Raw genomic sequence first — 64,580 nt, forward strand, 5'->3', positions numbered from 1 at the left:
TTTCTTTGTGTTTTTTTGTTTGTAGAGTTTTGGTTTTTTATTTTGTCCCCCCCCCTTTTTTTTTTTGTTTTGTTTGTTGATGCTTTGCAATAAATTAATTAGTTTCTGGGCTCCAAACTCTTCAGAGGGTCATAAATCCTGATGAATACATGCTTCTCCTTGAAGTTGCACCTGGATCACTTTTAGGAACATTTTTTTTTAATTGATGAAGAAATTTCTTACTGCTTAATAAAGTAATGTTGAAGAGGATATTAGATTAAATGAAAATTTAGTCTTTCATTTACATCTCATAAGTATTCTTGAGAATGGTCTTTTCCCAACATGAGTTAACAAACTTGGCTCCTGTCCTAACTAGGACAGGTTATTAAAAGATTACTAATGAAAACAACCGCTAAAGACATATTAACTTTCCCCCCTTCATTTATTTGCTCTAAAATCCTCAATAACAATTTCTATTACATCAAATAAGATGTACTGAAGGCAGGTTATCTCTAAATGAGCAGAATATTTCACCTCTAGCTTGTAAGGAAGAAAAAGATCTCTCACTTTTGAGGGATTCAGGTATAAGATTGCGAGGTTTTAGGGAAAGGGTACAGTGTTGTAATGGTTTGAACCAGGTTTTCCCCCAGAGGCTAAAAAAAAGTGGTAGCCCCCAAAGGGTGGTGGCACTTGAATTAAACAGCAAATGGCATGCACTGCAGAGAGGACTCCTGGAAGGAGACAGAGAGCCAAGAGAGAGCCAACAGCAGCAGATGAGAGCAGAACTAGCTCTACAGAGAGAGTTGGGGTAAGAACTAAACCAAAAGAGCCCAGACTCCTTTGAGACCCCTCTTAAGTCGGGGTGGTGGACTCTTACTGATTAAAAGTCCTAGATGGAGTAAAGGAGCTAAGAAGCTCAGTCGTCCTGAGAGCTCAACCAGGACGGTGTGTGGAGGTTGACCTTGAGCCCTCCATTGCTGCAAGCTACAAAGAAGTTCGCAGCCATCTTGAAGCAGGGCACAGGAACTCTGCAAGGGGTTGAGTCCCCTGAAGATACCAGACTGTCACGAAGACCCCCTGTACTTCGTGATATGACAGTGGTGGAACGACCTTTGTCTGGGGTGACGTAGCCCACGGAAGACCCCTTTGCCTGCGTCAAGGGGCTGAGGGGGATACCCTCTTGTGAGTGCTGGCAGAGATCCAGTTATCAGCTGCTGCAAGAAAAAGAAGAGAGAGCCTGCTGCCTTAGAGACATTGCTGCTCTGAAGAAGGGATCTGTCCTTCTTCCCTCCTAGACTTTTATTTGGAGGGGAGAAGAGATTTGATCCATTGTAAATACTTATGCCATGGTAGAAATAATTAATATTGTATATAATGTATTGTAGTATTTATTTATGTGTACAGTCATTGTAATATATTCCCTTTCCCCCATTTTGAGTCTGTGTGATTGTCTGGAAAACACATCTTATGTTAGGTTGAGATGTGGAAGGGGGCTTAGACTAGGGAATTAGATTTTGGGGTATCTCAAATCATGACACCTGTTTTTGTAGGTATTGTGTCCATGACTGATGAAATTTCTGTCAGTCTCCAGACTCAAAAGAAAGCATTAATACTCTCTTGTGCTACCTTTCTAGAAGGGGAGTTAAGTCACCTACTAAAATATTTATTTATGATCAGCCGTGGAGAAGTAATGATAACCTCAGAGCAAGTCTGCCTTAGTCAGGTATTACTATACTTTTGACAAACACACCTGTCATCTTGGAGCACACCACAAAGCTCAGATAGAGCTGAACATCTAATAAGAAACTAATACTAGTTACAGCTGCCAGATGAGCCAACATTCCACCTTGCTAAATACCTCCTGTTGACGGCAAAGATAATCCAACCAACCTCCTCCCTAGGACATGCCACCTGTGCTTGTTCTCTGAAGGTTTTCCATCCAGCTCTTTTGAGTTCTGTTCCTTGGTTTGTTTTCACCCTCTTCCGACTCTCAGCTGCCTCTGACTCCTGCTGCCACTGTCTTCAGCCTTTATTTCTTTCCGGATTTTTTTTTTCTGAGGCCATCTTTTTCAGATCTATTTCTTCTAGCTCAGTGATGCAACAACTCCCTCATGCTGCTGACACTGTCTTTTACCTAGGTCCCAGGGACTTGCATCTTTCACCCTCTGTTCCTTACTTATCCTTGCCCTGGTGACTCTAGAAAGGAAGATGGCTTCATCTATCACCTTCACTGTGACAGAACAGAATATCACTTTGCTGAGATTCTCTCTTTGTAGTTGTTTTTGAAATACCTTATCCTTTTGGTTTTTAACATACCAGCATTAATACAGCATGGCTGAGAGTGAACTCCAGGTTTCTCAGCCTTTGAGTATTTTATTCCACTCTCATCCCTTGATTAATACTCCTACCAACATCTGTGATCCTTGGCCTTCCCTTACTGTCCTTCAAACCAAACCCTGGTCAAATCTTACATAATTTAGATTAATATCAAATCATTTGGCAAATATAATTTGTCCATCTTCCTTCTACCCTTGTATAACAGTGCCTGAGTCTCCTTGACCCAACTACTCTTGTGCTTTTCTTCTCTGCCCACACAGCTGTCAACAGTTTCAACACAATTGTTGTGCTAGCATTTGACAATTGTTTGTCTTACCCGATCTTATTCCTTAACTACGGTGTTGTTTTAGGTGCTTCTGCCTTTCTGGTGCTTTTGATAAATTTTCATGGTTCATTGATTCAGCTTCCCTCTCAAGCATCTACAGTTTTGCCCAGTTCTGAGTGTAAGAAGCATCCTATGAGGTTAGCTGTACTCCTCCTAATCTCTCCTTAAAGTTGACTTCTCCAATTGCACCAGCAAAACACTCAAAAAAATCAAGACAGTTGATTGGCTGTATTGCTGTTTATTCGTATATGAGTGGTTATTTCTTCATCCTGTTTGGATGTGGTCTTGTGTCACACACCAGGTTTGTTCACTCTCCAGTGCCAGGAATGTATCTCAGGTTGCATTGCCAGCAGAGCCAGCTGAAGAGCACAGTTTGCATTGTCAAGACTTAAAAATAAACATAGACTCAAGTAGGAACACAATTTTTTTTTTTTTACATACCTTTAATTTCAATAAAAAATGTTTTTCCACAACCTGGACATTTTCAGAGAAAAAAATTTCTTTTAGAACACCAAAATGTAATGTTTCTGAATAAAATACATACCTTGCATCTTGCAGCTGATGAGGTAAGTGCTGTTCTTTCATGGATCTTCTTCAAGGCACTGTCACCAGGCATCTGTGAAAGTTCCCAGAACATGCGACTGTAAGACATTTCCAGTGCCCAAAAGGACCCAGGACTGTGAACCCCAAGACATGATCCTAGAGCTTGGGCTCTGAATGGCAGCCCTGCAGCAGGCAGTGCGAATGATCATAAAGATCATTTGCAGGGAGCCTGGGTTCAGGTCAATATTTTCAGGGCTGAATTCCAGGGAAAGTCCAAGAGAGACACCTTCCAGGATTTCACACTGGGGAAAAGTCTTCTCCAGGACACCACAGAAGTTCTGTGGGGCATTCATCTTCTTTGTTAAGACACACTATGAAACATGCTCATAGCATGTTTGGATAAATGGACCACAAATATGGTTCTGTGATGCAGTGTTGACTACAGACCATGAAAGGTCCATTCCCATTTCCAAGGGTAACAGCTCCTTCCCAACTTAAATCAAGATTTATTTTGACAATGGAAGTAAGTGGGAGCTCAAGTCCAAGGTTATTTTGCATCCAGCTGGGATCAAATACGGGCTTTAAGCAAACTCAAGAAAGCAGTGAGACAGAAAGCTGAGGATGCATGAGATTCTTCTGATGGACCAGTACACAAGAGAAATTAATCCTTCTGTGATCTGAATAGGAGGCCATGTAGTCACACAGCTGTGACCCTATCACATAGTTTGGACGTATAGCATATAGCATCGATGGATGCAGGAGGGAAAGGGGAGATAAAGCTCCCTTCAGCCCTTTAAGAAATCCATATTTGCATAAGCAAGTATTCCATCAGTTTGACACTGTGATTTTACCTGCTCTCCCTGGTTTATCTGCAAGATAAGTCCATTTTCTACCTGCAGATTTTTTACAAATCCAAATGAAGACTTTCTCATCACCTTGCTGTCATTCAGAGAAGTAACATTCCCATGGAAGGCAAGGGCCTTTGAGGAATCACACTCACCATACATGAATGCTGGACATGTATATGTAACTCATTATATATGTAAATGATTTTCATTAATATGTCAGTGTACATAGCAATATCCAACAAGATATTATTTTTGTTTATTTCTACGGTATATTTGAATATAGCAGCAATAGAAAACAAAATACAAAATTGTTGACATTACCAAAATATCATATCTGAAAGTTGAGCAAATTGTCTTACTTTTACTTTGTATTCTTTACTCCTATCCATTTATTTGTCATTACTTCTATTCCATCTTATTTTTAGTGATCACATTCATCATTGATAACAACAGGAGAGGGAAGGCGTAAGCAGCTGCAATGCACAGTTCTCCTGTCAGAACTGCATATAGGTGACAATGTCCACGTTTTTTAACTCCTCTAGCAGTTCCAGGCTAGGCAAGCCTACATTTGCATGGAGTTGGGGATTATGGCTGAAATAGGCCTACTTTTTGGAATTATGTTCAAGATGGGTCTGAACATTTTCCTTGGGTTGGAAGGCCCATCTCTATGTCTGATTCACAGGATTGAGCTCGAGTCTTTTCCTCTGGAATCACCAGACTGGGTTTTCCTCTGATACCCGACTGTGCATTTCCATAATAAAAGGCTGTGAGACCATCTTCCCTCAGCCAGATTTTCCTGAATTTATCCAAAGAGATAAGCCATTTTCAGGAGGGGACCACTAGAGAGCCCTGCATAAGCACACTGCCTGCTACTGCAACCTTCTCTCCATTATGAAACCAGCCTGACAATCACATTGTGTGTCCATGAGATGAAAAATCTGCCAGAGATGGAAAAAAGAAACACTCTATCAGCAGTGATCTTGTCGAATGTGATTTTTTGTTTAATTGATTGTTTTAAAGCTGGACCATTTTGATAGAACTAGGCTGGGGATGAGGTTTTCACGAGTTACACGAGGAAATATGTGAGGCTGTTGCCCCCATGGGATGACTGGCAGTAACTGGGCGGCACAAGGGCCAGGCCTTACAGCCCACACTGTCAGACTGTGTCTGCTCACACCTCAACCGCAAGTGTCCACATAGTTTCACGTGCTGCTGGGAGCACATTAACTCCCTGGGAAGCTGGCTGTGCAGGGCAGAGCATGGGCAGAGACAGCCCCGCGGGTCGAGGACCCAGTCCCACAAGTGGAGTAGTCAGTCCCACTGTTCAGAGCTCAGTCCCACGACTCAGGCATTCAGCCCTCCCCGGCAGAAGCGGAGAGATGCCGGGGGTGCGGGACGGAGGGTTTGGGCACCAGCCGCTCCCAGGCCCGGCCGGGCACTGCCCCGATGGCCGCTGCCAGTGCGCTCCGTGTCTGCGGCAGGCAGGGAGGGGACGGCAGGGGCTCTCAGCCGCCGGCTAAGGGTCAGCCTGGGTCCGGGCTTATGCTTAAATATCACGCCATCTTCGGAGCCGAAATGTGCGTTTCAATGCTGCTGGGGACATGGTTTGAAAAGGTGGCCAGCGTATGCGGACACGAGTGTCTGGGACGAGATTGTTGTGGTGTCCTCCTTCCGCTCCCTCTCCACCCGGTCCCCCGAAGAACCAGGGCAGATTGGCCAAAGGGCTCGCTGGTACAGCCCCATCGCCCCCCGCCCCCGTAGGCGATGGGCTGATAAGGCTGCGAAGGCTGCGCACTCCAGCGCCTTCCTGCGCGGCTGCTGTGCCGGGCCGGGGCTGCTGCACCAGCCCTGCCAGGGAGGGCTTCCATGGGCAGAGAGGTTCGCAGTGTAATGAACAGCCTTATCGTCGCTGCTATCTTTACAATTGCTTAGATGACTTTTTAATTGTGGCTTAATGCATTTAATTATGACGACTCTTCCCCATTTTCAAGTATGATGTATTAATATTACAGATCATTAACATTGCTAAATTACTGTAATGACACAGAGTCCTTAGTGTCCCAGTTAGACTGAAAAAAGACCCGCTCTTCTCATTTGGTTCTTTTGTTATTTGCCTTATAGGAAATTCATGCACGATTCTTGAGTCTTTAAAGCGTGTAGGAGAGGCTGCTGCTGCTGCACCCTCCTTATTAAACTGTTGATAGGGAAAATCCCCCATATAAAACTTCCCGAGCCCGAGACGGTACAGGAGCTAATATTGTCTTTCTAATATCCACTTCATCAATGTAAAAGTTAGAAAGCCTCGGCTCTTGAGCAGATCCCCCCTCCCCTCCTTCATAATTAGAGCAGACCGTATTTAACATCTGCAAAATAGTCATGCTTATAAGGAATGAGAAATGCGAGATGTTCCATTCTGTTTGCAATGGTTAGACCGTTTTAATCTCTTAACTTCAATATATGTCCTCTAGCAGGCTATACTTCTTGGATTTCATTTTTAGATCCTTAAGGCTGCATATATCTGTCAAACAGACATAATGAATTTAAAGTGCTAATGCCTAGAAGACCAGAGAAAACATTGAAATATATCCTCGGTTGATTAAATTACCACCTCTAGCTACTTTACCTCCTTATGTCCAAACAGATTTCCCTTTTTACTTACCAAGTACCGGATCTGGGAGATGTGAAAGATGTAATTTCATGGTAAGAAAAAAAAAAAAAAAAGAAGGAGAAAAAAACCCCAACCCAAACCCAAACCAACTCATGCACGGATCTCTAGACAATGACTTTTTTTTTTTTCTTTAAACATCGTTTCAGATATGTGCCTGTAAGATAGGACTTGCCACTGACTGGAGGTATTTTTCAATTACACCCGAGCTCCAGGGAAAGCCTGGGGTGGGAGCTCGTGATTTAGCAGCGCTCACCTAATGGCTGGGGAAAGTGGGGGGACGAGATGCAGGCGCGCCCTGCCCGGCAGCCCCTGCCCGCTCCCCGGGGGCTCCCCCTGCTCCCCCGCTGCCGGTGCCGAGCGGGACGTCCCCGACGTGGTGGCTCGGAGGGGGGTTTGGAGGGGGGGATGTGGGGGCGATCCCGGCCCCGAGGGTGCTGCGCATCTGCGAGGGACCGGCGAGCCTGGGGAGAGCGGGGACGAAGGGAAGGCGAGCAGATTTGTCGCGCTTTGAAATGAAACGTTATAATCCCTCCAACAATCCTGTTGACTGTGAGCTGTAGCGCCGGGAGTACAACACGGTGGAAAAAAAAAAAAAAAGATACATTGTTGGATAAACAGCTCCTTATAGGTAAAAACTGAATGGGCCAAATAGATGAATAAGGCGACACAATGGAAGGGGGTGGTGGTGAAAGGAAACGAGTCGGTGGCAGTGGAAGAAAAAGGTAAAAGTGAACAGAGGAGACAAAAGGAGAGAAAAGAAAAAAATGTAGATGAGTGAGACAAAAAAGCAAAGAGAAAAAGAAAAGAGAACAAGAGGGGGAAAGAAGTAATATTTTCCTTGATAAAAATGCACAAAAGGGAAGATGAACTTTGTTCTTTTTCTCTTTCTACTCTCCTCTCTCTTTCTGCTTTTCGCCTCGCAGCACGCCAGCCTAAGCTGAGAGCTGTAATGTCATTAAATTGCAAATGCTTTTTCATTTCCGACACACACTGTTTACTTATCTGGCAAAAACATATGTTGGAAGGAATCCGTTAAATTCTGCCCATTGCCTTGGGTAAAAGTGCAATGGAAACGGACCCACTGAGCTTCTTCTTTCTTCTTCTTTTAGCACTTCCCTTATCTACAAGACTGCTTCGCAGAAAACTGGCTAGTTCAATGAAAAATGAAGATACAGCAGGAGATTAGAGAAGAACACTGAGCAAAAAATTCCTGGAGAGAGGGTCACTCCATTGCAAATGATTTCACTCCTCTAGATCTGCATAAATTACTATTTTTAAGGCATCTCCAAAGTCTGTATATTTTTCTCACTCTGTCAAACATTTAATTTCACGCCCCGTGTTCTGAATATGCTAAAATGCATATCTCTGATGCACCTTTAAGCCAGAAAAACGAATGCAAAATTGAAGATAAAATGATGTGATTTGCACTACAAGCCTATTACTTGAGGTATTTACATATAGTTTACCTCTGCAGTTCTGAGAATGATTTATTAAAAAAAAAATCTGGATTAAGCTCGTATAAATATGTATAAATCTTTGTTTAGAAAATAGATTTTGCAGCTGTTGTGTCAAAAGTTCTTTAAGGTTCTGTGAAGAATTTTCCTTTCAGTCTGCTTTAAAAAAGAGGGGAAAAGGACAGTATTTGACATCCTGCTTTGGCAGGAAGGAAACACACACCCACACCCACACACACGTTCAGACATTCAGGATTTTTCTAAAGGGCTCGGTTTGTTTGTTTGTTTGTTTGTTGTTTGTTTTGGGTTTTTTCCCCCCCCATTTTACACTTTTCTTCCTAAACTTCTTCACTCCCTTGCTTTCCCTGTCACTCGCTAGGACTCGGTGTTAGCCACACCCTGGGTTTTCCCGAGCGGGTCAGGTGTATCAAAATAATCGTAGGCTGAGGAAAAAAAAACCAAACAACAAAAAAACGACCAACCAACCAACCAACAACAACAACAACAACAACAACAACAAAAAACCACAAAAAAAAAAAAAGGAAAAAAAAAGAGAGAAACCATCCCAAAACCCCGAAGCGAAGGAGTAGGACCCGGAGGAGGCTGCTCGCCCGGCCCGGCCGTGCCCGTGTCCCGCCGGGGCCGGGGCCGCTCGCAGCCGCTTGCCCGGGGCTGGCGGAGCGGCCCAAGGGCCCCCCCTGGCGGCGCCTGCTCGGCCCGGCCCGGCCCGGCCCGTCTCGCCGCGGTTCGGCTCGGCCGCCCCTCTGCGCCCCAGGAGGAACCGCCGAGCCCCGGGGACTCTCGGGGACCCCGCCCTGACCCGCCTCCCCCGCCGGAGAGACTTCCACCCACGGGGACTTCCTCCTTTCTCACGGAGAAACCTGTAGTCACCGACCCGAGCGCTGAGGAGAGGTGTGGGTCCTCGCAGGCCGTGCACGGCCACGGTTGTGCTTCTCGTGGAAGCAACCTGGATAAACTTCTAAGCCAGCTCTTCAGCCACGGCGCTGCTTGCACTTCCTTCCCTCTGGCACACCAACAGCCGTAACTTGGGGGTGAGGTGTGTGAGGAACAAGGGTGCTTGCCTGGGAAAGCTGCATACTCGTCAGGGAAGAGACTTTACAGATAACTTCAAGTTTAATTCAAGGCTTGGCCATGAAATCTAGACTTTGAATAATACATGAATTGCTGCGATTCCACCAGGATATGGTGACCGGGAAATGGTTTCTCACTGCCCTGTTTTTATCATCCTATTTTCATCTCCAGAACAGGAGCCCTGGATTTGCTGATTCCCCCAACACAGAAACATGGTGTAACCAAGTCAGTTACAACAGTGACACCCGCACACACACACACCCCCCCCCCCGCACATTGTGATCTCTAGTAACAGACCTCAGAGATAAGAAATTGAAACTTACTGTCTACATATCTCAAACTCAGTGGTAAAAACCTGATTTTTTTTTCTTTGAAGATGGTCAACTCTTCTGAGACGTGCATGGCCATTCTCCCTTTGCAGAAATGCTTTGGGCTGATGGCTTCTTTGGGTGGATGGCAGCTGTCAGCTCCTCTCCTGTCCATTTTCAGTCCTGGGATGACTCAGGCCATTGACAGAGTGCCAGCACAGGTCGCTGCCTTGGAGGGATGGAGACCAGGGTCTGACCTCATCCTTTGTCCCCACAAAGGTAGGAAGGAGGGAAAAATCAAACATACTCAATTATTCTTGAGGAGAAGCAGCAATGATCCTCATGCACTGATGCCATCAGTGACAATGGCATGGCAGTGGAGGTTCCTGAAGGCCATTGCTTCACATTTAAACAGGAGAAAAGTGAAGACATGAAGGAAATTCAGAGTCTTGAGAAGCACTTTATTTTGAACAGCAAAGATCTGTCTCACTGACTGCTCAGAAACAGGTCTGTCCAATATCAGGTATGTAGTAGCCAAACCCAGTTACTTGTAAGAGGCAGCAGGATGAAACACAGATATAGAGAGGACAACCAAATCTCATATGCCACGTAATTCTTAAAATACTTTGAAGCAGATAGAAGCAGGGTCTCCCTGCTGTAACAGCAGGACAATTGTTCCTCTATAAAGCTTTTTTTGTGAGGGACATCTAGGTAGTGATCCCTCTTCAGACAGGGCTGGCTTGCTGAAGATCCACAGCTCAATAGTTGAGTGAAACTCTGTAGCCCTTCACCTCCATTCCACATCACTCTTTCAAAAGGAATTTATTAATTTCTAACAACTGCCCACTATATTCTGCTCTTCATGTGTCAGGACTGTAGCTCTGCATTGCCATTACGACACCAAGATCAGTGTTCTGAAGGACTTAATCCCCACTAAAACCAACTGGAAGAGCTACACTTTGCCAGGGCAAAGATGGCACTAAGTAAGGTGTCTGTAATTTGAAGTTGCAGTTATTTTGGTGAAATCCCTCCCCTCCCCATGCAGACTGGCTTTGTGCTGGAGGAACAGACACATACTGTGATGCCTTGCACTGAAGGGACAGGTGCATACACGCATGTGGAGGAGCATTCAATAAATAAACCGGGTCCATAGAGCAGGAGAGGCAAGTGACCAGACCATGCTACCAAACATATATATGCAAAATTGTTGTATTTATCAGAGACCCAAAAGCCACAAATAGCCTTAGAAGCCCCAGGGGGACACATCAGTGATGGAGGGACAGATGATCCATTTCCTTCTATCACTTTGCTAATGAAAGCAGGGTGATGGGAATAACAGATAACCCTGTTGATACCCAGCTTAAGGCACAATACCACCTGGAGGATCAATCCTTTGTTATTTTAGGGAGCTTGTCTTGGTCTTCCAGGAGTCAGCAGAGGCTTCCTTCCCTTGGTATGAAGGCTAGGGGTGAAAAGATATCAGAGAAGTGCTGGAGACATGACTGCATGGGAATCAAGGGTAACTAGGAAGGCGCAGAGAAGTTCAAATATCTGTAGCTCTAGATGATGAAATGTTTTAAAAGTATCTGTTGATGCTGCTCATGGTTTTTATCTTGCAAAATACACATCCCATATAAATTGTACCCCTTCCCCAAATTCCACCTAACTTTCTGGCCCGGCACTAGCTCCAAGAAATTTCAGTTCCTTCCTATGAAAAGGAGCAATGCAGCTCTGTCACTGTGAACTTCCTGTGTTTTACACACCAAACTGATCACTCTGCCTTGCTTTGATACAGTACTATCTGAATGGAGACAATAATATTCCTGATCCAACTGGATCCTGTGTAGTCTACCGCAGGAATACATATCTGAGCCCTGGGTAGCATTGCCATATGCAGAGTAGGGAACCTTCCATATGGTTTCTGAAAAGTGGTTACAGCACACGTGCACCAGGCTCTTTTCAAAGTAAAACAGATCTGTTCATTTTTATTTTCAAAATACCAAAGCAGTAAAATCATGTAATTGAGTAATCACTTGCCAAATTTCCTTTTTTAATCTAATCTATTTTGAGTTACATCAGAGCCAAAATGCAAATTAAACTGGTAAGGTTCCAAGGTTTTTTTTTTCCCCTTTTAGAAAACACAATTTAAGGTACTCATAAGTAAAGAAATTTTAAAAAACCATTTGTTTTGTATGCTGTAAACTTTGGAAAACATGTTTCAGCCTGAAGTAAATTTTCATAGGTAATAGGTTAAATAGAAGTCTTATGTAAATTTTGATCTCTTCTTAACAACTCCAGTGTTCATTTTATAAAATTTGATTTGAAAATAATGCCATTGTTTCAGAAGAGACTGGAAGGGTGAGAAACTAAGTAAAAAAAAAGTATCCACTCTAATAAGGCGCACATGAAGTCTTTAAGCTGTAACTACTGTATTAGAGAGATTCCTGAGGTTGCTCATTTTTGGTTTCCATTAATCAATTTTTTGGGGGGGTTGTTGTTGCAGCAGCAGCAGCAAAAGCCAAACTCACCAGCCTGGGCAAACTCCCCGGCACTTGACCGCAAGGCGAGACAGATCCTCGCCATCCTACCACAGACTCCCAAAGTCATACATCTCAGCAGATTAACAAGCCGATAGATAAAAGCAGCCTTCCAGTGTACCCGCTGCTGGAAACCTTTGCTCTTTGGGTTGCAGATGTTCGGATTAAGTCTCTCCCTACCCACAGGCAGACCTTGTGAAAAGCTGTGTGACCTCCTTGGTTGCCTTCTACCGCAGGGCTCTCATCTGTTGAAAAAACTGACGCCCACTCAAGTCGTGGCTGTTTTCACGGTTTTCTTCCCTCAAAAATACTTTCTCAAACTAGAGGCTGCTCATGACACCCCCTGCCCCAGCCAAACAGTTTTCCTTTTGCTGGAACTCCTCTGCCCCAATGACACACTTCTGTTGTATGACAGCTGTGGAGGGCAGGGGTCAGTCCAATCCTTAGCATGCAAAATGCAGCAGAAAGCATATGGAATAGAGAGATGGAGAAATTACAAGGCCTTCAATGTGCTTTTCTACCCCATCCCCAGCAGTGCTAGCACTCATCAAAGCCTGATGACCTGGTTTGGTGAGCTAAAACCACTGAGAACTAAATTGTTTTTTCTTTGACTGCTGCTAAAGGTTGAATTTTGTACCAGTTTAACTCCTCAACTCCTCACTCAAACTGCTGGGTGACAGCCAGTGTCAGTTCCATGGAAGCGAGAGCAATGTGCAGCCAGGGGAACAGGGACACTGGTTTTTTTGACAGCTAACAGTCAGCCCAAATTAGCTGCGATGTCAAACCACACCCTCAGATCTCTGATGGCTAAGGAGACTAAAGAGATGGTAGAGAGGGCAAAGGAGAGACAGGAAAAGCGCGAAATCAAAACAGGCCAAGGATAAAGAGAATACACATACTAGATGCAAAGTAGGGGCTGGACTGTGAGTGTTGATCGTGGGAACAGATGGAGAGATACAGAGAGAAATGACACCCATTACACTCAAAATCATATGTATGAGAGAGGGGGAGAGGGGAGGGCAGAGACAGAGCGCAGTGGGAGACATAGAATTTGCAAGGCAGGAAATAGATTTGCAGAAAATAATGATTTTTCTTAAACTGGAATCGGATTCACTGGAAAATCACAGCCCAGTTGGATCTAACTGTAGTTAGAAAAGAAGGACCCTTTGAAGAACAGTTTAATACTTTCTCTTTTAATGTTTGACATTCACAAGGATCACCTGCTCTTTGTAAATTGCATAGTCACACAAAAAGTTAAAAGGTACAGCGTAACATCTGCCTTGGCCAGCCCAAAAAGCATTTATTCTATCAATTAGAGGCAGAACATTGCAAAGAATAAACTAGAGCCAAATTAAATAAAACAGTTCTGTAGAGGATTGAGATGCAAACAAAAACATTTTGATACTTGCATGGCTTTCCATTGGCATAAGAACCAGAAAGAAATATTCATTAAAAGAAATATTCTGGCTATAAATGTTTGTCATGTGTGGGAGGTCTTAGTATTGTAATATGTATTAGAAACCTGATATTTTTCCAATCAAGCCTTTCCACTTCCATTTACATATATTTAATTGTAAATATTCATTTTTCCTACCTGAAGCACTTTAAATAAATATACAATAAACACTGTCTATGCAGAACAGGAGCAAGTAGCTTAGGTGACTTGCGATGAGCCCTAGAACTGCACAAGCCTCCACATCACTGGGCGGGAGCAATGCAGGATGATGTCTCCTGACAGCTTGTTGGGGGGTCTTGTACACCAAGTTGGTGATCTCACCCTCATGTCTCCTGAACTGGGATCCTCCCTCCCAACCAATAAATCATAACTGACGCAAACTGACATCTGTGCCAGCAGAAAAAGTGATGGCTGGCCAGGCAATGCCCTCTTGCACATAGAAGCGGATTTCTTCAGAGCACAACCAACTTCAGTTTGCAGTCATGTCAATACACATTCATCTTTTCTGAGCACCAAAATGTGTTGGCAATAGAATTAGCAGACACTGTATGCCCAACTGTATTTAAAACAGAACCGTACAATGCACAGAAATTCTCAAGACGTCGTCCTTTGACCTCAACTTGACAGCGCTGCTCATCATGGCCAGCAACAGAAGTGCTGCCTTCAGAGGGACCCTGCTCCAGCCTCTTGTAGTGGTAAGGTGGCAGGGACCCTGGAGCTGGTGTAGCTCTCCCTGAGAATTCCTCAGGTGTGCAGCAGTTTCAGTGGGCCCAAACCTGCACCATGTACACAGTGGGGCTACAGCTGTACCAGAGGAGTGCTTCTGTCCACTGCTGTCACCTAACGCAGAGCTGACAGGTGTACCAAAAAGTCCCAGTTTGTGACAGAAAACAGATTTTTTTTTTTTTTTTTTGTGACAGAAAGCACATTTTAGAAGAAAAGCTTTCAAGTCAGGATGTGTGGATTGAAGAAAACTTAAAGATGGCTGGAAGCTATTTTTTCAAGATGAGGTTATGAAACCAAATTGATAGAACGGGTAACAGCGTGGATAAGCACAAAAACCCCATGGTCTTATCAGCTGGTCTCACAGGAGATGCAAGTTAGAAAGAAGAGAGAGGCTTTCACATACCTGAACCACTCTTCTGGCATGATCCAGAGGCAGTAAGCTACAATCTAGAGTACAAGTAAGTATGTACCTGTAAGTTTGTCACTAGTCATACCTGAAGACTCTCCCCACTGAATTAACTGATGTCTTGAATATCACTGCAGTCATGATGATGTACTGCTACAGTACACAATAGTTATTTAACAACATAAGGTTGGTGAGCATAGGTTTTTAAAGACTGCTAATAGATCTGGGCAGAAATGCATGTCCTTTGTACCACTTACCATGAGAAAGTGATACTTAATTCCTAGTTACGGTAATAGTAAAATTAAAATTTATTTTCAAATAACTGAATTCAATGCCAAACTAAGAAGATAATGTTACCTCTTGACTTGTGGGGTAATCTGGGCAAGATTTAAGAGACACCACCTTATGTTTCTTACTTACACTAATTAATTATGAATTGTTGTAGGGTATATTTATAAGGAGAAATTAAGGTAAATGGTTTCATAATACTGACTAACTGAAGTCAGAGGAACTACAGGAAGTAAGAAAGTACTTCTGGAGAATAAAACAAATGGAGTGCCTCTTCTGAAAGTCACACAGAGGTTTTTCTGCATAGATTAAAACTTTTATCATGATGGATCACAAACTGTAAAGTAGTACTTCTGTCTATCAGAAAATTCTATTTTATGTGTGAATTTCAAGTCTTATACATGAAGACAGATAGAACACTTCTACTTGCATTACTGGAGACTTATCAAAAACAGGATGCTTTTTTCTTGAGAAGATGAAAAGTACAAAGATAAGCGGGGAAATAAAGACTGAAGTTTTAACCAATAATATTTTTGTGTGGTTATCAGAGGAATGTAATAATTAATCTTTTAATCATTCTGAAGATTGTGTGAAATCATAATATCTCATCTTTTCCAGCCTCAACCTGCCATTCTTAATCTGAATTACAAACAATAAGAAAGGAGATGATTTAATGAGCAACTTTGTCATGTTGCCATTTTGCCTTAGTCAAAGGCAAATGTCTAGTTTTCCCTCTAAACTAAAATGGAACAGACTTATGTTTCAACTATGCTCACAACTAAGGCAAACATGAATGGAAAAGTTAGGGCTATTTTAAAGCTAGAACCTGTGTTTTCACAGAGACATAATTAAATACCATTAAGAAAAAGCAAATACTCATTTACTAGAAAATAAAATCCATTTTGTGAAGAAATACACATGTATGAAGACTAAAATTTGACAAATATTAACTAAATAGAAAAAAAGAATTCACTCACAATGGCAATAGGTATGTTCTTATTATGAAGGAAAAAATGTCAGCATGATTTAATCATACTCAATAAATAGGCACTTCAATAAAGTATATATTTACACTGGCTTTCTGAATGCTAGGGCATCACAAAGTAGTATGGCTTTATTACAATGGATGGAAGATGGCAACTACTTAGAACCCAGTGCCAACATGGATTATAACAAATCCAGTGAGTATTTTGTTTTTCAATTATTCATAGAAAATTTAATCCTGATTAAGTATCCTTGGGCAGGAATTCATGGGTAGTTGATGACTGAAACCAACATTTATTTGAAATGCTTCTGTTAATTTAATCTGTGTATATGGCTTAATTATGATTGAATCCTCAATGTAACAGAAATGAATTATATCAGGATTAAAATTCTAGTACCACATCACCCATTCCAGTTTATTCGCCTTTTTTTTTCTTTAAAAGATGCAAGCCTGCTGTTTTAATTACCTTTATGTTGCTATGTCTTCTAAGCCTCAAAAACTGTTTAAACCTGCATTACTGGATGAAATTTTTAGTTACATTGATTTAAAAAAAAAAAAAGAGGCAAACTCTATATTCCCAGTAGAATTTTAACCAGTATGAACATTAGTTGCAAAAAAGGCTTTTCTTTTACACCAATAATAAAGGAAAGTTTCTTGCAGTCAGTTGTGAACATTTTACATGTGTTTTCTAGAGGATTCTCCCTCTTTTGTTTCCCCATCTTTTATACTGATACATAAAATGCATTTTCTCTAAAGCATGAAAATAAAAAAACCTTGTACTCATCGTTACGCATCACACCAATTTCACAACCGGCCTATTTCAAACTTGTTTGAGCATGTAGATGTTTTAAGAACTGCATTTTGTAAGACCTTCAAACCTAGTATTGATACAAAGTATGGGCATTTTTGGTGTCTGTGAATGGAAAAGATTCATTGTACTCTTCTGTGATACAGCTCAGCACCAGATGTTACCAATAAACAATATTTATAAAACTATTAAAATTACAGATTTTTACACTCCCCAACACTTTTAATAGATTAATCTAGCAACCTTGTCGGACCAAAGGTCTGATATTATCACTCAGTCTTCCAGTGAAACCAATGTATCACACACATGTGACAAAAATACCTGTATATTTAAGTCATTATTGCACATTTATAACATAATGTATTCTTCCTAAACACCTCAGAAGTGATGTCGATTTTTATGTCCGGAGGATACTGTTAGTGGCAATGTCACTGATGACAGTGAAGATACCTCCCAATATAGACTATGAGATAGAAAAAGTCTGTAGAGGATAACCATGGAGATGCACTGACAGAGGATAACACCTATGGTAATAATCTAGAGACAAAAAAAGAGAGAAAAAGAAAAGGTGAAAAAAAACCTCTGACCAAACAACGCGCAATAAATTTCTATCAGCATACTGTGCGAGTGTTTAACTTGAAACCTTTTAATACTGCTGCAGTTACAAAAGATTTGAACATGTACCTCAAGTCCAGGATTCAGACTCTCACACCTGGGTGTTTTTAAATCAGCAGATAGCCCTGGGCAAGTCACATAACCCTTCTGGCAGTCTCTGTTCTGGGGAATTTCAGACTTGCAATTCACCACCCATGCAGTTTCACAAGCAGAGGTGATGTTTAGATATTCTATTCTTACAACAAACAGAGTGGGGAAAAAACCCCCAAGAAAGCCTGAAAACACTTTGTACTAGCACAATCACGGAGCTTTGAGGATAGTGATTTATCAATCTCACTTAGCCAGACCTCTATTCAGTTCAAGTCTCTTCATCAGTAAAAGCAGTGCACGGCAGTATTTATTAAATGCATTAATGTTTCTGAGGGAAAAAAAAAAAGTCTTCAGTTTATGTAGAGAGAGTCTTTTAAAATACATGTTTTTATTAAGTAATTAGGGCATTTATTGATTGTGCATTTGTGTATTGTATTGAAGTGCATTTAAAGAAGCAAACACAGCTAAATTATCATAGTGTAGGAACTGCAGCTGCACACGATTGTTAAACTTGCTCAAATGCAAGAGCAGAGTAATTGTACTCTCCCTTCAGTAAGCTCAAAATAGTGCAAAAACATTCATTTCCTGATCCTACCTCTAGAGATCGTCCTCCTGTCCTCAGGAGGTTTTCATCAAGCAACAACAAAAAGTCTCTTCATTAGTAACTCTAGAGGAGTAATTTTTTTCTGCATAGTTTTTTTTTTGTAAATTAAATGTAGTGTGGAACCTTTTCTTTCCCTTACATATCCTTTACACAAATAAAAACTCAATTTCTGAATATATTTGCATACAAATGCACAGATGGTTATAAGCATAAAGCAAAGAAGCAAACCCTACCCTGGAATGAGGTAGTCAATCACCTGAGAATAGCAGTGCACTTCATCTGAACATGGCAAGCTCCACACATGTCGTTCCCTAATTCTCAATATGTTTAAGCAACTGAGAAACCCAGAGAGTCTACCTTTGTTTTTAACTGTTTAGAGCTTACAAACCAAACAACATATTTACATAGACTTCTCGATCTAAAGAATGCAGTTCAGCTACAGGTTCCCTGACCTATTTAGCCACATAAAGCTTTTACAGGAGGAAGACTAAAAAGCAAAAACCAAAAAAAAAAAAAAAAAAAAATCCTCTGATTTATCTTTCTACTACCTTTGTAAAAAGAATCCTCAAGGTGTTTTTAATTAAAAGTAAACAAGCAAACAATAAAACAAAACACCCCCTCCACATTTTCCTTTGACTTAATAATCTCCCCTTTTCCCTCCCTTAACCTAGAAATGATTACCCTTAGATGATTCGAACCCTGTATGCCTTTGTAAAATATGACTCATATTAGCATCAATGAGAGTTGTGTGACTAAGACTTTTCAAGTTGCTTTGGGGTCATAAGATTAACAGCCTAAGAGCATGAGTTTGCTAACAAACACTAAACATGAAGAACAACTAGTATTCAAATTCCATCTCTTTTATCTTGCCTGTACATACCTTTTCTCTTTGATATTCTCTGAATATTACAGCAATGGTTGCAAGACATGGGTGGCACAAAAACCAGAGAATGCAGGCCTGAAAAAGAAGATGAGTATAAGTTGTAAAATGACTACATGTCAGTTTAGAAGAAAGAGATGACAGTTACAGGAACTACATTTACATTTCTATTTTATGAACCCATTGTTTAATTTTCAATCAACAGAATGAAAACCACACAATGAAAGGTGGGATTTCTGTTTCAGAAAGCTCTATACTCCTTGTCAAGTTAAAATGACTACTCAGAGTATGATGACAGAGTGCAATGTAATCAAATCAGACACTTGAACATTAACTGTCTTATGGAGAAAAAGAGTTTAGTGCTTCAGTCAACTGCATGCCACAATTATATTTATAGAAGAAGGGATCAGTTTCCCCGATGTAACCCGTACTTTGGCAAAGGTGATGTAGAACTCTCTTTTCAGTGTGCTTCTCTCCACTGTGATAATCTGGTAAAGACCAGCAGCCAGTGACAAAGCCAGACAAATTCTGAGGCCAATAAGCAGTCCGCTTGCTAAACCATGGTGCGAGTGGTAGCTGTGGTGATTTGTATCTTCAAACTGCTCCCAAATTAACAAAAAGCTCTGGAAAAGAATGACAGCAAAGTAAACTTCAAGTAAACGAGGTTACAATAAATTTTAAATAACCTTCCCATCACAGATTAAGTTGTCTGGTCATGTTCCACTCTGCTTGTTAGAGATGGCCATGCTACACACCAAAAAAACTCCCCAGCCTGAACTGCTTTTTGGCATAACCTATTACTCCAGCTGTAACTGGCAGGAACAGTCTCACTTCTTGAATTCTGTAACTTTAAGAAAGTTCGACAAGTTAAAGTTTCCTGTAATTTGGATAGAAGCAATGTGGCACCTTAGAAGAAGATCTGGAATAATCACCTCGTTAAACACTCGGCCTACTCTGCAGGAAGACCACTGAAATGATTTCACAGAGCTACAGGGAGGTGTCTCCTTCCACTTGTGATCCACAACCTGTAAAGCTTGTTTCAAAGGCAGGCGACTACGCCTTTTCTTTCAAAATCCTAACAGGATTCACTTTTCTTTTCAAAGATGGGGAAGTAAGAGGGTGGTGCTGCTGCCCCTTTTATACAATAGCCTAAAGGCTCAAGCATTCACCCAGGTTGAACTTGGATCTCCCACAATTCCTTTCTTTGCCTAAAGGATATCCAATTCACATCTCCCACCTCCTTGGAGAGTGCTGCAACTGCCAGGCTATAGGCTGTTCTTGGGTGGGCCACTCTCCACCCCTTCTATTGAAGCTGTGCCATTGTGGAGAAAAGAATTCAACATCAGCTAGGTCAGAAACTGTGAGCGAGCCTGGCTCTGCAAGCAACTGGCTCAGAAACCTGCTAGGGTCTAGGAAAGGGAGTGTCACAGGTTCCAAATGCTGTTCTACCATCTGGACAGCACTCTAGCCAAAAGATAACTACACAAAAGATAGTAATCCTCCTTAACTCCCAGTGTTGTATCCATTTACTGCAAAATCCAATTTTGTAGAAGCACTCTGAGAAAGAATACTGATATTCTCCAAGGAAAAACAGACTAACAAGTGCCTAGTTTCTGAATCTTAGTTGGGAAGAAGGCAGGCGCCTACTTGCATAAAAAAAGGTGTCTTGCTGAAGAACACCTTTTTAAGACTTTAGGAATGCTAACATTATAAATTAGAATACACACAAAGCTTAGACTCTCACAGCATTATGTAGCAGCTGAATGGCATTTTAAAACTTGAATATACACTGGAATCCAGTCCACCTACTGCACACATCTAACTTGCACTGAGGTTTCAGGTGCCTAATAAAGCAGGCTTTCTGAAAAAAGGTAGGCAAATTTGATTTATGAGTGAAGTAGCTCTCAAGGCCTTCACAAGCAGACACTGTATGGCTCAATTTAGAAATATAAATTAGTCAGATTCCTTTCTCAACACATTCAAAGGTTTTCTCACTACATTAACTACATAAAGACAAAAAGGTTACTGATATTAAATTTTTAAAAAGTGTGTAATCCACCTGTGCCTTTCAAAAGTGGATGTCCTTGAGCCTCATCAGTCTAGTATTAGAATAATTATCACTTAGAATATCCTCACAGGTACTCTCATGCTTTCCCCCTCCCTTACCTAGGCCATGACACAGCAAGCACAGCTGCTGTTGTTTCAGTCACTCCTCAACTACCTGGATGGAAAATAGAAGAAGGATGGAAGAGGGACAGATGTAAAGTGTGCACATCTTCAACACAGCTGATTACTAGTAACCAATCTGACCAATAGGCTTCAAATCTTCCCACCATAATGCTCAAAATAGAGTAACTTCAAGCAAACCTTCAAATGATCAAATTACTTGACTGAGAATTCTGTCAAGGACTAAGACTGAAATAAGACTACATTGCTCCCCAATCCCTGAGACACAGCACAGTGTCTGCTAACATTGTGTCTATAGCACTAGTTTTGGCATGAAATTGATGAATTCCTATCACAGAAGTTATTTCAGTCCAGTTAGAACATGTTCAGACAACAAACAAGAGTTCTACCAGTTACAGAATCACTGCAGTCTTGTAAGCATTTTGCCTTTTGATATTTACACTTGAGAACTGCCTAGTATTTAACTTCCCTGGACTGTACATATTCTCCTTAAGAAAATAAAAAACCCCTTAACCTACGTATAGAATCTTCCTGTCTCAAGCAAGCATCTGGGGGGAAATCATATTGGCTGATGGAGATGGAACTTTGATACTGCTTTAAGAAGAAACTTTAAGCTATCCCTGGGATCTACCTAACCTTAAAAACCAGAGCTCACAAAGGTCTATATTTTCCTTAATATACACCAATAGTAACAGCAATGAAGGAAGCCACTTTCATGAGAAGATGACAAAGAGCTGGAGTAAAGGAATTATGAGAACAAAGCCCAAATCCTCATAGGAAAATAGTGTCTGACAGCAGGGTATGCTCTGGACTAGTCCTTTAAACAACACAACATCAGTTGATCAAAGGCTCTGTATGGTGACAGCAATGTAAGATCACAGAAGTCCAGCTTCCTTTAGCTTCATTAGATTATTCCAAAATAGGCAGAAGGCAGAGGCATTAGAGGTAGAGACGGAACTGTCAGTGCAACACAGTGTAAACTTGGACAACGTGAATCTGTCATTGCTCTTGCTATGAGCCAGGACTATTCTCACTTGCCAGGATCCTATAAAAGAGAAATCTGTGCTATGGAGTGTTTCTAGGTAAAAATGGATTAGGCAGTCTGTTCTCAAAGAAGGAAGGGCTTTCATACACTAGCGTGATCCTGAAGTAAAAATCTCTTTAGTTGAGAAAATTTAAAAAAATAATTGAAATTTAGTTAAGAAATTAAGGTCAATAAGCCCTAAAGTCCCTCACCTTGATCACAGCAGGGCAACTATCAACTCAGCTACAATATCAGGAACAAGCTGAAAAACACCCAGACACCAACCTGCTGAAGCAGATATTGCAGACATATTTTTTGTTGGCAGTGAGCGGAACTGTGTTTGAGCTCTGAGAAGAAATCAGGGGGCACAATTCTAATTGTTATCCAGAAGAACAACTGTGCTTAGGCTGTAAACAAAAGAACTGGATAAGACAGGTAGCTGAAGAGCTGACTCACACCAGCTACATATCTGACATTAAAGTCACAACTGCTTCCTCATAAGGTAAAAGAGAATGATCATCTCCTTGTTTATATAATACACTATTCAGAATGCCTGACTTCACCTGCACATACTCCTGACCTATCTTGGTTCACAGTGGACATCAACCACTGTCCAGTAGTGACCTTCCTCTTCAAATACTAGAAGAGTGATGGCCATGGACATCATCCTGATTTTCCAGATATACAAGATGAACCTCCACATCCATATGACGAAGAACCAGACACTCTTCCTTTTTGTCATGAGGAAACAATTATGGTAGAACTCCTCCTTCCTTTTGCTACGCCAACACTGACTGTATGACAAGTCAAGATAACATATCAATCTCCAGCAAAGGCAGGTTCTCATGGGACAGATCATTGCTCAGAGACAAGGGGGAAGCAAAATGGAGATTAAAACTAGCAGCAAAGCAAAGTGGATTAATTAGCTGTTTTTAACTATATTTAGTACTCGGGTATCTGATGCCATGCAATGCCAGTACAATAAAAAAAAATTCAGAGCTAAGGTCAGAGGTAGAGTTCATTCTGAGCACACCTTTAGGGTGTACCTAAGAACCCCTGTAAAGCGTGGCATCTAATGCAGTAAGGTTCTATGTCATTCTGGTCAGGTTCAGAGCAATCAGCTATCTTTCTAGAACCATTGCCTCCTCTCTGATCAGCCCTGAAAGCTGAAACTACTCAGGCCTATGTGACACAAAGGGCCTGCCATCAGTGAAGCTCTGAACAAGGTTTGTGCCCCAGCAGCAGAGTGAAATCTTTAATGAATGAATGCACAGCAGCCTGGGAATCTTGTGTTCTGCGGCTGAAATAAAGAACAAGTTATGGCAAAGGGAGATGCTGAATGGCAGACTTGTCCCTCCTTCCTTGCAGCCGCAAAGAGCACAACAGATTCGCTACTAGGAGGCTGTGTCCACTCTACACTGATGGTAGCCTGTAAACATAGCCTGGGAAATTACTAGTGCTTCTGAAAGAATAAAAATTAAAAATTCATAGCATCAGTACAAAGAGGAGAAAAAATCCTGAAATTTGGCTGAGTAATTTGAACTAGTAGCAGGCAAATAGGATCAGATAGTTTGCCAGTCAAAACTGCAGTTAGGCTGAAGAATAACATGTTTTCCCATGCTGTCCACTTGCTTGACTTCCCTGAAGATGAGGACAGGTACAGTAGAACATCAATAAAACTAACAGGGCGCAATCTCTATCTGCTGCATTAAGGTAATGCACATGGTTTCCAGCAGCGTTCACAACAAGTCCTCAGAACATCTCTGATTATCCACGTAAGTCTCTCCAAACTCTGGCATAGGAGGAAGATGGCTCTCCCATAAGAATCTCTGGGAAAGATCAGAACAGGAAATAGGTTATTCTAGGTTTTTAGTCATTAAAAGTGCCCATTGATTGATTACAACAGGCCAAACTCTTGTGTCAATCTAGACACACCAGTGAAAAACTGACTAATCCAGAGACTGAAGTCTTAAGATCACCACCTTTGATAGAGGTGATAGTCTAAATCCTGCTCCCCTGAGCTCAACAGCTTCTCTTTGTATTAAGGAGAACAAATCTGGCAGAAGGTACTGAACCATGAGATGGAAAATATCCTATCCAGAAGGGACAGGGATACTCTTGGTGTCAGGGAACTTTTGCTGTAGACAGTGGACACTGAGATAGGGGTGTAAAAGTACCCAGGCAGTGACATATTCCGATATCCATACTCTGTTCCTACAAAACTCCTGCCAAACCTGACATTCCCAATGTTACCAGGAGAAGATGTGGTAGAGCTATGCCTTATGGTGAAAAGTAAGATAGCCAACTTTGTGCTAATGCTCCAGTGCTGCTCCAAGAGTCAACACAAATGTGTAATGGGTCAGCTTTGGGGGAAACAGCATATATGTACGATATCTGCCCCAATTTTTACCATAAGTAACAAACAAAAAAAGATTAAGCTGATTATACTGAGTGTCCTTTCTATGTCTAGTAACAGGAAACAACAACAAAAACTTTCCAGTCTCAAGTGGCAGAGTACTAACACACCCATATGCAAGCACAAGTGCAGAGGCATTAATAAAATTAAATACTTTAGAAGTCTCCTTTACTACCAGTATGTAAAATTTCTGGTGCTAGATGGGTGTCAAAGTAAGGTGGAATGAACCTATCTTTAAATTTCAACAGTCCCATTGACCTTAATAGCCTTTGGTTTATATTCTTAATTAGCACGAAATGTCAGCTCCCAGCTACTCTTAATGTTTTAGCAGTCCACTGATTTAGTTTGGAAGCCACACTAATTACAGATACTACCCAAATGGCACAAAATCTTCAGTATAATCTCTTCCTCATTACTGTCTCCAGTTTCTCCCTGCTCTTCTCTTTCTCAATGGCTTTCAGATTCTCTTGTCTTTATGATGTGATTTAAAAAAATTTGTTTACAAAAGGCACCACCAGGGTTGAAATCTCCATTATAATTTACTTTTAAGTTACTGGTTTACTTGACTTTCTAATTTATACTAATGGAAAATATTTGAATGAAATTATGTGTCAGACCATTTGTATATTTGCAAGACCAATCCTGCTCATGAACCTTTCAAGATTTCCCTTATATTGATTGAAAGGACCATTAGACATTCTATTTCAGCGGTTCCAAAAGGAAAGCACTGAGGATTTTTATTTTTTGGTGACAGAAAGGCGTTCTTACATCAGCTTTCCTTGTCTTTCTGCTCATGCTGCTGGTTGTCACCCCCCATAATACAATTCACAACGCCTCAGTTGTACTGATTACAACTATTTATAGGACCACATTACACATCAGATCAGTAAAATGACTGTGCTGAAATATCTTTTTTCTTTTTTCCTCGTCTAGATCATTCCACTGATCTGGTTCACAGTATAATGCTACAAACAATTGGCACAAACAGCAGCTTGCAACCTGTGGGAACTTCTTAAGTGGTTTTACTGCTGAACAAAAACATACTGTGGAGCTACACCTTAAATTGTTAAAGTAAAGAGAAGGTGGTGTTACCTATTAGACATACTGGGTGCACATTATGCTGTGGGCTTTTTTCCAGTCTTGATACTCCCTCCTTCATAGAATTAAAATATTGAAATTATTTGGTTCACAGTTCTGTCATACTTAATAGCAGCTGTATATTTCAGTATAAGAATGAATACAAAATACAAACCTGTGTAACAACAACTACTACAGCAATGCCAGTAGACGTTGGACTGGAATCCCACTGAAGAGGTCTGCCATGAGATTTCTTCATTCTGCCTATTGTCCAACCCATACATAGACTCAATAATAAATACAGCATTTGTATCTGTGAGACTATGTCACACACTATTGAAAACAAAAGAAAAATGAATAGAGTCACAATAAAAATAAAGTTCTTTTTCCTAGAGCAAAGAGGAACTTTCTGTATACACACAAACGAAGGATGGACGCTTACGCCTCTGTATTGCCTTTAGTCATAATTTTGATGGTAGTTTGACTAGCTGAGGCTGCTTTGCCACAAAATGTGGATTTTTGTGGAGTTTCCAGTTACCAAACAGATCACTATCAGCTTTCCTCCAGTTATGCTGCAGTTCTGCAAGAACATGGGCACAGTGCCACAACCTTCCAAATCCCACTCCTGTGTCAAAGTAGTCTGGGCTCAGGAGTCCATCTACATAAACAGACTTATAAATACTAAAGAACTAAAATCATATGTATGTTAATCATACTGCAAATATGAAACATGATGAAATGAACTCCTTTCCTCGCTCTGAAGAACTTGATGTTCAAAAATCAGATAGTTTCATTGTACTTTAATTGTACTTTGTCTTAAGGATGTAGTAGCTTGCAAAAGAAAGCACAAATATTTAGGACAAATTCCACTCTGAAACACTTAAAGGGGAAAATATAATGAAAAGCCCTAACACAAATTTCATTTAGAGCAACAACTTGCCTGTATTTCATTTTATTAAATGCAAAGCACCTTTGCTTCATTTTGCTATGTCCATTTTTACCTCTGTTTGGGAACAATTAAAACATACTCCATAAAGTTACATTCTTAATCAGTGTCTCAAACCTGTGTTTGAAGCTGTATGAAACTGTATCTGAATAAAGAAAACTTCAAGCAACAATATATTAAAGCCTTCAGTTGTTAGCCTCACTGTAGTACTACTGAGAGTAGGAAAAACCTAAAGATTTCTTTCTGGGTGATTGGTAGCTTTAGTCTTTGATTGAAACTTACCAAACCATTTACAAGCTGGTGTTGGGATCTGACTCATTTTACTGGCACAGAATAGACATACAAAAATTATTGATTCTTACACTATGTAAATTGTAAATTCGGTTCAGAAACTAGAGATGGGGCTCTACACACAACGATGCTTTCTGTTTTGTTTAATTAATATTTTAGTTCAATTGAATTTGTTCCTTATTTGTAATTTTCACTTAGACTAGCAGGTACAAGAGTAGTATTTCTGTCACAAAAAAAGCATAGTTCTATTTTTATACAACTGGACTGTATTAAAAAAGATAAATGTACTTCCACATTTACTAAAAATACCGGCACAGAAAATGCTGCCACTCTACAGAGATTAATATGGATACAAGGGATACAATGAAGATCAGCTGCAATGTTTCCCAGACATTCAGCAATACTATCAAGATACGGATATAAAACAGACTTCAACATGTAATTCCTGGATATGTTTGGTATTCTCACAGTTTATACACTTAAATGCTTCTTAATGTATTCAGCCACCTTTGCTGTTTAAGATGTATCAAGAGCTTCTAGTAAATACAAACTTGATCATTCTTTAATAAAATGAACGAGCACTGATTGGGGCAAAATCATCATGGAACTATTTTCTCTCTCAATAGAAAAAGAATTGTTACATGAACCCAAGGTATGCCAAACCAGTGTCACAAATGCAAACTAGAGAAATGACTGAACAAATCTGGATGTACTAGGAAGCATTTTATTTTCTGTCACTCCTTAAGATAACCTGCCTTATGAGTTATAGCCCGACATCATCTTTCAATCGCATATTGAATCTATATATTGCTCTGCTTCAGTGTGGCAACAATTCAAGTGGATTCAAGACAAAATTGTGTAAGACAAAAATTCAGTATCGGCTTTAATCTTTGACACCTCATACACCTTGCTCAAAAGTAACAAGCATGAAAAAAATTTAAAAAATTACAATAATCCCATGATATCCAGTGTTAGTGTAAAGTCATATGTTACTGAGCTGATTCCATAACTGTCCAATTTCATCACAATCAATCTTTTTTGGCTATTCAACAGGCATAATAATAGTCTTTGACTTTTCACATTTCATTCTTACCAAAAGAAGACCACTATTTGCAATGGTTCTGAATGCCAGCATTATTTCTGTCATTTATGTGATTTGCTTAGGCAATAAATTAGACTGAGGATCATACACGGTAAAGACTAAATCATATTAGGAAAAGAATAGTATCTGAACAGGCTTTTAAAAAGCCATTCTGGCTCCGCTGCAGTTAATAGAAATTTTAACATTTATTTTTAACTCTGATTTCTGTTGTGATACAGGAAACACGGTAGCACCTTCAAACTATACTACTTCCCATCAGCTATTCTTCTGAATTGTAACTGCCACTGAAGCTTTCCCCCTTTCTATCACTTCTGCCCTTTTACTGTTTTGGAAACCACAAACCTTAAAGACAGTAGGAAAGGAAAACTTTCTTAACTGAATTTTAGAAATTCAGTTATTGATTCAAAAATATTGTTTCGTTCATTATAATCTTTGCTTTATCCAAATAAAAGTGGACTCTTCACTACAACACATACACAGAAAATCTAACATGTAGCTGTCCTCTCTGAAGTTCTGGGTGGATAGTTAACACCGGGGAGGAATTATCCCTACCTCCATATTCTCCATTTAATTTCATTTCATGAGATGAGAGGCAAAGTTTATTAATACAGTTGCTGGAGAGGCTGCAAGGAGCTGCTAACTCAAATGGTTAAAACAAGAAAGAGGCAGTTACTGTGGTACCAGGTGCCATCAAGAGGCTGTTAATTCCAACTGCAGGCTTCTGAATGGACTCTACAAAGGGAAATATTTTTCCATAGTACGATCAAAGTACTGCTTTCTTTGGGTGCTTCAAGTCAATCAAAAGGCAATGCATTTGCTTAGAAAGAATCCCCAATGCTTCAAGTGTGAGCTGCAGGAAAAAATGCCAAACTACCCAACAATGTTTAATACTGAAGAAACCAACAGGAATAAATTAGTGTATTTTGGAAAGGGATATTATAGGAATTTAGTTCCAGTGAGGACTCAGAATATCTATACAGTGAAGAAAAATGCTTTTTTAGCACCAAATCTTTACAGAAGTGTTTTTTGCATCATGCTAATCATGTAATTCGTGCTGTAAAACACTTTTTCATTATAATAATTGTTAATTTGTTAGTGAAATGACACACTCGATAAAATTTGACTAAGTTTCCTAAACAGTTTGCCTCTCTAAATCATGCAAACTCCATAAAACCTTTCCATGTACTGAAACATTTACTCATGATAGGTATGTATTTCAGTGTTTGTATGAAGGAATCTTGAGATAAAAAAATCCTTTGAAAAATCCTAAACATCCCAATTGTACAACTTCAAATACAGTTATTGTAAACATCTGAAAACCAAAGCTTTTTCTTTTGGAAGAGCAAAGCAATTTTTAGTATTTTATATTAGAAATCCACTGATATGGTCCAAGATCATAATACAGTCTAATAACAGCATTTGCTAATGTATTACGCAGATTCATGTGTAGGAATATGCAAGAAACAGCAGACAAGCATACTCACATTCTGCCAGACTTCCCATAAAAGGAGCTCCTATGCCATCTTTAGAATAACTGATAAAAGAATAAAAAGGTTGTATTTTTAAGTGGATGTGTCTTAAATGCATGTTCTCTCTTAAAAGTACGTTTAGGCAATGATGCAATTCAAAGGTCAGTCCTATGTTTTGTCACAATCATCACAGGTAAGACCATGTACTGATCTTTACAACACATTGTTCTTCAAGTCTAAAGACTGAAAGCAAAAATGAGCAGAGATACCTTGAAAAATGCAGGTAGTTGGCAAAAGCTGAACCAGCCTGCAACAGTAATGCAATTGTCAACGCCTTTAACACAGCATGCATAGGTCCACGCTTCTTAATTGTCTGCCATAGGGATTGTGCATATATGCAAGCAGTTATGAAGTATGCTAGGACAAGCAGGAAAAAGAATTCATGTAATCCTGTGAAAAAGAAGAAATACAGCTTAGTTTTAATAAAGAAACATTTATACTAGCAGAAAACAACTAAACCAAAATAGATGGTTTTTTTATATATATAATCATTGGATAACACTTAGCAACTATCATCCAAAAGCGGAAGTACAGTTAAAATGTCTAAATCCTAGTCAATTTTATCCAAGACAGTCGGTGTCTTTTTTACAGAGAGCTGATTATTGTTTGACCTGACAGTATTTTTTATTCAACAATACCTTTTGTGAGCGTAGGAAAGGTTTGCAGCAATTATGGAAACAGGATAAAGTGGAATACAGTTTCTTGATACACAGAAGATAATTGTAGCCCTTTTAAACAGTCAGAAATACACTTATTAAAGGACTCAATTTTAGCTCTTTTGTTTGTTTCCATTTGTAAAGGTACAATCTGAGATAAAGGAAACCCAGAACAGACTTCTATTTAATCTTTTTAACCACTGGGTGTCACTCTTCCTCTGCATAAAGTAGTTCAAGAAGCACGGCTGACTAAGCCCCAAAAGTTTTAGATAAAGAAAAATAATACAAATAATAGAAAACAATAACTAGTCCTTAGCGAGAATTTTTTTGCACTAATCTAAAAAAAAATCCCAAAGTTTTTAGATTATTTATAAAATCGAAGTCCTCTAATTTTCAGTCTAGCAGTAGCCTGGTAAAATGCCTCCCTTACGATCTGGATCCTGGAAATCTTTTTTATTGTCCACAAGCTTTGCAACCCATCATGAGCTCTCAAAGGATCAAAGCCAGTGAGCTACAGGCAGAAACAGGTAAATAAACATTCCTCACAGAAAACTTCTGTTTTCCTTCTCCAACCTTCCTTGAAACCTAGTGGTGCCCACAGAATCAGATTCTAAAAAATGGTTTTTTTCCAGCAGTAAAATAAGTCTGCTAAAAACTTTCAACCAGTTTCACCCAGAGATTGGGAAGAACAATACACATATAATGTATATACATTTGTATATGTGTATACACATTTCAATATAATGTATATACATACATATATATGTATATATTTAATATAATGTATACATATTTCAATATCTAAGCTGAAACACATTAGAACTGGATGAGTTCTAAATAGTTGCTTGCATTATAATTTCTATGGCTAAAATGAAACATTTTGGACACACATACAGTGCAATGTGAGAAAAGAACACAACTTCATAAAGACTCTTAAAAAATTCAGGGCCACTCTGTTTCTCTTGTACACCAATAAAAAAGTATGATTTATGAATGACAAAAATATGTGGTTTAGATCAAATCACTTTTTCTTTCTTTCACTCTTTATCTTTCTGCTTCAGAAGACACCCACTGAAGTTAGCAAGGATTCAGAAGGAAAAGTTGTTTCTCACCATGATGAGTGAGTACACATGGAAAACTCTTTAGGAAAATCAACTAGCTTTTAATAAACACTAAACATTTATGATAGAAAGCTTCTTCCAACCACAGACAGAGTGTAGATTATTGGCTTGAGACCAAAAGGAGATAGGAGAAAACGGCATTGAAAACCAAATATAAAAAATACAGAAGCATAATTTTCAATTTGTCTTCTCTAAGTTTCCTGACTTTCAATGAACCTAGAATTGACAGAGAAAATAAAACATATATACCTTAATTTAAAATTCCCTACCTTCAAAGATCTTCAAAATGCTGTCTACCTGTTCAGCTGCCTTTAGAAATCCTAGATTACACCAATACCACACTAACATAACAAAAGCCCTATCGTATAAAATGATAAAAGATTATTTGCCAGGGATCAGAAGTCAGGCCTCCTCATCTCTCAAGGCAAACATCTTAACCACAAGGTGACAATCTCAAGTTCTTTCCTATGCTTTCCTTACAGTCCATTTAATTTTCAGATCTCCTTTGTCAGGCCACAGATTAAAGTAACTGAAGTGAAGGATGACCTAACTAAAACCATATGTAACTATGTAGTTTTCAGTTGCCTGCATGAAAGAAGCAAGAAATTAAGCTGGATCTTCTCTCTGATACCCTCATGTTCTAAGTTTCTATGGAAAAATGACAAAGATTATTTCTCAAAGATGCATAAAAAAAATTAAAAATGAGAGAGAGATGAAATTCTCCTCAGTTCTTTGAAAGCAGACATGCACGTAACTTGAGGATTCATGGCAATGATGCAGGTTTCAATCCCAAATAAACAGAGGTGTTCTTCTGCAAATGTGGAAGACATGGTATATGCAGCTCACCTTGCTTCCTACTTGTTAGATCTAAACACATGCATCCAGCAAATTTACACACCTCAGAGTGTAAGCTGTTCAGAGTTCTGCTTCCAAGTGCTCAGTCTTCCTACAAAATTAGTACAGAGCTCAGATGCCTCTCTAGAAGGTCTGTACACCACTTTAAAGTGCCACATGATGTCTTATTGCTGCTTTGCCCCTTGATTTAGCAAAAGAACGCTATTACTGCTTTTTGAGAATTAAATTAACTTAGAATTCACTTCTGAACACCAAATTCATCAAATAAAAACTGCCAACTAGGTTTATAGAATAAGAAATTAAAGAGAGAGGTTAAGTCCAGTTATAAGCCTTGAAAAACAGATGATTAACGTGCTACTTTCTTACAGATTCTGCTAAATGTTTCCATGAATATTTTCCTCCTTTCAAAAAGGGAGCTCCCTTTCATTCCCTCTATATCCTCTTGAGACCAAAAATGACAGCAGGGCATCTGATTCTGAGCATAGCAATTCGGCTCTTTCTGGGTACGTAGGTTCTATCTGTATAAGAAGGTAGACTAAGCCTATAGGGCCCTTCTCTCACAACAGACCCAGGTCAGTGACACATTGATGAGGCCTCCCAGAGCAGTGATGCTACACACCGCAACAAAGCATTAGGGTGGATTATCCAAAGCATAAAATTTTATCTTTATCTGCTGTCTCAAGTCACTTCAAGTAATTTTACTGTGGACATGTACAGATATAAAATTGCATTTCTTAAATAAAACAAAATCAGGACTGACAAATCTAATCTACAGCCTGTGACTAAGACAGTGAACTGGAATTGTACTGCCAAAGTGTTTTATCGTGCATGTACTCGTGTTGAACAGAATCAAGTTTCATACAGCTATTACATTAATTCATTAAAATCAGGGATTAAATTCACATTGAAGTAGAAGATTAGAATTTCGAGATGGTAAAAATACCGACCAGCAAAGATGTTAACACTAACTTTCCTTGTGCATACATACTTCCATTTAGGTAAGTTTTGGAAAGTCAGTCTCGAGAAAGGAAAGGATTTTTCTGTACTGATAGAAAATGAAATTTACTCTCCACAAGAATGCAGAATATGAAATATAAGAGACTCTGCTATCCATTCCCCATACTCTTCCAAGCATAGTAAGTACTGATTTGAGTGATCAGATCCTTAACTTACAAATCTAATTTTAAGAAAAAAAATCTTACCCGATTCCCCTGCGCTAAAGTGATCTAATGGATTCCCTTCTGCATCTGGGTTTAGTAAGATCATTTCAAACTGAATATCCTCGGATTCAGAATAATTCTCCTCGCAGGTAAACTTGTCTACATAAAACACATACCATGTTTCCGGATAAGGAATCTGGGACACTGTCAGATTTTGCTCTGTGTGGTTCACAGTCACTTTGGAAGAACACAAAGAAACAAAAGTACATACTTGATTAGTTTGCTTTTATAAGACTCTGAATGAAGATAAAACTTAAATCCACAACATCGTGTACAAGTTATAAACTACATACAATAGCAAACAATCTTGAAAGCTAGCCATAACACCAGAGACCAGACCTCCAATTTCATCTTTTGTTTCAAACAGGTGCAGGCAAGGGTTGGTGAGGGTACATACCGCATTCCACCTCTCAGCTTTTAGCTTTGCTGGGAGGGCTCTCTTCTGCCAGAAGTCAGTAACTGCAAACTGTGTCTCCTATGCTTAGCACACTTTCACCCTCCAGAACAGTACTGATAGGATTAGCTATTCTGTACTGCCCAACAGATACTTCTGCAGCATGAAACGTACCTTTGTGAAATTTACTCTACACTGTTTTCAACAGATAGGAACATCTGCATGTGAGCTCTGTAAAGAACAGCATGCATGTTTTAAAGGTGCAAGGTAGCATATTTCACAGCATCTTCCCCAAATCGTAATATACTAAATTTCAATTGACAGTTAAGGGATGAAACCATTGCCAAATAAAACTGTGTATTTCAATCAGATTACATTTAAAAGCAACTGTGTAAGAGACTGATGTTTCATCTGCTCACTTTCCTAAAAGCAACAGTTAAGGAAGCACAATCTTTCCAAAACAAACTCTTGACACAGATGAAACCTGTGGCTCTTTATGTTTGGGTGAAACTGCAAGAATTGTAAGTACTGTGTACACTGATTACCGACCTGGAGTGCTAATCAGCACAACCATAAACGAAAGTCATCTCTGTAGGAGAAATAACAATATCATGGCTGGACTGTAGATTAATTCACCTTAATAGTTTAGGATAACAATGGATAGGGATGAAGAAAGAGAAAAATTTCATCAAAACCCCTACAAACCAAGGTTTTTTTATGAAAGGTTTTTCTAAATAAAAAAGCCACAAACACACATACAAAACAATCCTCTAACAAACTCATTTTCCCTAAATATTTTGTAGACAAAATTTAGAACTAATTTCTAATTTGAAGCCTACCCGTGAAAAACATTTATGTAATTCAAATAAACCTGTTTCAACTACAAGAAGTTATTTTCTGTTTTCTGAAGGTATGAGCCGATCAACACTAGAATCCAGGAAGAATCATTCTATTTGTTTCTTTCCAACAATTACCATGAAGTACAACCTTGGACAACACACAAACCAGGATTTCATGTGGTGCTTAATCCAAATGAAAGGCAAACAGTGGCTGACAGGAGTGGCTTTACTTTCCATTTCAGCTCTCAGCTGAGTTCTGACACCGTGTTATTTGCGTCGAGACTAAGGATCACACAGAGTGTGTTTAAGCAGTTTTCCGTCAAATCTGCAAGCTAACTCAGAGGAAATGAAGTAAGATAAAACAAATATGTAATCGATTTTGCCCAACTTCAGCAGACAGATCCAAGTCACCCTGTGGTCATACAACTCCTAAATACAGCAGAAGACAGCGAGTGCACTGCTGGGACAGTGAGGAATGATGGACCAACTGCTAGTTATTTTAGCAGCATTTCTGTGCAGCTCTTGTCAAGTGTAAGGAAACTACACCCTTAGAAGTGACATCTGTATAAGATTTCATTATGACAATGTTATAGGAGATCAATCTGTTACTCTAGGGATTCTGGCTGCACAGAGGAAACATATTTAAAAGAGGAGCTGTAGTCACTTAAGACATTTTTGAATGAAGCTTCTAATATTAATTTAATTTTTTAGAGGAATATTTATGCTTTAATTAAGTTTGGTACTATTATGATTAACAAATAGTACAAAAATTATTATTTCAGTCTGTTTGTCTTCTAGTTACATAACTCAATGCTTCAGTGTTTTACTGTTCTTTCACATTTAGGTGGGTACTCGTTAAGCTTTATACTGATTAGCTCATCTTCGATACTGTATGAAAAATTTGCTAACATGTTTTGTATATCAAAGCATGACAGGTTTGTGCTATCATGAAAATACAATTTTATTTTTGTTTTCTCAGCTTTGAAAATGCCATTTCCATGGAACTGGAGAACAGAAGCCTCCTGACAAATGAGAAATGTTCCTTTGTAAATGAGAGACAAAAGGACAATCTGGATATTGTATACTGGTATAATTCTTAGCTGAAATATTAAAAACATTTGAATGTGAGATTCAGTGACAAATATTAAATTACAAAATTAAGGGGTGAAAGAACATTGAGTTATAATAGAGTCAAGTTATAAAGGAAGGTAACATAATGCAGATTAAGTTTTGCAGAAAAGAAAAACTTATTATGAGGTAGTTTAAGAGAAGGTTTGCAGGTACAAAATTACCCTTTTACTTTGTACTTGGGATACATACTCCAACCTTACGAGCATTCACTTCAGAAGTTTAGGGGTAACTGCAGCAGATTCCAGCAGTTTGCCTCTAGTTTTTTTTTCAGTCCACTGCAATAAAAGTTACAATTCAAGCAGTATATTTGACTGTCCCAAACATTTAGATTCTCAAGTTCTTCAGTTTCATAGGAAAATGGTCTTCTCTGTAAATTCTTTCATATACTCATGACAATCTTTTTTACAAGAAAATTTGAGATTAAAAAACCAAAGAGACAGACTTTTACTCCAAGCACAGTTAAAGAAAAATCTCTGTACTGAATGACTAAATGAAAACTTCAGCCAAACGCGTACCCTTTCTGAGTTGCAAACAAGTGAGAGCATGAGGCTAAAACTGGTCATAAAGTTTGGCTGTTCGCATTAAATTCATTATTTGTCGAGGATTTAATTTTCCAGCAGTATTACTAAATCACAGCTTGAAAACAAAGTCTTCTGAAGTGATGCAAACAAAGCAATTTTATTTCCTTGTAGAATTTTTAATTGCAGAAGGCCAAAGTCCTGGTTGATGCAAAAATTCACTGAAATGAATATTCTAAACACATAGATAACTCAACAGGGTTCTAAATACACCAGTAATTTAATTTATAGGGGGGAAAAATGTAGCAACTTACTTGTCAGCTGAGCTTTAGAGAACTTCCCTGTACAGCTGTGATCCTGGATATTGTTCTGCAGCTTCTGCCATTCCTGAGCTTGAAAGAGGTGGAGTCTAGCTGCTTTTGTCACAGCTACTGCCACATTCTTGATTCTGACACACAGAACAGCATGATCACCTTGATATTGAAAAAATGAAATCAACTACTCTGCCTTGATGTCAGTTACAAGCACACAGTGTGGCACAGATTTTTTATAAGTAGCCACACTACAGCTTCACATAATTTCTTAAATTTTTACCACTACTTCCTAATAAAAGTAATTATGGACTTTCAGGAACAATTTCTATACACCTCATTAACAAAACACCACATGCACGATTCCCTGTGACGGCACTTAAACAAACCTTCAACATAGCCCAAATGTCATTAACCTTCTCTACTACAAAAGCTTTGCTTTGCCTTCCCTTCCCCCTCTTTTTTTTTTTTAAACAGACTTCCAGATACCTTTTTCTTTTTTCCTTCCTCCCACCCCAAATTTTATTTTCTCAGGTTAAAGACAGTGCCTCAGTAGCCTCAATAACTGGTTCAAAGTCTAGTATTTTATGACCTTTGTGGCATGATTACAAGCATTGTGGAGTAGCTCTTAAGAGAGCTTAAGAGAAATACCAGAAGAACTCATGTAAATGGGCTTTCATGTTATGGATGGATTAGAGTTAAAATACTTAATTGCAGAGATGACAGATGTCAAATTGATACAAAGAAAATCAAACTTCAAAAGTGTTCTCTAATGTGTCAGTCTGTGTACAGAATCACAGAATGGCAGAATGGCCTGGGTTAGAAGGGACTTAAAAGATGATTTAGTTTCTATTTCCCCTGCCACAGACAGGGACACTTTCCACTAGACGAGGTTGCTCAAAGCCTCATCCAACCTGGCCTTAAACATTTCAGGGATGGGACATCCACAACTTCTCTGGACAACCTGTTCCAGTGCCTCATCACCCTCACAGTAAAGATTTTTTCCCTAATGTCTAATCTAAACCTACTCTCTTTAGTTTGAAACCACCACTCCTTCTCCTGTCACTATAGGCTGCACCTTGACACACAGAAATATTTCAGTCATTTTAGAACTAGCTCATTTGGCACAATTTATCTTGTCTGAGTATTTCTACAATCCTCAAATTTATTTTGATAAATTCTTTCATATATTGCCATAGACTTCTTTAACATAAGAGTATCCTAAATTAAAAGGCAGAATTTAATGTAGAAGAAAAATCAATTGGTACTGCAAGAGCACAAACTCCATTCAAGTTTAAGCAAGCTTTGAATGTTTATCTGTAAGAGTAATCTTCTTTCCCCCTAACCTTGGCATCAGCTAGATTTGAGTCAACAGACTAGTACTACCTTCAGATAAGGATGGTTTGCTGTTCACAGCCAGCTGCAAGACAGTGGTCCTGCAATAAAACCTCAGATAAGGTGATCTCCTGGTATCTGTAAAATGTTGTATGAACCACAGTTTGCCTAAGATTTTGCACTATTTAAAAAAAAGCTTCATGTTGGTATTCATGCAAAAAGAGGAGTATTTTTAAGCAAATATGCAACATCAATTTACAGAATTATATCTGAACACTTACACTTACACAACTCATCTTTAATCTTAACAGTCTTTCCTCAGATTTAAGCAGTGTACTTTTTTTTCCTTTAGATCTATTTAGAGCACTTCTACAATTATCTTCTAGGACAGTGATAATTAACTGCCTTCAAGTCACTCCACAAGCTATCTCCACCCCATCTATCGCCTCTCATTCAGTGCTGGAAGGTCACACTCCAACTCCGTTTGGCTTTCGTCATCTTTTCCTTCGTCCCATTTGATTTTCAAGCATTCTGCAAAACTCTTGCTGCCGTGAGGCTCAATGGGAAAGAAAACAGCCTAAGCTACTGAAATTCTGAGCATCCAGGAAAAGCATGCTGACCCTACATGGCACTCATCATGCTTTTGTACACTTCCTTCTGCAGAATAAAACTTCTGTAGCAAGGAGAGCAGTTCACAGCCTTCTGCAGTGGCCATTCCAACAGGATCCCAGCCTGCTGCTAGGCCTCTTAGCTAAGAGTCAGGAATTATTACTAACAAGGAGTCAGTAACACAGGAAAGAAAAGCCATTGGGAATAACCAGGTGAGACTTTACATCCTGACGCGTGGTGACACCAGGAGCACCCGGCGATGGGGCACAGCCACCTGCAGCGCTGGCATCGCTGCCGGTCGGCGGGGTCCCGGGAGGAAAGGAGGGATGCGTGTCACAGCTAAAACGCCTCTGTTCTCCCGGACACTGGGACGGGAGTGCCCACCCCAGGCTGCGGGACACGAGGGGACGCGCGACGCTTCTCCATCCGTCACAAAGAGCGCGGGGCTGCTCCCAACTCTCGCTTCCAGCGCTTCGGAACAGCCCCGTCACGCTCCGGACGGGTTCCGCTGCTGCCCGGAACAGCGGATGGGACCAGCTGAGCATCCCGGCGGAGAGAGTGCAGGAAGGAGGGAGGGAAGGACGGGGAGCTGCGGGGCTGAACCCGTTCCCCGCCCCGCGGCTCCCCCGGGAGCCGCCGCTCTCCCCGCTCCTCACACCCCCCGCAGCCGCGTTCCGGGACGGCGCAGCCGCTCTCCCGCTCCCCGACCTCGGGGCACCCACCGTGGAACTGGAAGCGCGCCACGGGCCGCCACGGCTCGAGGCGGGCGGCGGCGCTGGCGAAGCCGCCGCGAAGCGTCTTGCCCATGGCGGGGCCCCAACAGCAGCAGCCGGCGGCGGCGGCGCAGAGCAGCCACAGCAGCCGCCGCCGCATCCCCGGGATCGGGATGGGGACCGGGACCCGCCGGACACCGCGATCCTCCAGCCCCTCCCCCTCCCCGCTCTAGCCCACCGGGTCACGTGACACCCCCCGGGCTGGCGCGAGCGGGAGGGCGGGAACGCAGAGAGAACCAATGAGGGGACGTGCCCGCCCCTGGGGGCGTGACCGTGAGGCTAGGCCCCGCCCCTGCCGCAACGTGTCCTGTTGCCGGTCCCGGCCGTAAGTCGAGAGACCCGGTGTCGTAAAAGAGGTGACGTCCATCGATTCGCTGGAGGCGGAGTTTTGGTGCTCTGCGTAAGCCGTGCCCGCGCCAGTGCCCTGAGGGGCGGCAGGAGCTACCGTCTTGGGGCCGCGGGGGGAGCGAGGAGGGCGATTTTTCAATGAGCCTCTCGCAGGTGCTGCGACTCTGCCCATGAAACCCGCGGGCCCGTTCCGCGCACGCGCGGCCGGGGGTGGGGGGGAAGAGGAGAACGGTGCCGTAAAGCGCGGACGATGTCGGGGCGGGCGGGCGCCGCGGTGCCGCCGGCGTTCGAGAAGAGGGTCCTGGTGACGGGCGGTGCCGGCTTCATGTGAGTAGTGCCCCGCCCGGGCTCCTGCCGGGTGGCGCGGGTGAGACGCCTTGTGCCTGTCCCGGGCCGGTCCCGCGCCGCCGCCGGCTCGGGCCGCGTTCGCTCAGGGGCTGCTGGTGGCCCACTGTGCGTTTGGACGCGGTAGGTGCTGGGGAGCGAGCTGGGGTGCTGCCCCGCCCGCCCTTCGCCCGCGGACAGCGAGAAGATGACGGATCCCCCGGCACTGACAGTGGGAGGCGGTGCTCGGTCTCTGCTGGGTTTATGGTTGTACAGGGAAGGGCAACGAAACTGGCGAAGGGTCTGGAGCACAAGTTTTGTGAGGAACAGCTGAGGGCGCTGGGGTTTTTAGTCTGGAGAAGAGGAGGCTCAGGGGAGACCTTATCGCTCTCTACAACTACTTGAAAGGAGGCTGTAACCAGGAGGGGATCGACCTCTTCTCTTAGGCAGCTAGGGACAGGATGAGAGGACTTCGCCTCAAGCTGCGCCGGGGAGGTTCAGGTTGGACATCGGCAGGAATTTCTTCACAGAAGGAGTGATTGGGCATTGGAATGGGCTGCTCAGGGAGGTGATGGAGCCACTGTCCTTGGAGGTGTTCAAGAAGTGACTGGATGTGGCACTCAGTGCCATAGTGTAGTTGACAAGGTGGTGATCGGTCATAGGTTGGACTCGATGATCTCAGAGGTCTTTTCCAACCTGAGAGATTTTGTGTGATTTTGTGGGTTGGGGGTCGAAGTGCTTTGAGCCAGGTGCTATTTCCCATGTCAGCCCCCCAGCGTTGGTGGCTCTGGTGGAGTCAGAGAAAGGTCTGGTCTGTCTTAAGCTTGAGCCCATCAGTGAGCTCTGAGCCAGAAGTTTTGAGAGGATAAGATTTCTCTGTGTGAATAACACCTGCTAAATCTGAGCCCTGAACTTCTTGTACACAAGACTGTGCCAAGGAGGAAATGCCACCCGATTGTCTGGTTGTCACTTCTTGACAGCAGTGTCGGAGAGCTGAGTGATGGGAGTCAGTATTATGGGTTAGGAGAGTTGACTGTTTGGTTCTCCCTGATGCCCAGTGTATAAACTAAAGAGCGTAAAAGTATTTTAGAGTGGCAATTGAATATAGCATTTAACAGTTTGTTGGGGGTTTTTTTATGCGACTGTGAGGAATGATGATTTCTTTCATTATAGCATGAAATTTTATTCTGATTTTTAATTTCTTAACCGTATGCAGTTATGTATACAATATATTAGGGTAATGTATAGAGTATATGTTAGAATAATGTTGACATATATCTTTGAATTCCTCTTTCACCTCTCTTGAGTATAGCCCCTTCTTCCCCTGAGGACTTTTGATATTGCTGAACTTATTTGTAATTTGTCATCTCTTTTGTTACCTTACAGCTAAGTGTATAATTGTAAAACATGTTTTTCTTCTACTCTGCAGTGCTTCACATGTAGTGGTCTCTCTCGTGAAAAACTATCCAAATTATCTGATTATAAATTTAGATAAGGTAATAGCTTGTTTTCTTTCTTGATATGGAAAACTGTTTTAAATGATTTTTGATGCAGTCTACAACATGTTGAAATTTATATGGTCTATTGTTAGTTACTAATTTTTGTTTGATATTCCATTTGTTCCTATGCAAACAAAAAAAAATCAACTGCTGTTCATGTTCCCACCACAAATAATTATTTGATTTAAAAAAAAAGAAAGAGGGAAGCTTTTCAAGCTTTAAGCTTGCATTTAAGAATTTTTGTATTTAAGGTATCTTTTGAAGTTGTGTTTTTAAAGCTTAATCACATCTGCTTGTGAAAGAGGTTGTCTTTTGAAATAAGTTTTTACTTTATTCTCAGGCTTTCTACTGATTAGGTTAGCTTATTTGCTTCCATGAAGCCCATTTATTGATGTTGTGTGGTTATTTCTCTTTAGCTCGACTACTGTGCAAGCTTGAAGAATCTTGAAACTGTCTCTGGGAAGGAAAACTACAAGTTTATCCAGGTGATAAAGCCTTCTCTTCTAGAAACTTGACTTTTTACTGATTTTTATCCCTTTGTATCCCAGGTAATGTGGTCTCCAGAGGTCCCCAAAGTGGAAGCCGCTGCTTTCATTTATGATAAAGTTGAAATTACTTCTACTCCTTCATTGTCAGAAATGAGTCAGCATAGGTAATATGCCAGTGTATGTGACAGTCAAATGGACATAACAGCATTTACTTCATCTGTTGCCATATTAATAGCCTTTGTATTTCACCCTCAGAAGCCTCTGACCATATGTAGTATATTCTGTCTTTTACATGAAGTAGTCTTTGAAAAGTTGATATATTTGATTGTATCATAAAGGTGTAGAATTGGTAAAAGTGTAATTTTGAGATGAATGGTTTTAGGGATGGTTGTTTCACTTTTAATATGTGTGTGGTCAAGATGGACTTTGCAGCTCTTCTGTGCTTCTCTGATGCTCTCTTAGGCTTTGAACCTTTAAAATCCACTGCTTCTCATATTCCATGGTGTGCAACACACTGTTGTTGTGTTCATACTGGACATCAGGCTACGTTCTTGCTTGTGCTGCTGTTGATGCTCATACAGTTCACAATCATTCTGGAATGGGGTTTCATGGTAACATTCAAGGTATACCTTCTCTTTTGGAAGTTTTGCCAGTTAAATTTGTTTACTGCTTCCACAGTTTGTCTTCAAATAGGAGATTGATTCTGATTTATTGTTCAGATCAGTATTCTGACTGTTGGGCTTGTATGCTGAGGTTCTTCCTCTCTACCAAAGTCAGTGCTGATGCTGGTCTCTCTGTCTTGGGGGCTGCCAAGGCTGCAGGACATTTGAGAAGTGCATATAGTTTAGTTTTCTGAAATAGCAACATTGTCAGAGATAGTAGATGTGAGGTCCCTGTGTGAAGCAGGGGAACAGTAACAAGGAATGATCTGGTTATACTGCTTTTGAACTAGAGTAGGAATGTCTAAGCAAACTTAGACCAGTACCAGTATAAATAATTCCAACTTTTCAGTGGTTTTTTTTTTTTTGTGATTTGGTGCTTGTATGTTTTTTTGTTTTGTTTTGTGAGGGTTTTTTTTCGTTGTTTTGGTTTGGTTTTTTGTTGTTTTGTTTTGTTTTTGTTATATTTTTGTTTGTTTGTTTTTTAGAGACAGTTTGTCACAGCTTAACATGCAGCTGATATGCAACCAAGCCGTTTACACAGACAGGAAGAAGTGCCCTGGAAAAAATAATCTCTGATGTGTAACCCTTTTGATTAGAAATGTAACACTGTTGCTGACCTTAGGAGACGGCAAGAAGGATAGACACTCTAGTGGTACTTGAAAAGGAAGCCTGTTTTGGAAAGTAGAGAAGTAAAAGTTCAGCAAATTTGCATCAGGGGCTGTGTAAAAGATAAATTTTTATCACAATTTCTGTTGTTGCTCATCACAGATGTACTAAGCTTGAATTTCAGTTTAAAAAAAAATCAGTAATTGTAACCATTTAGTTCAAAATAAGGTATGAGCCTGAAGTGTATTTACTGGAGTGTTTGTTTCACTTTTATTCAGGGATGAGAAGTAGGGAAATCAGTTCACCTTCCTCCCATTTCTGACATAGAATACTTTTTTGAGGCTGTTATTCAGAATTGTTACTTGAGAACTTCTTGAAACATAGATACATTTGAACTATTTTTAGTTACCTGCCTTGTTTTTGAAAATACAAAAGTCTTCCAAGAGACACCTCTTCTCAGGTGCTGTCTTGTTTAAGTTGAGCCAACAGGTAAATATCGAAGGTTTTTCTCAGCTTGCAGCAGTTTTTTCTCTACCTTTAGAAGGTGCTAGTTCTGATGTCAAATTAAAGAATGTTTTTTTGTGTCGATGCCTGTCTCTTTTTTGGTAAATATATCAATTAAAAAAATAAATTACTGTAACAAACAACAAAAAGCAAAATCCTCACAAGACGTGCAGCCATCTATTTTGACAGAAGTGGAAATCAGCTTCACCACTAGATGTCACTGTCTGCTCAGCCAGACTCCGGTAGCTCTTCCTCGCTCTGGGAACCTGGCATTTCAAACTCAGCGTTGAAGTTCCACAATATGTTGCTGTTGTGTGTATTTTGGGGAACGTTGCTGTTTTTCGTGTTAATAGTAATAAGTTTCCTGAAATAAGTTTTGTTGAGGATGTTTCGCAAAATGGGTGAAATTTTATATCTGGTCTTATTTTAGACATGGAATTGATAAATTGCCCAAAACTCAGTTGATAGTGGTGTTTATATCCTGTGCTCGCTTTGTAATGATTTGTTATATGACAACTGGTATGAGACTATTTTCTATCAAAAATGATTTTCTAATTTTTTTTAGGGGGATATTTGTGTACCTGATTTTATAAAACACCTCTTTGAAACTGAGAAAATAGATATAGTCCTTCATTTTGCAGCCCAAACACATGTAGGTGAGCATCGCTGCATGTTTTCATATTGTTTTCCGTGGCTATACCTGCTTGAAATGTATACTGATATTTTTTGTCTTTTCACTTCATGTAAACTAAGGATCCAGTTTGTATCTGCAAATGATGTGCTTCGCTGTCTGGTAGCCTTTTTAACTTAAAGGAGGTCATAGCCTTGATTTCAAAAGTGCTTCATCTGACTGTTGTCTGTTTTGATTGCACATAAATGGTAATGCCCTCCTCCCCCTTTTTACTTGCATTACGTTTTTAAATTCCATCTAGACTCACATGTAACTGACAGTGTACTGATGGAGTCATAAAGGCAATGGAGAGAGAGTTTGTGCATAGTCTTAAGTTTTTACTTGATTGGCTCCAACCACACATGAGAAAACACAGTGTAGAAGCTGAAGGATTAAGTCCCGTCAGAATGCTGCCTCAGTTCTAGAGAGAATGAGTTATACTTAAAAGTGCCTATTTCAGATTGTTGCTCTTCATTATCACTGTTATTAAGAACAATCCCTGCCATACTCCTTTCATTGTGAGAAGAAATCCTCAAAGAATTCCCCAGGAAAATATTTCTTGAAATTGTCAGATTTGATATGCACAAAGTCATTAGGTCAGTTGGACAATTAGAATTAGAGCAGGTGCTGGTTAATTACAGTAATAGATATGTGTTACTGCATCTTACAACTGTCTTTGACACTTTCCTTACGGGGCTTAACCTTTCCTAGTGAGAAGGGAAGTAGTTATGCTTAAATAAAGTTAGATAATGCTATTTTATGTTAAAAAGTCCATAGCCAACAAGCTTTTGCTCCTGATTCCAACCTCCTGTTGAAAGCAAAGATTTTTGTCTTCAAGTAAGTGTAGAAAGTCCCTTTATTTAATAATGACCTTGCTATCTGACAAGTCTATATTTCAGCTTCTAGTATTATTCAGTAAGAACCAATAGCCCTGTGTTGCCTAAATTTAATCAGAGTTGTTTGAATTTTTTTATGTAGATCTTTCATTTTGGCATGCCCTGGAATTCACCTACGTGAACGTTTATGGCACTAATGTGCTGGTTGCTGCTGCACATGAAGCCAATGTGGAGAAGTTTGTCTACGTTAGTACAGATGAAGTATATGGAGGTAGCACTGATGGGGTAAGTTTGAAAGTACATGAGGGTTTTCCTAGCTTTACTTGCTTTTTATAGTGAAAACAAACTGAGCCTAACTTTCCTTGGCTTTTGTAAATGTGTGACTTTCAAGCTGTTTCTGACAGTACTGGGACATATTATACTGGGACACTGGTTATTTCTAGAAAGCTGAGTGTCAAAATTGTCCTGATTTTTTTTTTTTTTTTTAATATTGTGTTTTATATTGAATAGGTATTACCTAAAGCAGTGAGGTTGGGGTCATTAATGACCTGAATACTCCTCAGAAATAGTATCAGAGAGTGTATTATGTAGTTTTTGTCTTGGAGCATTAGTGAGATTTCAGTAATGGGCACAGTTTGACAGGTGGGGAACTGCTTTTATTCTCTAGCTAAAATGCTAACAGAACTGTAGGTAGTGACAATTCAAACAGGAAACAATTCCTGTATTACTGTAATAAATATTCAGATGTTTATTGTTGTTCTATGAAAATCTTTGGTTTTCTGACAATTTATGCCTGACCTTAATTCAGGAAGTGTGATTTAGCTCAGTAAAAAGGCAAAATATGCATGTTCATCTTTTTAAGGGCATAAATAACAGTCAAGGAGCCTTGTGCTATAGTCCATGAAAATATTAATGTACTTCAGAAAATTCTGTGCACTTTCTTATTGTCACAATGTCTTTTAAAAGTTCCTTCAACACAACTTCCGTCAGTAGACTTTAATGATACCTGAGGATAATGTTTTCTTGTGTGTAGGCCAGTGGTTTGACTGATACCTTCAAGTGAACCTTTTCTGCCTCTAGGCATTTGAAAAGAGCACTTTAATCTTTGTGAATCACACTAGAAATTCTTGTAGAGTTTTTTTGAAGGGAGGAGGTTCAATTAATTTCAGAGGCAAAGGTCAGACAAGAACAGTAAGTCTTTTAATCGTGTTAAGGTCGTTGTTACAAATCACACTTGGTGTAGTATCCCTCCTTCTTTTGGTTTGGGTTGGTTTGGTTTTTTTCTTCCAGGTGAGAAGTAGACTGAAGTGGCAAGATAACCTGGAAACTACCTGCTTTTGGAAGTGGTCAGAATTATTGAAGCTTTGCTTTGGAGGCTTTTGGGTTGCAATTCTACATTTCTTACAGAAATAAAATTTATAGAGAAGTTTAAGAAAAGACCCCTTTAATTTAGGTCAGTTTGCTAGTGGTGGTGTGATGGCACTCTGAGGCAACATGAACTTGAAAAGGATTGAGCCTCCCTGTAGCAAGGGGTTTACTGTCTTACAAGATAAAAATCTAAGGACCTGCTACCTTGAGGTACTCTGCTAGAAGTACAAAAATATTGCTGCTGGTGATCTGGCTGCCTCCTGTGTTTGATAAATAGACTGTCTTTTGTTGTGGACTTTGTCAGACAGATGTGCCTGGATATTTAGGGATTTTTCTTTTGTAACTTTAAGACTTATCTGGCCAAAAGAAATGGAGTAATGCAATTTTTTTTTTTTGTTTTAGGAATTCGATGAATCTTCACCAAAACGTCCAACAAATCCCTATGCCTCCTCTAAAGCAGCTGCAGAGTGTTTTGTTCAGTCTTATTGGGAAAGGTACCAAGTAAGTTGATGGAAGCTTTAAAAACTCTGAAACCTATAGTTAAGTGTCTGTATTATGTATAGAAGAGTATAAAAAAACCCCCACTACTAGTCCACACAGTGCCTCCTCTTTCCTTATTGTTAGTCCTCTAGTTTGGATGTCTTGGAGAATGTCCACCAATAAGTGGTGGAGATACACTGCTAGACAGTGTGGACAGGTCAGATGTGTTAAATTTTTGAATCTGCACTGTAATGTCTAAAAATGGGCTTTGATAAAATGGTCAAAGAGAACATTAGGAATTTAAAAACCACTGCTAAGTTTGAAGGAAATAAGAAAGTATTATACAGAAGCAGAACATGCAAAATTCAAGTTGTATTAAGACCAGGCTTATAGTCAAAACAAAAAAAGAAAGAAGAAAAAGTCCTATTAGTCAGATTTGCTTAAGCAAAAATATTTAAAATTTTCAGTGCTTTAGGCTTTTGTTCTTGACGTATGATATTTTTGATATAAAGTGGACATGAATAGGATGTTAATGACATCTTGGAATAAGTATCCTCCGGTGGTTCCAGAGCAAGACAGAGATTTCAAACATTTGTCACCTGTGGTACTTCTAACAGGCTGAGAAGGCTGGAGGCCCTTGCCTGTTTGGGAGAAACACAGGTAGTTTAATTCATTAATGTCTGTAAAGGCTTGCAAGATTTTTGAATAAGCACTGTGCTTGTGTCAGTTTGTGGTTTATTGAATAGCAAGAAGCTTACAGATTTTTACTGGTATATATTTTCTTATGTAATCACATGTATGTTTAATGCTCTCAAGTTTCCAGCTGTTATCACACGAAGCAGTAATGTTTATGGACCACATCAGTATCCAGAAAAAGTAAGTTAAACTATGCTTTACTCTGAGCTTCAGTGTACCATAATCCAGGGTTGCAGGGATGTTACTTCTTTCTCATATAAATGGGGTCACTTTTGAAAAAAGCACTATTGCAACTAAAGTGTGATTGTATATTTTAAACTCACACTGACATGTCTTATCACGAGCACATTTAAACCTTGTTCTGAACTGTTGGCAGTAATTATTTCTAGTTACTGTTGTGTGCAAAAAGTAATGGAAATTTTTTTTATTTTTGTAAAAATGTTACATTTTGTAACTGACAGAAAGATAAGGTTTACATTAAAATAGAGGCATCTACTCTTAAGGACCAAAAGTCTTGCAGTTTCAAGGCTTGATACATTCTTTCATTAGACTTAATAAAACTTAAGTATTTAAAGGATTTTAATAAAATACTTAATGATACTTGACTGGTGAAGTCCTTATTCTTTGCAGAGTAACAGCTTCTAAAAGAGCTCATTTTTTTTTTTGTTCGATTCCTTAGGTTATTCCAAAGTTTATATCTTTGTTGCAACAGAACAGAAAATGGTAGGTAACTTGCGTTTTTTGTTTGTGGTATTTGTGCTATAAAACTGTAATTATGATTATAAATATGTGCTACAGTTTGTAAAATGATAATTTTATAACTAAGTTATGAATTAGTTATTTTAATAATAGGATTTCCTTAAAGTAAAGGATTGTTTACATGTCAGCTACTGAAAGTACCTTCAGGTAACATCTAACGGTAAAACTGCTGAAAACACAGTCCAATAAATTGAATCTGTCTGTTTAAGGTTTAACAAAAATTTTTTGTCTTTTCCTTGTCCTAGCTGTATACATGGTTCTGGACTTCAAAGAAGGAATTTCCTTTATGCAACTGATGTGGTAGAAGCATTCCTTACTGTCCTGAAGGAGGGGAAGCCAGGTGAAATTTATAACATTGGAACTAACTTTGAGATGTCCATTGCCCAGCTCGCTAAGGAGCTAATCCATTTAGTGAGTAAACAGTTCTGATACTTTTCTTTACCATTTTTCTTTGCACATATTTACAATTATTCTACAAACCTCTTGTAGCTCTGAAAGAACTCAGATTTGTGATGGGTCTTGGAAGGTGATTGTAGCAGAATGATATGCTACCCCTTCTGTGGCAGCTGCACTGTGTAAGTTTGCAGTACAGGCTATGCTGGGTTGGACTGCTGCATCAGTTATCCTGACTGGGACATAACTGGCATAGTGATTAAATACCATTTAGTAGGTTTTTTTCATGCTAGCTGCTTTAGTTTTGGTCTGAAAATGTAGCACTATTAAAATCTAACAATTTGATTATGGATGTTTTGGTAGTGCTCAGATGAAGGAGAAATATTGAAATTGTTCTAGACAATTTTGGTAATTTCAGTCGTTTGAAAACTCAGTTTACGAAAAACCATTTCTGTTTGTGGTTGTTTTTTTTTTTCTTAACAAACATATCTTGTTAAGTGTGGTTTTTTTAAGTGTATGTTTAGACAATGCAAGATGTAGGGGGTTGATGATTGTTTCTCTTCTTGATAGATAAAGAAGACCAGTTCAGAATCTGAAATGGAGCACTGGATGGATTATGTCAAAGACAGGTAAGGAGTGTGGAGCATTTGCAGGATACCTTGGGCATGCAAGATAGCTTTGTCCTGAAGGTTTCTGATACTCTTGCCAAAGAGTTTTTTGTGGAAGTGTTTTTGCTCTGAAGGAGGGAACAGTTCTGAGGAACTAAGCTGTTTTGCTGTCTTAATTTTTTTTTTTTTTTACTAGTGTATTTGACATCTATGATCTATACAGAGCATTGTATGGAAAAACAGGATTTCCATTTATTATTTGGATCTTTAGGTCAGAGTGTATGTCTTGAAGGGGAATGTGTAATGCTAATCTGTCTGTCTTCAAACTTTCTTCATACATCTCACTACTGAAGCCCGCTCTGGGAAGAGGACAGGTTTTGCACAGCAGCTAAATTTTTTCATCAAGATAGTTTATATAGGTTATTCAGTACTTTGTATTCAACATCACTGAGTGAGATGAATTGTCTCTCGCTTACTTTTGGTATTTTGACGTTAATGTGACTAATTCAGACTTATATGTATTTTATAGTAAGACCCACTCTGCAGGCAGAAATATGTGCCTATGGAGTGTAGTTACTTTTAGATTTCTATCTTAAGCTGAAGCTGCTATCTCAAAAGTAGATGTAAATCTCTAAAGTGCCAAAGTTAGGGCGTTGGTAAAAATAGATAACTTTTATAGATGTGCTTTTGCTGTGTGTTTCTGTCCTTAATTTCAGGCTTGGTTTCGCTCTGTTCTTTTATCTCCATTTCTTTTCAGCAACAATGAGTCTCTGCTTACTTTAGATATCACTCTCTCCAGAGTGATTAGAAATGACGTGTCTGCTGATAGCAGTTAAGTATTATGGCCTTTAGAATTCTCACTTTCTGTTCACATATGGATTGTTATCATGGCAACTGAAGTGTCCTTCAGAATCCTGTCTGAGTATCACAGACTTTTGAACAAATTGCCTTTGGCTCACATGAAGTGACTGTTCAGTAGGTCTCAGTGTAATTCAGCCTAGGATGTTTCTTCATGTGTATTAGGCACTCTTTCCTCATGTTTAAACCTAAATGGGCTTGGGAAAACTAACCACCTTCAAAGAAGGTTGAGGTCTTATAAAAGATTCTTCGGCTACCTAACTAATGATTATTTAATTCTGTAATGAACGACTTAAAGGTCATGGGGGTTACTTGCTATGGAAAAATTAGTTCTGCTTCTGCTTGAGATTAGTGTGTTATAATAACAATGAGAAGTACTTGGTTTGTGTTTGCACAGGTACCTTGACTATTCAATATTCCAGTGCCAGTAATGCAGGAATGCTAGACTAGGCTACCTATCTGCCAGACTGTGGAAGTGAAAATTTGTGTAAGATACTTCTTTCTGTGTTGAATCTTGCAGCTTGGGATTCTACATATTCAGTATTACCAAGTTTATGTAGCTACCCTGAAGCACTGTAATGACAACGCTTTGGAAGCCTGTGTGTTTTAAATCTGAAGTATGTGTAAATTTGTGAGTTTTCAGGATGAAAAATGTAAATGCTAATATTAGGAAACACTGGCTTTGTGTTGCAAATGCAGTGACTTGCACAAATGCATTGGCAGTGATTCGAGTTTTGCATTAATTTTGTGCCAATGAAATATTAATTCATATTTATTCTAGTCAATTCCAAGTAGCTGGCTGTACAAACTGAATTGTATTGTTGTAGCTGCACTCAGCTGCCATGTATTTTTTGAAGGCAATGCAATCTGTTCATGTTGATGGGAATTTTTAAAATTGAAGCATACCTAATATTCCTTTGAAGACAATGTGAAGTACTGCATCTCTAATTAATGAAGTCTAATCAAATTGTTTTCTGTATGCATTTTATGCTTCATCAGGCCTACAAATGACCTGAGATATCCAATGAATTCAGAAAAGATGCACAACTTAGGATGGAGACCTAAAGTGCCTTGGAAAGAAGGAATAAAGAAAACAAGTAGGACTGATGGCTTTTACACTGATGTAGAATTGATAGGAGGAGGGAGGGGGGAAGGGGGGGAAATGGGTATATAGGTTAGTTAATTAGAAGCTAAAGAGATAGAATTTAACACTTAAATTTTACATAGAATTGTCTGCTTTTTAGTAGTGAATTTACATGATTTTAAAAAAGTTTAATCCCTTTTTAGTGCTAGAATAAGTCTTGCATGAAGAACTTATAAAATTTAAACTAGATTTTTATGGCATTATAGGTTAAAATTTTGCATAATGAACTATTAGCATGTTGTTAGTCTTATGATGTCTGTGGAATATTTGAACTTCCCTGTTATCTCTGGTCAGCTTAACTCATCAACGTTCTCTCCGTACTAGTTGAATGGTACAAAGAAAACTTTCACAACTGGAAAAACTCGGAGAAAGCTTTGGAACCTTTTCCTGTGACAGAGCCATTTGCACAACTCAGTGGTCCGTAGGGTGGTGCAGAACCTGAAGGAGTTTTTTCTACCTCATGCGATCTTTCCTTCAAAGCCTGCAATCAAGTGGCTGCGCCGGAGTCTGAATGTTTTCAAGATACGTGTGATGAGTGCTACAGTGTGGCACAACTTTGGAACGGTTTCAACTTTTGGTGCAATACTCTATTCTCACTAGGTATTGATTTTAAAGACCTGCACAGAGTGAAGCATATTTATAATGCTGTAAAGTAGTGTAACTGAAGTAAAATCTGCCTTATTAACTAAGAATAATTAATTGCAATTATAGCTTTGGGACTTTCAGTTAGATTCGTTTTAGTTGTGAAATCATTCGTCTGTATTAGTTCGTTTTTACAGTGTAATATATTATTTTTGTCACTTCAAAGAGTTAGGTTTTATTTTTAATCAAGAGGAGAAATGTTATATTTTTTTGCGAGTCGAAATGAGTTGATAAAAGCTAGACATGGCACCTGTATTGTTCTGTCCATTTCTCTTGGTGCAATATTAACTTCTGTAGATGGCTGATTAAACTGTTACCTACTGTATAATTTTAAATGCCCCTTTTTAAGGAGAGCAAGGGGGAAAGGTGTCAAGAAGTAGCAGGTGTTCTTGCTGAGATTTCCAGAAGCATTTTCTTAAACTTGGTCCTCTTTTTACTGTATTACTGTCTTTTACATGTTAATTTCCTTTTCTTAAATGTAATTGTAACAAACTTGAAATACTGGAACACAGTTAACATTCCAGTGATATTATGTCCTGTGATATGAAGGCTGTTTATAGAGAAAATGTTTTTAAATACTTCGTTTTCTGTGAATTGTGGGTTGGCAGACCTTATTCAATGCAGTGTTTCACAATTTTTTTTTCTGTAACATTTTAAAGATTAAACAATATTTGAATTTTAATGTAAAATTTGGAAAAAAACTTCAATTCTAGAAATATGTCAGTGAATCTTTTTCTAAGTCGATTCAGTAATAAAAGTCATGATGTAACTGGTTTCTCTTAATTAAGAAAAACATACAGAAAATGTGGATGGTGGGGTTTTTTTAAAAAAATATTTCTTAGCTCCTTCTCTATCCTGAAAAAATTACCTTTTTTGGTGTTAAAAAAGTTTTCTTTGAGGTGGTGTGGAAGATACAAAAGAGACCACTCTTCTTGGTTTTATCGCTTGAGCTTCTGTACTTGGCACAGTCCCAGATCCTTCTGTGGCCCCTGGGTAGAGCTGCAAGAAGCATACGACTGGGATGCTGTGGTGTTCTCAGCAGTTGTAGCGACTTCAAAATTGTCTCAGAAATTGGGAGGTAACTCTTAAAACACAAGTGCTCCCAACATCATCACACCTCTTGTGTGGTGCACGGTGCTTTTGATAAAATGCCACTTCTGTTTGGCAAGAGTCATTCTAGAAAAAAGGCTGTTTCTAGGTGTACCATAGTGCCAAGTATGTGTTCTAAAGATTAGGAGTGTGTTATTGGAGGTGACATTTCTATGACAAACTGGGATAATAACGCTACGCTTGAACTGTGTGGCAGTTATATTTTTTGGATTTCTGATATACTTGGTTTGGAAGTCAAAGCCTCCATTTGGGAAGGAGGGAAGTTGCAGGGGTTAGTATGTGTTGCTCTGTTAGCATACTTGGTTTACCAGATACGCTTCCATGGATAAATCACTTAAATTTCGTTGTCAAACACATTGCTGGTGACATTCAAATATTTTCTTAATTTTTGTATATTTCTTCAGATATGGCTTACGTACAATATGCATCCTTCCTTACAATATCCATGTTCATGTTTTGTGTTCTACAAAAACCAGTACCAGAAATAGCTGACATGCTGCAAAGATCTGTTTTAGCTGTATTTAGGGTTACCGTGGCAGCTGCTTTGGGTTAGATGCACACAAGTCTGTATATTTCACATCTGTTTATACTGGAATACTGGTTGTGGTGTGTTTTTAGGAGGAGAGATTACAGATTACTAAAATCTTATTATATAAAACCTACATAAACCTTAATTTGAAATTATTTTAAACATTCAAAATAGGTACAGTGTCTTTGGAACACTAAAAATCAATTAACTTATGATGGTGTTACCAGAAATGCACAGAAGAAAGCAGTAGAGTGTGATTGGTTTATTGATTAGATCTGTTGAAAATTGTTTTGAATATTTAGATGCTGAAGATGCAAGCTTTGATATTTATGTCACTATCCAATCAAGTGATATTACCAGGAGTGGATTTTTCAAAAGGATCAATTAATTTTTAGTGGAAGCTGTTCTGGTTTATTTAGGTTTTGAAGATTTAATCCTTCCAAGTGATTGAGATTTTTGGCTCAGTATTCCTACTTTTATTTATATACATATAAATGTATGTATGCACATTTTAAATATATATTTTTTTAAAAATCTAGGAGGCTTTTTCTTTGAGCAACTTTGCTGTAGATCAGTTTTTCTTAGTGTGTGAGTGCTCTGGTAGGACCATTTCTTTCACAGGGAAAAGTATTTTTCCTGTCAAAGGAAACAGCTTATTTTGCCATTAACCTTCTGGCTTCTATAGGAAGAAAGGAACAAAGGATCAACTAGTGAACTGTCACTGTGGGGAATTGTAATGCTTTTAGGTTTTATTTCTCACTGTTTTTACTGGGAAGCATTTCTGCAGATGACAAAGGGGGAGTGATGTAAAATACTGTGAACACTGTAATCTTTCACTCCGTTCTCTCAAGGTTTGTGTCACAGAACAAAGGCTACACGAATTAAGAAAATAAATGGAGTGAACGTGTATGTCACTTAAATCACTAAAACTTTCTAAGGGATAAGACTGGCCTTTGGCAAGGGTTTTGTATCCAGGTTCCATCGTGGGTGTGGGAAGTTATTTGGGTACAGCTGTGGGTTTGCATCTCTTTTTGGGGTTAATGTTGTGAGCTGGATCAGATCTTTGGGAAGCAGCTCCTGAAATCCCTTGTGCATTGGGGAAAACCAACATTGCTACCCCATTATTTTGGTGTAGCACACCTGCTATTCAGTACCTCCCTTGCCGGCAGCAAGTGAAAGGATTGGGAAGACATTGAAGTGGGCAGCTGAGACAGCCATTTGCAGTCAAAGAATCATAGAGTGGTTTGGGTTGGAAGGGACCTCAAAGACCTTCTAGTTCCAGCCCCCCTGCCAGAGGCAGGGACACCTTCCACAGGATGAGCTTGCTCAAAGCCCCATCCAACCTGGCCTTGAACACTTACAGGGATGGGGCATCCAGAGCTTATTCTGCAAATTGTGGCCTGTGGGCCCTTGTGTGTATGTATTGGCTGCAGTTTGTGCAATGGAGATAACTCTTACTTTCTCCAAGGCTTTCTCTGGTCTGACCTTGCTTACATTTGTGTGCTGATTGGCATGAAGGGGTGTCACTGTGGTTGAGGCTGATCATCACTGTCATCATATATGATGGACTAGAAAAAATCTTTAGTTTGTCCACCGTGTACTTTATTTGATGTAGGAGAAAGGTTGTGAGTGAAAAAAACATGTTGTGGGCTTTTTTTTTTGTTTCTTGATTCAGAATGCTTCATTTTACTAAAACTGTATTCTTACACTCTTTAAGTAGCCATGAAATGCAAATATCTTTCTACTTTTCAGGAGGAACTCTTAATGCAAAACCACTCCCCAAATTCTTTCTGGGGAAAAGGTGACTGTTAAATATTCTATATCTGGGACTGAACTGTCCTACTCTTTTGTTTCATTTGTTTTGTATTACCTTAAGTTTTTATTTCCATTTCCATTTCACCTGGCAAAACAAATGTTTCTAAAAATAATAAAAATCAGGATAACCCATTGGTCCATAGTACTTCTGTTGTGGTAATGTATGAAAACTCTTAAGTCAATAGTGTTTTTGACTTCTAAGCATGCCAGGACACATTTGGAGCTTATCTGCAGCAAAGATCACAAGGTTGTGTTAGCTGCATCAGTAGGAGACATGCTTGTTAAGGGATTACATGCATAATTTCTAAGCAAAACAGTCATTGCCCGTGGCAATGGAAAATCATGAGAAGATGAGATTTTGTATCAGTATGTTGTTTGCCACTTCTTTAGTACAATAGTGTGGGTGGTTTTTTTAACCTCTCCCTAATAGAATTTTTTTTGTTAAGAGTTTTTGTTTTCAGTCATGAAACTGCTGGCCCGGTCCTCAGCCTTCTTGCTTCTGAAAATAGGTCTTTGACTTTTGAAAATGTGTCAGCTCCTGGAGAACGGTGTTCGCTCACAAAATACTTCCCAAAAGTGGAACAACTTGAGGAAAAATACACTGTGAAAATAAAAGGAAATAGAGGGGTCTATGTCACTGGATATTCATATGGCTGGCTTGGGAAGAGGCTGGTTTTTCCCCACCTGAAAAAGGAGGAATTTGTTGAACTCCTCTATTATTGTGGAAGAGAGAGAGGTAAAAAAAAAAAAAAAGTTTTAGTTTTTTTTTTTTTTTGTTGGTTGCTTTGGTTTGGTTTTTTAACTAACATGAGGGAGCAGCAGTGAAGAGTCTTGCTAAGCAGCCTCTCCCCACGCAGTGTGCAGGGAGCATGAATAGAGGATGCTGTTAGGGGTAGCTCTTTCTGGAGCCATGGGATGTGCAAATAAACACAAACCTGGGAGGTGAGCCTACAGTACCAGTGCAGTGTGCACTGTTGTGGGCACTTGGGTATATCCCTTGCCTTTAGCTTGTATCGGGAGTGTTATAGCAGTTGCTTGTTGAAATAAATGCCTAATCAACAATGTGAGCATAAACTATTTTTTTCTTATAACTGTGCTTAGGATTTGTGATTTATGCAGACACATGCAGTTTCTCAGCAAGACCATGGAAAAATGGGGGTGCAAGTACCCCTTGTATTCCAGTCTCTTTGTGATAGGTCATCTCTGCACAGAATTTGTCAGGCTTCAAAATAAAGTCCCTGAAAACTGAAGCTAAAATACTGCTAATTTAACGCTCCTAAATCCCACAGAATGTTGTAGTTTCTGTTACTCTCCCAAATGATCCAGGGAGCCAAAGCCAAAACACCATTGTTCTGATAGTAAACACGTGTAGGTTATGTGTGGTGCATAGATGTATACGGGTAGTTTTGTGTTACTGCTGCATTTTAATTTGGCTTACGGCATAATTTTGTTTGCAAGGACTCTTCATTCATTCGTTTGTGCTATCCAGCCCCGTAGAGTGAATAACATCTGTTTTATTTAAATCACCAAGTATAAAGTTCAATCAGGTGATGGGTGGGAAATAACAAATTAGTCCTATCACGCGAAAACGAGAACCACGGCAGCCGAAATAGCTCAGTTGGGAGAGCGTTAGACTGAAGATCTAAAGGTCCCTGGTTCGATCCCGGGTTTCGGCAGAAGAGCCTGCCTTTGTTTTTTCTCTCTCCCTGATCGGGAGGTGGCGAGCGGAGGCTGCTGCTGTAGCAGCCCAGCGGCCTCTGCTCCCGGGGCTTGTGGAGAGCCGCTGGATCCTTTGTTGAGCCGATACCGAACGTGTCGCTCATGACGAACCGTTGCCTGCTTTCCAGTTTCCCGTTTTAGCTCTTTTAAGTTTACCTTTTTTATTAAGGATGGAAAAACAAAGCAGCAAGCTTCATTGCCGGTCACTTCTCTGCCCCTTGCCATCTCCCACTGTCGATGACGGGAGGGAAGAGAGAAGCGAAAGTGAAACTGTGCGATGAGAAGCGGGATGACTGGGAGGGTAGGGGCAGGGAGCGAGGGAGTCTCTCCAGAGTACTGGGAGGGCGACAGAGACAGAAGGATTAGAGATTACTTTTTGCCAAAATCTGGAGCGCAGGTCAAAATTCCCGGACGTCACGATTCTGCTGTCAACAGATGGCTGAAACTACTTTACTTCCCATAAAGGCAAAGGAATACCTTCGAGTACAGGAACTGTGGTAATTAATGTCACCTAGTCTTTACCATTCATGTATTACCTACTGATCCTTTATTTACTTATAAGTTGGGAAAAATCACTTGGATTTTTCTGAAGCGTATTTTTAAGGAGGGCACCTGGTTTTGATCTGAAGCCATGAAGAGGCAGAAAGTTTATTAATTGTCCTTGGTAATTTGTTGCAATTGTTTAAAATATATTCCTTTTATTTGGACCTGCCCTCTGTTAAACCTTCTCTCTCTTAGATCAGAGATCTTCATGGTACATGGCATTTGGTCATCACGAATCTATCAAGTCAGCACCCAGCTTTGTTTTGATAAGCTGAAGAAATCAAACTCTTTGAGACTTTCATTTTAAGACATTTTCTCCTGTTTTCAGGTAAGTTTTTTGTAGCCTTTTTAATATACTGATACCAGAACAATATACAGAAAAAGGACTTTGGGTATTGATGTCACCAGTGCAAAACCCACCAGTAAAGCAGCTCCTTACTTCTCTGTTCAGCGGTTTTCATCTATTCACAAAAAGGTGTCACTGGTCATTTTCTAATTACAGCGTCACATCAAGCCTTGATGTTGAATTACTTGTCTGATAGAAGGAGCACTCACTACAGATGAATATCCTATTAGTACAAACAGGGGTAGTGGTAGTGTTACTTCTAATAAGACAGATAAGGGATAGTATAACTGCTTATATTACTATTTTTCCTAAAGATTTTTTAAGCTTTCGAACGAACATCAAGACTGCATACTTGAGTACTCAAGGATAGAAAAAAATATTAAAATGGTCGCTTTTGACTTCTCATGTGTACTTTTGCATGTTTGATATAAAAAAATAAATACATATTTTTTGCAAAAAGCTTTTAATTATTCATAAAAGACATTAATGGTTCTTTGGGAATGAGTTAGGGAGGTATTAATTTCCTGCAGATGTGCGATCAGAGAGGTAAAAGAAAGAATGACTGCTTACTTTCTGGCCTTTTTCATACTGCTGAATAAAAGAAAGTCATGGAGCAAACTTGGATATCAGACCTCTGACTATCTGCTTAGCTTGTTCACCAGCACCCCGAGAGACAAGGTACGTTTGTATGGAGGGAACAGCCCCACACAGTGCAGACACGAGCCAGCTGGTGCTGCTCAGCTGAGGGGCCAGGACGTGGCCCTGAGACTCCTCTTATGCAGTGGTCTGGCCTTACCCACTCACTGCTGTTCTGGAGATTTGGTCCTCTCTGCCACTGGATTTTTTGAGGGCCAAGAAAGGGTGTGGGTCACTCTCAAAGTGTCTGAGTTTTAGCAGGAGTACCCAGGCACATGAATGTATGACAAGTATGTGCTGTGGTAGTGTCTGAAATTTCTATTTTTAAGCTAAGGATAATATTACCTGCTGTAACAGCAATTCCCTTCTCAGAGGTTTTGTGATGTTAAACACAAATTTTGTGGTACACTGAAATACTAAATGATAGCATTGATACTGAGAAGAAATCTCAGTTTTGTTTGGTAAGGGATTTGGATTGGTGGTTGGCTCCCCAAGGAAGTGACCACAGCACTAAGCCTGACAGAGTTCCAGAAGTGTTTGGATGATACTCTCAGGCATGTGGTGTGACTCTTGGGGGTGGTCCTGTGCAAGGGTAAGGGTTGGACTTGATCCTTGTGGGTCCCTTCCAACTCAGCATATTCTGTGATTCTGTGTCCCAACACTGCAGCTCACAAAGCCTTGGATGCTGTTTCAACACTGAGTAAGGCCTAGGGTCTTATGTGGAAGAAGAGGATAAAAGGAAGAGATAAACTTAATTCTGGTATTTTTAAACTTCTTTCTGTTTGATTTTGCAGGCTTGATGCAGATTTCTGATGTGATTTGGCAGGTCCTGCGAAAATAACTGCAAGACTTGCTGCTTTATTGCTTGTCACACAATATTCATACATTTTTCATTCAGCTGTATCTTCTTTACATAATCTTTATTTTTTTGCCACTTTCTAGATTTATTCTTACCAACAAACATTTCCATTTATTTTTCTATCAACTTCTTCCCTCAAAATGCACCCCCTGCTAGGATGCAAATCCAGACTACTTTCACATCTTTCTAAGACTTTATGTTTTAGTTACAAAGTTCCTTCTCTGCAACTGGGAAACTTCTCTGCCCCTACAGATATGGTTACATACACTTTTTAAAATGTCTATCAAATACTGAAGTTGATACCTCACAGGGATTCAGAGAAGAAATTACATTTTACAATGTTTCTTGAGCTGCATGCAAATATTCGAAATCTGGTGGATTTGGTTCATGTGCTTTTTCCATGACCATCTTTGGCTTCTAAGTGAGTGAAAACTACAGCAGAAGGAGCAGCTCAGAGAGGTGTACCCCACATCCTAGCTCTGCTGCAGGCTGCAAAAACTTGCAATCACAGAACATGACAATTAATAAAGAAGCTTAGAGCTTTACTTTAAAACACCTATATTTGGTATTTTTGATAGTGATGGGAGGAAGTTGCTGTGCCTGTTGGTTTTTTGTAGGCTTCCTGAGGGTTTTAGCAGGTTCAGGTGTTCCTCATATGAGATGATCCTCTTCTTCCTCCATGTCCCCTTAACTGCACGTGTACCTGATTTAAAAATTGCCTCCTTGTCCCTGATTGCAATTTATGCACTTGATATTTGTTACTGTCTTAGGCAACACTCTCAGCAGTGAAAAAATTGTGCTCACGTGTAGTAAAATTTCCTTCTCTTTGGGTTGAAAATTGGGTTTGTTTGATAGAAGATATTTGTTTCTGTCTCTTGACTAAAAGATTTCTGACTTTGTCTCCCTCACTGTTTACAGACATCAGGTAAATCTCATTTAGTTACACAGTATGATAGAGGCGAGGGGTTTAGAAACATGAGTCAGGACTCACATTTAGTGCTTTTTATTTTTGTATATTTTTGATAACAAATCTTAGTTATTGTCTATCTATCTGGTCTCTGGTCCTGTAGAAGAACTAGAATTGTGGGTTTCAACTTTCTGGAAAATAAATGCAGTTAAAAAGAAAACAAAAATTTTCAGCTGACAAAACCTCATGTAATGAGGCTTTTTCTGGTCCAGTTTCTTGGGAGTTTTGGTTTAATTTTTTATTTTTCTTTTTTCTTTCCTAGCGATATATTCCAGAGTTCCTACTTTGTGCTTTTGTAGGAATATAGAGCTCATATTTCATAGTAACGTATAGAATATATGGTATAGTTAACAAGGCAAATCTGGGACAGTTAAGAGAAACCTTAACCTCCAGTCCTGCCATGGTTATCAATGCTATCTTTATTCCTCAGTGAACCTCAGGGGAAACATTATACTTTTTGTTGGAATGTACATCCATTGCTTTAAGCAAGGGAGCATTTATTACTTTGCCCAACAATGTTCTTGGGATTTAGCCCACATGACATGAGGGATGAGTATTTTTTGTTCCATTTTATATTTTCCATTGGGCTAAATAGTAGCATTAGGATTTTGAATAAAAATTGTGAGAGAAGAGTGTCTTCTGGAACAGGCTCTGGAAAGAATAATGTAAGATTCCAACCCAAACTATACTATGATTCTATAATTTCTGATATGATTTCAAATACAGTGTTTCTATCTTTCAGATTTTTTCTTTTAGTATGGTACAGAACTAGACCTGGATTTCCTTCTTCATATTTTCTCCCCTGTGAATGGGACAATTTGTTGCGTAGGTGAATTGTTGAGATGAGAGCCTCTGTCCTACCCTTCCACACTGCAGATGAAGTCTTACGCTCACACCTTCCTGATCATGTCCCAAATCATGGGCCACAAAGACAGCCTGCATGTTCACTGGGCTTCGGGCTCCCAACAGGTTTTGCACAACATCTGTAAAGCTCCACATGTGCCAAAACTAGGATATTAAGTCTGTCTGTATTCCATTTCACCTTACGTAAACTGGAACAAATCTATTCTATGGAGGTCCTCTCCTACCACAGCCATTTAGTGACATTCACCTCACTTCACTTTAGACATTTAGAAAAGCAGTGTCTGTCTGAGTTCGAGTCAGTCACCCTCACCTTCTTTTAAGTTCAAGGCAGAGAAATTAGGATAGAGAGGTCATCTGAACTTGCCAAGATGCCAGTCTGAATGGGGAGGTGAATGTATTCTATGACTGCCTTTATAGTTAGCCCAGACTAGGAGCCGATGAAATAATTCTGGAGAAAAAGCTGTCTTTGCTTAGGTGGTCACCGCAGCAGTGGTTTAATCTGTCAAGTCAGCATTGTATTTATCTAAATTATAAATAGCTTAAGCTTTTATCTCTGTTCCTACATGATATGGACTCTGGGAAAAGTATGCTTGTTTAGTTAGAAAGTTTAATGGAGTCTCACTTAGCAAATGATGATACTCCTTCATGATCACCAAAGTAGTTTCTCAGATGTGTTAAATGAGGGATGGGATGGGGTGGAAGAATGATCTTACAAAGGAAATATAAGTGCTCGTTCATTATCTCTGACAGAAATGAATAAAACTGCAGTAAGGCAGCATCTGACTTAAAAGTATAAAAATGCATCCACAAATAATGTTTATTTAAGGCTGTGGAAAGATCTGAGTTGACACAGGCATCTGCCATACTAAAGCAATGTATGATTTTAGGACCTTTCTATGCAAGTTGTGTATAGTACATGCTTCAACTAGCACGTGTTCTGGGAGAAGTGAGAAGCAAAGTGCCATCAAATTTGGAGCTTTTGAAGTGAATGTCTTTAATGAGGAATTCCCATTGCAGTCAGCTCCAGACTTACAGGAGGCAAGTTCAGCCAGACTGCAAGGCCCAGTGAGGAATCAGTGAGGAATCTGTGTGGGATTCATCTACCTAAATTGAGGTTAGGTCTTGTGTGGTGCAGTTCATCCTTTCCTAATGTGAGTACAGAAAACAGGCCAAGTGAATTGCACCCTAAATCCATCTATTTCTCTCCATTAAGAGAGTATCTTACGAAGGAAATCCTGAGTGACTGGTTATGTGTAGATATCAATAATCAATAGATATCTAACATCAAGTGGGATAAATTTCATCCTCTGTCACAAGGAAGCCTACGGGTAAATGCACAAAAAGATGATGTGAAATTGGTGACACAAGGGAAACTTGAGTAATCCAGCATCCTGATTGATAGGGTACGAGTACAGCAGTTGAGGAAAGAAAACTCACATAAGACTGTGAAACTGTCTTTAACTCAGGTTGAATTCCTGGCTGCACTTATCTTGTGTATTTTCCATGAGACCTGAGCAAATTGTTCTTCTCTGAGGTGCTCCTCTGTTCTAACAATATGTGAATGTAGTGTAGGATAAAAATTGGTTTCAGGAAAAGAATTCCACAAATCAGAAAGGGACTGGATAAAAAATATGAGAAGCCAGGAGGTGAAGACCCTGCTTATATGAAGAAGGATTTTGTGCAAGGGCAGGGTCATGAGATCTTCAGAACTGCTTTGGCATGCCCAGACTTTGGCCTCATTCTCCCAGATACAAGACAGGGAGACAAAGGATAAGGTGATGAAAGGGCAGTAGTTTGTACTGAGAGTTCCTAAAGACTTAAATTTGCTATGAGATTCAGGAAATCTAGAACATGCACAGGCATCTGGAAGCTGCAGGTTTCCTCATAGAATTATCTTTCTTCTTGTTATTTCTGGAGTTATCACCTGTCTTTATGATATAACCTGTAATTTATTTATTCTTTCTATTGATGTATTGGTTTCCACACAATTTTATATGTAGAATGTTTTATTTTGACCAAAATTCTTTCCAAAATGCCAAAGGCTTTCTGGCTTGATGTTAATCTGTGCTTGAGTACAGTAGAAGGAACCTGAGAAACAATAGTGTCATTGAGAAAAAAAATGTGAACCCACTGCCTACTTACTATTGAGGAATTCTGTATTACTTGTGTGGATTGTGTTTAGTGATTTCTTTGCCTGTATCTTGGAGTATTCTTTTTCTTTATTTCCTCTCTTGCCACATCCTGTCTTTGATGACAGGGTGAGAAGTTTGCTGTTGAGGGTGACCATGGTCACGAATCCAGACTACAAAGTAGCTGAAATACTGTTTTCCTGTACTTTCAGTGTAAAGCCCAGTTATTTTAACTAGTGTATTTAACACAGTTTCAGGTGTGGTAGCCTGACCTAGTAGCTCAGATGTGTGGTGTGGTGTGTTCACCTTGGCTGGATGCCAGGTGCCCACCAAAGCCGTTCTGTCATTCCCCCCCTTAGCTGGACAGGGGAGAGAAAATACAGCAAAAGGCTTGTGGGTTGAGATAAGGACGGGGAGAGATCACTCACTAATTACTGTCATGAGTAAAGCAGACTGAAATTGGGGAAATTAATTTATTACCTGGCAAATCAGAGTGGAGTAAAGAGAAATAAAATCAAATCTTAAAAACGCCTTTCCCTCATCCCACCCTCCATCCTGGGCTTAACTTCAGTCTCAAATTCTCTACCTTCTCCCCACCAGCAGTGCAGGGAGACAGGGAGTGGGGACTATGGTCAGTTAATCACACATTGTCTCTACCACTCTTTCCTCCTCACACTCTGCTCCTGCTCCAGCCTGAAGTTCTTCCCACATGAGACAGTCCTCCATGAATTTCTCCAATGTGAATCCTTCCCACAGGTGAAATCCTTCAGCAACAGACTGCTCCAGTGTGGGTCTCTGCAGGGACACAAGTCCTGCCAGCAGATCTGCTACAGCGCAGGCTCCTGCCTCCACAGGTTCACAAGTCCTGCCAGGAGCCTGCTTCCCATGGGGTCAC

The 64,580-nt window shown here is 39.7% G+C and overlaps 2 protein-coding genes, 1 long non-coding RNA gene and 1 other non-coding gene across 5 annotated transcripts; 3 read left to right on the forward strand and 1 right to left on the reverse strand.

Moving 5' to 3' along the window:
- Positions 1–13,263: 13,263 nt before the first annotated feature.
- On the reverse strand, positions 13,264–39,435 carry GPR180 (G protein-coupled receptor 180). The gene is made up of 9 exons (XM_027645539.1): positions 39,233–39,435; positions 36,570–36,728; positions 33,356–33,550; positions 29,731–29,911; positions 29,477–29,526; positions 25,829–25,986; positions 19,381–19,572; positions 18,950–19,027; positions 13,264–17,297 (listed from the first exon to the last, which is right to left on the reverse strand). The coding sequence occupies exons 1-9, from the start codon at positions 39,381–39,383 to the stop codon at positions 17,139–17,141; spliced, it is 1,323 nt and encodes a 440-aa protein (XP_027501340.1). The 5' UTR covers positions 39,384–39,435; the 3' UTR covers positions 13,264–17,138.
- Positions 39,436–39,838: 403 nt separating this feature from the next.
- On the forward strand, positions 39,839–54,335 carry TGDS (TDP-glucose 4,6-dehydratase). 2 transcript variants are annotated; one of them, XM_027645550.1, is made up of 13 exons: positions 39,839–39,958; positions 41,385–41,451; positions 41,871–41,939; positions 44,280–44,370; positions 45,363–45,505; positions 46,991–47,089; positions 47,885–47,944; positions 48,444–48,487; positions 48,769–48,934; positions 49,487–49,545; positions 50,282–50,356; positions 51,382–51,479; positions 51,851–54,335. In XM_027645550.1, the coding sequence occupies exons 1-13, from the start codon at positions 39,882–39,884 to the stop codon at positions 51,949–51,951; spliced, it is 1,149 nt and encodes a 382-aa protein (XP_027501351.1). In that variant the 5' UTR covers positions 39,839–39,881; the 3' UTR covers positions 51,952–54,335. The 2 variants fall into 2 exon arrangements, with proteins under 2 accessions (XP_027501351.1, XP_027501360.1); XM_027645559.1 differs by lacking the exon at positions 50,282–50,356.
- A 2,890-nt stretch (positions 54,336–57,225) lies between these two features.
- TRNAF-GAA lies at positions 57,226–57,298 on the forward strand. The gene has a single exon. It is a non-coding gene; the product is annotated as a tRNA-Phe (tRNA).
- Positions 57,299–57,564: 266 nt separating this feature from the next.
- LOC113948177 lies at positions 57,565–60,721 on the forward strand. Its single transcript, XR_003528032.1, has 4 exons — positions 57,565–57,838; positions 58,080–58,212; positions 58,833–58,908; positions 59,661–60,721. It is a non-coding gene; the product is annotated as an uncharacterized LOC113948177 (long non-coding RNA).
- The last annotated feature ends 3,859 nt before the right edge of the window (positions 60,722–64,580 follow it).

This window comes from Corapipo altera, unplaced genomic scaffold, assembly GCF_003945725.1.
Source record: "Corapipo altera isolate COAL_440 unplaced genomic scaffold, ASM394572v1 0, whole genome shotgun sequence".
In the NCBI taxonomy this organism is placed as follows: domain Eukaryota; kingdom Metazoa; phylum Chordata; class Aves; order Passeriformes; family Pipridae; genus Corapipo; species Corapipo altera.

Coding starts and splice junctions, on each gene's coding strand:
- GPR180 (XM_027645539.1), bottom strand. CDS start 39,383: ATGCGGCGGCGGCTGCTGTGGCTGCTCTGCGCCGCCGCCGCCGGCTGC. Junction 36,729..39,232: donor GGCGCGCTTCCAGTTCCACG/GTGGGTGCCCCG, acceptor TTCAATATCAAG/GTGATCATGCTGTTCTGTGT. Junction 17,298..18,949: donor GAGAATATCAAAGAGAAAAG/GTATGTACAGGC, acceptor TTTTGTCTCTAG/ATTATTACCATAGGTGTTAT.
- TGDS (XM_027645550.1), top strand. CDS start 39,882: ATGTCGGGGCGGGCGGGCGCCGCGGTGCCGCCGGCGTTCGAGAAGAGG. Junction 39,959..41,384: donor ACGGGCGGTGCCGGCTTCAT/GTGAGTAGTGCC, acceptor TCTACTCTGCAG/TGCTTCACATGTAGTGGTCT. Junction 49,546..50,281: donor ATGGATTATGTCAAAGACAG/GTAAGGAGTGTG, acceptor ATTTCTTTTCAG/CAACAATGAGTCTCTGCTTA.